The 72089-nt window shown below is 45.2% G+C and overlaps 2 protein-coding genes across 2 annotated transcripts; one reads left to right on the top strand and one right to left on the bottom strand.

Moving 5' to 3' along the window:
* The first annotated feature begins 31270 nt into the window (after nt 1–31270).
* On the top strand, nt 31271–33207 carry LOC125556347 (L-ascorbate oxidase-like). The gene is made up of 2 exons (XM_048719096.1): nt 31271–31725; nt 31828–33207. The coding sequence occupies exons 1-2, from the start codon at nt 31360–31362 to the stop codon at nt 33172–33174; spliced, it is 1713 nt and encodes a 570-aa protein (XP_048575053.1). The 5' UTR covers nt 31271–31359; the 3' UTR covers nt 33175–33207.
* A 5454-nt stretch (nt 33208–38661) lies between these two features.
* Nucleotides 38662–46818, bottom strand: LOC125509937 (MADS-box transcription factor 8-like). Its single transcript, XM_048675005.1, has 8 exons — nt 46392–46818; nt 42649–42727; nt 41563–41633; nt 41238–41337; nt 40062–40103; nt 39903–39944; nt 39208–39380; nt 38662–39120 (listed from the first exon to the last, which is right to left on the bottom strand). The coding sequence occupies exons 1-8, from the start codon at nt 46574–46576 to the stop codon at nt 39054–39056; spliced, it is 759 nt and encodes a 252-aa protein (XP_048530962.1). The 5' UTR covers nt 46577–46818; the 3' UTR covers nt 38662–39053.
* Between the last annotated feature and the right edge of the window lie 25271 nt (nt 46819–72089).

The raw sequence follows: 72089 nt of genomic DNA, 5'->3' as shown, positions 1-72089 counted from the left end.
CCTTTGAGCCTGGGTGGCATTCCAATAAAATTAGGCAAGTCCTGATAGACATCAGGTGCCTCAATCCACCCAGATGTGTGTTTAAGTTGCCACCTTAGATAAACCATTAAAATTATCATCTCACATCTGTCATGGATATCACTCACCCAATCCACGTCTACTAGCATAGCATGGCATAATAAGCAAACGTAGAAGTAACTCCCAAAGGTTTCATAGTAATACAGGTAATAGGTACTACCTCATCTACTTCCCATCCCACAATTTAATTAGATCCTAATCATGCAATGTGTGAGGATTGATCTAATGCAATAAAACATGGGTTGTAGAAAAGGTATGATCAAAGTGTTACTTGCCTTGCTGATGATCTGCGAGTCCTAGGGTTTCGAAGTAACAGGCGGCGCAATCCAGGTAATCTATCGCAGACAAACAACAAGCATACAATAAGTACTCATCTAATGCATAGGTAAAACTCGAACAAAAGAACGAACCAGATAGTTCAACTTAAGAACTCCGGTTGCAAAGAAAGAACGAACCGAACAAAGAAACGGAAAACAACGGCGGAAGAAAACAACTCGGTTCTAGCAAGTTGAAACTCGGTCAAATTTTACCGGGGCAAAAACATGTTCAAGTTGATTAGACGGAACGGCGGTTTTGAAACGAGCGTGAAGAAAGACTAGAATGAAGATCGGATCTGAGATCGCGATCGCGGAAAAAGACGCGGAATAAATCCGGCGAAAAGAAAATGAAGAACGGTTAAACGAACGGACGTTTGTTAACCTAGAAGAATCCGGTGATCACGTTCGTTAGGACGAACGGTCCGGCAAACGGTCCAAAGGCAACTAAATCGGAAAAGAAAACGAATCCGATCTAAGGTTTCGGAGAAGAAAACAAAAAAGAAACGGAAAACCAATCTAGAAAACGAATCGGAAGAGAAGAAAAGAATCGGAACTATTAGAAGAAAACGATCCGAGGAAAAGAGACGCGGGGCAACCTCCGGCGGGGACTCTAGCGAGGGCCTCCGGCGGATGGATCACGTCTACTGTGCTACGGTGTCATCCCTGGATCAGTAATGCTGACACCACACAGTACATCGAGGTTTTATAGCAGAGTTGCAATCACACACTTATTACATCGATGGCTCAAAAAGAACTTATTACAATAAATATGGCTGAAGGCCATCTAATATCGATAACAGCGGAAGACTCGGAAGATAAATGGGTCCATCAACTCCAGCGGCATCACTGAGTATAGGGCCACGACCTAAACACCTCAATCGTCGTCTGAAAAGTCTGCAACATTAACGTTGCAGCCCGAAAACGGGTCAGCACATGGAATATGCTGGCAAAGTAACACATAGAGAGTAATGGAATGAAACAGCTATACTATATGCATATATGGCTGGTGGAAAGCTCTATGGTTACAGTTTTGCGTAAAGCCAGTTTTTCCCTACTGCAAAGGAATAAATTTATTGAACTATCATGGTGGTTGTTAAACATTGAGAATGGTTGACAGCATTCTCAATCCCAATTAAAAATAATTAAAACCCAACAACATTAATTAGAAGTAACATGTTGAGATTCACTCGATATTCAAGTACTAGATACTCAAGTTGTCCATAAACGGGGACACGGCTAATCATGATTAGTTTGTACACTCTGCAGAGGTTTGCGCACTTTTCCCCACATGACTCGATCGCCTCCATTTGTTTTCTCGCACTAAATGGTGTTTGAGAAACGGATGACCGAGACATAGTCTTTCAGAAGCACTAGCACCTTACATGTGGGGTAGACCGGTACACCTACATCCCCTACATCTGCTAGTCCACCCCGTAAGAGTTCGCACAACTTAGTCAACTATGCCAGAGCCCATAGTAGCATGTGGCTGCACACGGAAGTTTCTAGCATGAAAGATCTTATGATCCCTTTGAGCCTGGGTGGCGGTCCAAAAAAAACAGGCAAGTCCTGATAGACATCAGGTGCCTCAATCCACCCAGATGTGTGTTTAAGTTGCCACCTTAGATAAACCATTAAAATTATCAATCTCACATCTGTCATGGATATCACTCACCCAATCCACGTCTACTAGCATAGCATGGCATAATAAGCAAACGTAGAGTAACTCCCAAAGGTTTCATAATAATACAGGTAATAGGTACTACCTCATCTACTTCCCATCCCACAATTTAGTTAGATCCTAATCATGCCATGTGTGAGGATTGATCTGATGCAATAAAACATGGGTTGTAGAAAAGGTATGATCAAAGTGTTACTTGCCTTGCTGATGATCCGCGAGTCCTGGGGTTTCGAAGTAACAAGCGGCGCAATCCGGGTAATCTATCGCAGACAAACAACAAGCATACAATAAGTACTCATCTAATGCACAGGTGAAACTCGAATAAGAGAATGAACCAAGTAGTTCAACTTAAGAACTCTGGTTGCAAAGAAAGAACGAAAAACAAACGGCGGAAAAACAAGCGGCAGAAGAAAACAACTCGGTTCTAGCAAGTTGAATCTAGGTCAAAATTTTACTATAGCAAAAACTTGTTCAAGTTGATTAGACGGAACGGCGGTTTCGAGACGAAACTCCAGGCGCTTGAATCACCTGATTCCGATAAACGAGCGAAAAGAAAGACTAGAAAGAAGATCGGATCTGAGATCGTGATCGCGGAATAAATCCGACGAAAAGAAAAAGAAGAACGGTTAAACAAACGGACATCGTTAACCTAGAAGAATCCGGTGATCACGTTCGTTAGGACGAACGGTCCGGCGAACGGTGCAAAGGCAACTAAATCGGAGAAGAAAACGAATCCGATCTAGGGTTTCGGAGAAGAAAACCGAACGAAAAACCGATCTAGAAAACCGGAACGGTTTAGAGAAGAAAAGAATCGGAACGATTAGAAGAAAAATGATCCGAGAAAAAGAGACGCGGGGAAACCTCCGGCGAGGGGCTCCGGCGGCGTGGGCGTGGGGCGGCGGCGTGGGCAAGGTGCGGCGGCGGCGCGGGTGTGGGGTGGCGGCGCGGCGCGGGGTGTGGTGGAGCTCTAGGCTTTGGGTTTGATGATTTAGAGGGGGGGTGCTTGGGTATTTATATTGGGGAGAGGAGGAGGTTTACTTGGGGTAGGGGACAAGACTTAGACTAGGAATAGGAATAGAAAAAAGGAAAGGAAAAGATCTAGAAATAGAAAAGGAATATACGGAAGTAGGGCAAAAGTCCTACTAGGATTCGGTTTAGAGCAAGAGGCGAGGCGGCGGCCTCCTGCGCCAGCGCTAGGCGCGCGCGGCTCCCTGGGGGCGGTGGCCTTGGCCGTAGCCTTGGCCGGCTGGGCCTTTGGCCCAAGTAGCTGGACTTTGATTTTTTTTACTGGTTCTCGCGCGGAAAAAAAAAACAAAAAGAGATCTAAACGAACTCCGAAAAATGTAAAGTAAATTTTCCCCGACTCCTAAAAATGAGCCGAACAAAATGAACTTTTCTCCGGACCTAAAATGCAATTTTCGAAAACGCGCATTTTTCCCTATCCAAATAAACTGCAAATAAACACCGGAAAACAAAAATTGATCTTTTTATTATATCTTCATTTTTCCTAAATTTGGGAAAGTCATATTATTCCCTCTCTCATATATTTTGACACCGGAAAAATTATTGAAGATAAAATAAATAAATCAAATGATCCTATTTTCAAAATTCGAGAAAACTCTCAAATATGAAAATAACGAAATCTCCAACTCTCTCCGAGGGTCCTTGAGTTGCGTGAAATTTCTAGGATCAACCAAAATGCAAGAAAATATGATATGCATATGATCTAGTGTATAACATTCCAAATTGAAAATTTGGGATGTTACATGCTCCCTCCAAACTCCTCCATTTACCTTCATATGCAATTGTTTTACATTCCGCTGCTATACTCTTAGAATTGCATGTGTAGGTTGATTACTTGTTTGTGCCAAGTTGCTAAAATCTGCCAAGAACTAAAATTGGGAAAAGGCTAGATTTTTATTTGGTCAAGTAGTCTAATCACCCCCCCTCTAGACATATTTTCGATCCTACAAGTGGTTACATCGATGCAAGCTTTGACACTGATCCGGATGACTCTAAGTCACAAACCGGCATGTGTTTTTATTAAATGGTGGAGCTGTCAGTTGGTGCAGTTCCAAGCAGAGCATCATGGCGGGATCTACATGTGAAGCAGAATACATAGCTGCTTCGGGAGCAGCAAATGAAGGAGTTCATATCCGATCTAGATGTCATACCTAGTGCATCGGGTCCAATGAAAATCTTTTGTGACAATATTGGTGCAATTGCCTTGGCAAAGGAATCCAGATTTCACAAGAGAACCAAGCACATCAAGAGACGCTTCAATTCCATCTGCGATCAAGTCAAGGAGGGAGACATAGAGATTTGCAAGGTACATACGGATCTAAATGTTGCAGACCCGTTGACTAAGCCTCTCTCACGAGCAAAACATGATCAGCACCAAGACTCCATGGGTGTTAGAATCATTACATTGTAATCTAGATTATTGACTCTAGTGCAAGTGGAAGACTGAAGGAAATATACCCTAGAGGCAATAATAAAGTTGTTATTTATATTTCCTTATATCATGATAAATGTTTATTATTCATGCTACAATTGTATTAACCGAAAACTTAGTACATGTGTGAATACATAGACAAACAGAGTGTCACTCGTTTGCCTCTACTTGACTAGCTTGTTGAATCAATGATGGTTATGTTTCCTAACCATAGACATGAGTTGTCATTTGATTAACGGGATCACATCATTAGATAATGATGTGATTGACTTGACCCATCCGTTAGCTTAGCACGATGATCGTTTAGTTTGTTGCTATTGCTTTCTCCATAACTATACATGTTCCTATGACTATGAGCTCATGCAACTCCCGAATACCGGAGGAACACTTTGTGTGCTACCAAACGTCACAACATAACCGGGTGATTATAAAGGTGCTCTACAGGTTTCTCTGATGGTGTTTGTTCAGTTGGCATGGATCAATATTGGGATTTGTCACTCCGATTGTCGGAGAGGTGTCTCTGGGCCCTCTCGGTAATGTACATCACTATAAGCCTTGCAAGCAATGTAGCTAATGAGTGAGTTACGGGATGTAGCATTACGGAATGAGTAAAGAGACTTGCCGGTAACAGGATTGAACTAGGTATTGAGATACTGACAATCGAATCTCGGGCAAGTAACATACCGATGACAAAGGGAACAACGCATATCCTTATGCGGTTTGACCGATAAAGATCTTCGTAGAATATGTAGGAACCAATATGAGCATCCAGGTTCCGCTATTGGTTATTGACCGGAGACATGTCTCTGTCATGTCTACATAGTTGTCGAACCCGTAGGGTCCGCGCGCTTAACGTTCGGTGACGATCGGTATTATGAGTTTATGTGTTTTGATGTACCGAAGGTAGTTCATAGTCCCGGATTTGATCACGGACATGACGAGGAGTCTCAAAATGGTCGAGACAAAAAGATCTATATATTGCCGGAGAAAACCGGAGTGCCGGAGGGGTTACCAGAACCCCCCGGGGAAGTATTGGGCCTTAGGGGAGAGAGAGGGCAGCAGCCCAGGAGGGGGCGCCCCCCAAGGGGAGTCCGAATAGGACTAGGGGAGGGGGCGCGGCCCCTCTTTCCCTCTCCCTCCATCTCTTTCCTTCCCCCTTCCTCCTTCCTAGTAGGATTAGGAAAGGATGAATCCTACTCCTACTAGGAGGAGGATTCCTCCTCTCCTTGGGCGCCACTAGGGCCGGCTGGCCTCCCCCCTTGCTCCTTTATATACGGGGACAGGGGAACCCTAGGACACACAAGTTGATTGTTCCAAGCCGTGTGTGGTGCCCCCCTCCAACATAATACACCTCGGTCATATTGTAGCGGTGCTTAGGCGAAGCCCTGTTTCGGTAGTAACATCATCACCATCATCACGCCGTCGTGCTGATGAAGCTCTCCCTCAAAGCTCTACTGGATCATGAGTTCGCGGGACGTCACCAAGCCGAACTTGTGCAGATCGCGGAGGTGCCGTACCTTCGGTGCTGGGATCGGTCGATCGTGAAGACGTACGACTACATCAACCACGTTGTCATAATGCTTCCGCTTACGGTCTACAAGGGTACGTAGACGATACTCTCCCCTCTCTTTGCTATGCATCACCATGATCTTGCATGTGCGTAGGAATTTTTTTGAAATTACTGTGTTCCCCAACACAAAGGGAGAGAAGAAGCAATCTAGCTACTAGCTATGGACCCGTAGGTCTATGGTGAACTAGTCACGCATCACCGGAAGGTAACAAGGATGATGTAGACGCCCTCGATGATTGATTCCCCCTTTGGCAGAGTACCGAAAAAGGCCTTCGGATGGGATCGCGGAAGAACAGAAGTTTGCGGCTGCAGAAAGAGTGTTTCTGGTGGATCTCTGTTTGTTTGGGAATATTCGGGAATTTATAGAGGTGGAGTTAGGTCAAATGGTGCTACGTGGGGCCTACGAGCTCAGGGGCGCGTGATGTCTACTACACAACCTTCTTCTTGTAGACGTTGTTGGGCCTCCAAGTGGAGAGGTTTGTAGGACAGTAGCAAATTTCCCTCAAGTGGATGACCTAAGGTTTATCAATCTGTAGGAAGCGTAGGATGAAGATGGTCTCTCTCAAGCAACCCTACAACCAAATAACAAAGAGTCTCTTGTGTCCCCAACACACCCAATACAATGGTAAATTGTATAGGTGCACTAGTTCGGTGAAGAGATGGTGATACAAGTGGTATATGGATAGTAGATATGAGTATTTGTAATCTGAAAATATAAAAACAGCAAGGTGACTAATGATAAAAGTGAGCACAAACGGTATTGCAATGCTAGGAAACAAGATCTAGGGTTCATACTTTCACTAGTGCAAGTTCCCTCAACAATAATAACATAATTGGATCACATAACTATCCGTCAACATGTAACAAAGAGTCACTCCAAAGTCACTAATAGGGGAGAACAAACGAAGAGATTATGGTAGGGTACGAAACCACCTTAAAGTTATTCTTTCCAATCAATCCGTTGGGCTATTCCTATAAGTGTCACAAACAGCCCTAGAGTTCGTACTAGAATAACACCTTAAGACACACATCAACCAAAACCCTAATGTCACCTAGATACTCCAATGTCACCTCAAGTATCCGTGGGTATGATTATACGATATGCGTCACACAATCTCAGATTCATCTATTCAACCAACACATAGAACCTCAAAGAGTGCCCCAAAGCTTCTACCGGAGAATCACGACGAAAACGTGTGCCAACCCCTATGCATAGGTTCATGGGCGGAACCCGCAAGTTGATCACCAAAACATACATCAAGTGAATCACGTGGTATCCCATTGTCACCACAGATACGCACGGCAAGACATACATCAAGTGTTCTCAAATCTTTAAAGACTCAATCCGATAAGATTACTTCAAAGGGGAAACTCAATCCATTACAAGAGAGTAGAGGGGGGAGAAAACATCATAAGATCCAACTATAATAGCAAAGCTCGCGATACATCAAGATCGTACCACCTCAAGAACACGAGAGAAAGAGAGAGAGAGAGATCAAACACATAGCTATTGGTACATACCCTCAGCCCCGAGGGAGAACTACTCCCTCCCCGTCATGGAGAGCACCGGGATGATGAAGATGGCCACCGAAGAGGGATTCCCCCTCCGGCAGGGTCCCGGAACGGGTCTAAATTGGTTTTTGGTGGCTACGGAGGCTTCTGGCGGTGGAACTCCCGACCTATTGTGCTCTTCGATGTTTTTAGGGTATATGGAGATATATAGGTGAAAGAAGTACGTCAGGGGGGCCACAAGGGGCCCACGAGGGTGGAGGGTGCGCCCCCTACCTCGTGGCCTCCTCGAAGATCCCCTGACGTGCACTCCAAGTCTTCTGGGCTTCTTTCCTTCCAAAAATGAGTTCCGTGAAGTTTCAGGTCAACTGGACTCTGTTTGATTTTCCTTTTCTTCGAAACCCTAAAACAGGGTAAAAACAGAAACTGGCACTGGGCTCTGGGTTAATAGGTTAGTCCCAAAAATGATATAGAAGTGTATAATAAAGCCCATAAACATCCAAAACAGTAGATAATATAGCATGGAGCAATCAAAAATTATAGATACGTTGGAGACGTATCAGCATCCCCAAGCTTAATTCCTGCTCGTCCTCGAGTAGGTAAATGATAAAAACAAAATTTTTGATGCAGAGTGCTACTTGGCATAATTTCAATATAATTCTTCTTAATTGTGGCATGAATATTCAGATCTGAAAGATTCAAGACAAAAGTTCATATTGACATAAAAATGGTAATACTTCAAGCATACTAACTAAGAAATTATGTCCTCTCAAAATAACATGGCCAAAGAAAGTTCATCCCTACAAAATCATATAGTTTAGTCAAGCTCCATTTTCGTCACACAAGAATGCTCTCATCATGCACAACCCCGATGACAAGCCAAGCAATTGTTTCATACTTTAGTAATCTCAAACCTATAAACTTTCATGCAATATATGAGCGCGAGCCATGGACATAGCACTATGGGTGGAATAGAATATAATGAGGGGGTTATGTGGAGAATACAAAAAAAGGAGGAAGTCTCACATCAACGAGGCTAATCAATGGGCTATGGAGATGCCCACCAATTGATGTTAATGCAAGGAGTAGGGATTTCCATGCAACGGATGCACTAGAGCTATAAATGTATGAAAGATCAACAAAAGAAACTAAGTGGGTGTGCATCCAACTTGCTTGCTCACGAAGACCTAGGGCACTTGAGGAGGCCCATTGTTGGAATATACAAGCCAAGTTCTATAATGAAAAATTTCCACTAGTATATGAAAGTGACAAAACAAGAGACTCTCTATCATGAGGATTATGGTGCTACTTTGAAGCACAAGTGTGGAAAAGGATAGTAACATTGTCTCTTCTCTCTTTTTCTCTCATATTTTTGGGCCTTCTCTTTTTTATGGCCTTTCTCTTTTTTGGGCCTTCTCTTTTTTATGGCCTTTCCTCTCTTTTTTATATTCCTCACTTGGGACAATGCTCTAATAATGATGATCATCACACTTCTATTTATTTACAACTCAATGATTACAACTCGATACTAGAACAAAGATGACTCTATATGAATGCCTCCGGCAGTGTACCGGGATATGCAATGAACCAAGAGTGACATGTATGAAAGAATTATGAATGGTGGCTTTTCCACAAATACTATGTCAACTACATGATCATGCTAAGCAATATGACAATGATGAATGTGTCATGATAAACGGAATGGTGGAAAGTTGCATGGCAATATATCTCGGAATGGCTATGGAAATGCCATAATAGGTAGGTATGGTGGCTGTTTTCAGGAAGATATAAGGAGGTTTATGTGTGATAGAGTGTATCATATCACGGGGTTTGGATGCACCGGCGAAGTTTGCACCAACTCTCAATGTGAGAAAGGGCAATGCACGGTACCGAAGAGGCTAGCAATGATGGAAGTGTAAGAGTGCGTATAATCCATGGACTCAACATTAGTCATAAAGAACTCACATACTTATTGCAAAAATCTACAAGTCATCAAAAACCTCGGCACTACGCGCATGCTCCTAGGGGTATAGATTGGTAGGAAAAGACCATTGCTCGTCCCCGACCGCCACTCATAAGGACGACAATCAAATAACACCTCATGTTTCAAATTTGTTACATAATGTTTACCATACGTGCATGCTACGGGACTTGCAAACTTCAACACAAGTATTTCTAAAATTCACAACTACTCAACTAGCATGACATTGATATTATTACCTCCATTTCTCAAAACTATCATCAAGCATCAAACTTCTCTTAGTATTCAAAACACTCATAAGAAAATTTTACTAATCTCGAATGCCTAGCATATTAGGATTTTAAGCAAATTACCATGCTATTTAAGACTCTCAAAAATATTCTAAGTGAAGCATGATAGTTCATCTATTTCTTCAAAATAAAACTACCACCGTGCTCTAAAAGATATAAGTGAAGCACTAGAGCAAATGACAAACTACTCCGAAAGATATAAGTGAAGATCAATGAGCAGTCAAATAATTATGCAACTATGTGAAGACTCTCTAACATTTAATAATTTCAGATCTTCGTATTCTATTCAAACAGCAAGCAAAGCAAAATAAAATGACATTCTAAGAATGTCAAACATCATGTGAAGAAGCAAAAACTTAGGATCAACCGAAACTAACCGATAGTTGTTGAAGAAGAAAGGTGGTATGCCAACCGGGGCATCCCCAAGCTTAGATGCTTGAGACCTCTTGGAATATTATCTTGGGATGCCTTGGGAATCCCCAATCTTGAGCTTTTGTGTCTCCTTAATTCCTCTCATATCACGGTCACCCTAAATCTCAAAAGCTTCATCCACACAAAACTCAACAAGGACTCGTGAGATAAGTTAGTATAAACCATTGCAAAAACCTTATCATACTCTACTGTAGAAAATCACTAAAATTATTATTCAATATTTCAAACTAAATGTCTCTGCATATTTAATAGTCCTATCCTCAAATAGAATCATTAAAGAAGCAAACATATGCAAACAATGCAAACATAACAGCAATCTGCTTAACAGGACAGTCTGTAAAGAATGCAGCAACATCCATACTTCCCTACCTCCAAAAATTATGAAATAAAATTCCCACTGTAGTAAATTTATCATATCTTAATATGCAAAAGGTTTCAACATTTTATCACATTCTGAATTTTCTAGGGAATTATTGCAACAGCGGTAAACTTTCTGTTTTCAAACAGCAACATGTGGATTTCTAAAATAGGCATAGTAAAGGCTATCAATGCCACTTTTATTGAAATAAAAGATGCAAAACATAGTTATAAATAACAGTAAGAAAATATTAACAAAATAAATTGACACTCCAAGCAAAACACATATCATGTGGTGAATAAAAATATAGCTCCAAGTAAAGTTACCGATGAACGAAGACGAAAGAGGGGATGCCTTCCGGGGCATCCCCAAGCTTTGGCTCTTGGCTATCCTTGCATATTACCTTGGGGTGCATTGGGAATCCCCAAGCTAGGCTCTTTCCACTCCTTATTCCATAGTCCATTGAATCTTCACCCAAAACTTGAAAACTTCACAACACAAAACTTAACAGAAAACTCGTAAGCTCCGTTAGTATAAGAAAATAAATCACCACTTCAAGGTACTGTAATGAACTCATTCTTTATTTATATTGGTTTTAAACCTACCATATTCCAACTTCTCTATCGCTTATAAACTCTTTTACTAGCCATAGATTCATTAAAATAAGCAAACAACACATGAGAAACAGAATCTGTCAAAAACAGAACAGTCTGTAGTAATCTGGATCAAGCGTATACTTCTGGAACTCATAAAATTCTCAAATAAATTTCTGGACGTGAGGAATTTATCTATTAATCATCTGCTAAAAGAATTAACTCGATAGCTGTAACACCCCGGATGTAACTTTCCCAATTTGTACTCCAACTCTTGCCGTTTCCGGCATTAAGTTATATTTATTTCTCGGGTTCGGGTCTTTGTCTCCGTGTGTTGTTTTCGTTTTCATGCATCTCATATCATGTCATCATGTGCATTGCATTTGCATACGTGTTCGTCTCATGCATTCGAGCATTTTCCCCGTTGTCCGTTTTGCATTCCGGCGCTTCGTTCTCCTCCGGTGGTCATTTCTAGCTTTCTTTCATGTGTGGGGATTAAACATTTTTGGATTGGACCGAGACTTGCCAAGCGGCCTTGGTTTACTACCGGTAGACCGCCTGTCAAGTTTCGTACCATTTGGACTTTGTTTGATACTCCAACGGTTAACCGAGGGACTGAAAAGGCCTCGTGTGTTGCAGCCCAACACCCCTCCAATTTGGCCCAAAACCCACCAAACTTTGCTCCATGTCCTAGAGCGTTCGATCACGATCGCGTGGCTGAAAACCGGACCTCATTTGGACTCTCCTAGCTCTACTTATGCCTATAAATAGCCCCCTCCATTTTCGGATCTCTCCTCCCCCTCGAAACCCTAGTTTTTAAAAAAAAAACATCTCCGCGCCGAGCCGGACACGTCCGACCCGGCCGGACATTTCTCCGCCGCCAATCCCTCGCCGCCACGTGGCGGGCGGACCACTTCCCCGCCAGCCGCTCCCGCGGGCCCGCTCCTGCGCCTCTCCGGGCCAGTCCCAGCCGCCGCCGTGCCGCCCGTCTTCCACGGCTCCGGGAGCCCGCGCCACCACCGCGCCATCGACGCCGGCGCCGGAGCTCGCCTCCTCCTCCGCCCGACGCCTCGCCGCCTCCCCAGCGCTCGCCGCCGCCCGAGCCGGCCACGCCCCGCCGCCTCCACGCCGGCCGGTCCACCCCGGCCTCTTCTCCATCTCCGGCGACGTCGAGCTCGCCGGCGTCCTCGGTTTCCGCGTCGGTGAATAGTGCCCGTGAACAGTGTTTCCAGATCTAGATCCGGTTGACTTCTCTCCCCCGAACCCTAATTTTTTATGCCTACTTTGACCGCCCGTAACTTCGCATCCGTAGCTCCGTTTTGGACATATAGTATATCAAAATGTTCGTCTCGACGAGTACATCATTTTATTCCATTGCATCATTTTCATTTGAGCTCATATTGATGCCCAAAATGTTGTTAGAAGGAGGCTTCGTGAGTTAATTGTCAAATCTGCTAGTTCATCTTAGACTTTTGTCATTTTTGCCATGATTATTGTGTGCATGCTATGCCTGTAAGTCCTTCATATGTTTTGTTAAGCATTTTGTCTTCTTTCCAGAGGTGAAACCCATGCATTTTTAGGATGTGTGTGGTGACTTGTGCAAGCTTGCAAAGTGAGGCACCCGGTAAATCTGTTTTCAGGGACTTAGTGATTTTCACTAAGTCTGGGATTATTTAGTTCATGATGCCATATGTTCAGCTTGTTTCCTAGTGATCCGTGCCTCTTTTGAGGATGATCAGTAAAGGAGTTTTGTTAATCATGTTATGCTCTATCTATCCATGTCTTTTTCTGCAATTTTGGAGCACCATAACTTGAGTCAATCGAGCTCTACTTTTGCTTCGTGGTGAATCTGGGCAGATCGTCAACTCGTTTGCGATTTTGCCGGCGTTGTTGTAGTTGATCCGTGCATGCTATGCCATTGATCTTGCCATGTCTAGCTAGCATTTTGTGCCTTCTTAATGCATGTATGCCTGCCTTGCCATGACTTGCACCATGGTGAGTGCATCGAGCTCGTTTACATGCCTTCGTGAGTTATATTTCAGCATGTCTCAGTTTTCACTAAGTCTGAAAACTGATGTTGTTTTAGCCATGTTCGTGTGCCCGTTAATATATTTTGTGAACCCTTTTGGCCCCAGGTCACTTTGGGTCTTTTGTTAAGATTGTTGAGTAGCTCCATTCCATGTTATTACTTGTCATGATCAGGTCATGTATCATGTTGTTTTTCTGCTCCGAAGAGGGCTTCGTGATCTGAAATTTCAGACTAGTGTTAATTTCACTAAGTCTGGAATCTGTTTTGCATTTGCGTTTTTGCCATGCTTGTTTGAACCTCATAATGGATGAATTGGCCGTGGCTCAGTGGTAGTCTTTTGTTAAGAATCTTGTGTGCATCCCTGCCATGTATTTTGTTGTCATGTTTGGTGGCTGTAGCATGTTCATTTTGTTGCATTTAGATGCCTACTTGCTGTAAATCGCAGACCGGTGTCATATCTTAAAACGCTTGCCATTTCCAAACCGTAGCTCCGATTCCGATGATCTTTATATCGTTTTCAAGCGATTTCATCCCCTCTATCCAGTGGCACACTTGGTTTTCCAAGTTGAGGCCAGGATCATGCATTTCCTGTCATATCTTGCATTTTGCATCCCGCATCGCATCCCGCATAGCATATCTTCCTTTCATCGTATTGCTTGGTATTGCACGTGGTTGATTGTATCCTTGTTGCTTGTTTGTCTTGTTGGGTAGAGCCGGGAGACGAGTTCGCTACCGAGGATCCCGTTGAGTTTGCTGGTGAGGATCCAATCAACTCTGACAACTGTGCAGGCAAGATGATCATACCCTCGAAATCACTACTATCTTTGCTAGGCTAGTTTGCTCGCTCTTGCTATGCCAATGCTACGATGCCTACCTTTTGCTTGTCAGCCTCCCAATTGCCATGTCAACCTCTAACCCACCATGTCCTAGCAAACCGTTGATTGGCTATGTTACCGCTTTGCTCAGCCCTCTTATAGCGTTGCTAGTTGCAGGTGAAGTTTGGAGGCCGTTCCTTGTTGGAACATCTTTTATTTACTTGTTGGGGATATCATTATATTGCTATGTTATCTTAATGCATCTATATACTTGGTAAAGGGTGGAAGGCTCGGCCTCTCGCCTAGTGTTTTGTTCCACTCTTGCCGCCCTAGTTTCCGTCATATCGGTGTTATGTTCCCGGATTTTGCGTTCCTTACGCGGTTGGGTTATAATGGGAACCCCTTGATAGTTCGCCTTGATTAAAGCTTTTCCAGCAATGCCCAACATTGGTCTTACCATTTTCCACCTAGCCTTTTCTTTCCTTGGGTTCTGCAGACTCAAGGGTCATCTTATTTTAACCCCCCGGGCCAGTGCTCCTCTGAGTGTTGGTCCCACCGAGCGATGTCCGAGGCTACCAGGGGCAACTCTGGGCTGGCTTACCCGTCGTCTTGCTCATCTGAGTGTGCCCTGAGAAAGAGATATGTGCAGCTCCTATCGGGATTTGTCGGCACATTCGGGCGGTGTTGCTGGTCTTGTTTTAACCTGTCGAATTGTCTTGTTGTACCGGGTTACCGAGTCTGATCGGTGTGTCTCGGGTGGAGGTCTATTCCTTCGTTGACCGTGAGAGCTTGTCATGGGCTAAGTTGGGACTCCCTGCAGGGATTGAACTTTCGAAAGCTGTGCCCGCGGTTATGGGCAGATGGGAATTAGTTAATGTCCGGTTGTAGATAACTTGAACCTTAATTAATTAAAATGAATCAACTGAGTGTGTTGCCGTGATGGCATCTTCTCGGCGGAGTCCGGAAAGTGGACCCGGTGTTGGAGTAATGCTTGCGCAGGTTGTTCCTCTAGATTCTCGCTCGTGCTTTGCCTCCTCTTCTCGCTCTCTTTTGCGTATAAGATAGCCACCATATATGCTAGTCACTGGCTGCAGCTCCACATATTCTTGCCTTATCCTTCCTACAAGCTTAAATAGTTTTGATCGCGAGGGTGTGAGATTGCTGAGTCCCTGTGGCTCACAGATACTATAATTCCAGATGCAGGTCCAGGTGATTTCGCTCCAGGTGACGAGTACGAGCTCAAGTGGGAGTTCTACGAGGACTCTCAGCATTATTATGTTTCCTTTCCTGATGATCAGTAGTGGTGCCTAGTTGGGGTTCGATTCAGGGCCTTGTCGCATGTTGGGTTCTTTTCCATTTTGGCGCCGTAGTCGGGCCATGAGTGATTGTTTGATGGATGTTATTTATGTACTCTGATGTGACGTGGCGAGTGTAAGCCAACTATGTTTCTCCCCCTCTTATTATGTATTACATGGGATGTTGTAATGATTGCCTGACTTGCGACATTGCTTTCAATGCGGTTATGTCTCTAAGTCGTGCCTCGACACGTGGGAGCTATAGCCGCATCGAGGGTGTTACAAGTTGGTAATCAGAGCCTTCCCCGACCTTAGGAGCCCCATTGCTTGATCGTTTTTAGCAGCCGAGTTGTGTCTAGAAAAAAAATTTAAGTCATTTAGGAATTATATATCGGAGAGTTAGGAATTCTTTTTACTTCCCAGTCTCCTCATCGCTCTGGTAAGGCATCCTGACGTAGAGTTTTGACTCTTCTCTTCTCAAATTTCACTAAAAAAAATTTTAGGATCACGCGAGTATCTTGGATTTGTTCCGATGGCTTATGATGAGAACATTGTCTTGGTGCCTCCTGTTAGGGGTTTAGTGTAAGTGTCCCGGGGAGTTGAACTCTGAGGTGTTGTCATCATAATTTTATCGTTGCAATTCTGGAATACTTGAGTTATGTTCGCCGACATCGAAAATCTCTTTTATGCAGTTCGTTGGTGAGATAACCTCGACGCCACCCAGTACTGGGGCGGGAGTTCGGGAGTATCGCCATAACTTGTATAACGGATGCTTTTCGAAGGTTGAGGTAGATGGTTTCCGAAGTTTTCTTGGTTATGTGTTGAAGGATGGATACAGCTGGATGTAGGATTTGCTAGTTTGGGTGAGATATTATGCTTCCCCTGTATCCCCAACACCTGATTGCATAACCGGAAAAGTTCGGGAGTTTCATATGTGGGAATTCTAGTAGCTCTAGTTCTTCTTCCACGGATATTGGTTTGAGATTGGGATTTCTTACCGATTATTCGTTCTTGATCCGTACCTTGTTGATTTATTTCTCTACTTTAATTCTACGTGGCTTCTCAATTTATGGATATGTGACCATTTGAAGAGGAATGCATTCGTTCATTTTGTTCGGATGTGAAGACTATATGTTGCAATTTTCATTCCGTTGGATTCAGCTTCAATATTATCTGTCTATGTGCTAACGTTGGTCAACCTCTTCAGGATGGCTCCCGCTAAGAGCACCAGTCAGAACCAGAATCAAGATCCGCCACCGCCTCCACCTCCTCCAGAGGCATGGCAAGCTGTGATGGCCGCAACCAATGCAAACACTCAGCTATCATGCAAATTCTCCAAGAGCGCAATCAAGGCAGTCAAGGGAATCAAGGCAGCAATCAGAGTCACTTTGCTACACTCAACCAGTTCCTTGCTAACGGGCCAAAGACTTTCAGCAATTGTGTTGAGGCAACCGATGCTGACGATTGGCTTGTGGATCTGTGTAAGCATTTCGAGTGCAGTAACGTCAGGCCTGAGGACTTTGTCAAGTTCGCTTCCTTCCAACTCAAAGATCAAGCTGCAGAATGGTTCCAGCAGTACAAGGACTCCAGAGGTGGACGTGTTATCACTTGGGATGATTTCCGTCGAGATTTCCGAGCTCATCATATTCCGCAGAGCGTGGTTGAAAGCAAGCGTGAGGAATTCCGCAATCTGAAGCAAGGCTCTTTGTCTGTCTATGACTACAACAAATTGTTCCAGAAGCTTGCCCGCTTTGCCAAGCAGGACGTGCCTGATGAGAAGAGCATGATATACCAGTTCAGGGGTGGTCTCAGAGAAGATATTCAGCTCGCTCTTGTCCTCTTCGAGCCCTTGAGATACGATGAGTTCTACAACATGGCACTGAAGCAAGAGGCTGCTCAGTTGAGGTGTGATACTTCCAGGAAGCGAGTCAGAGATGTTACTCCTTCTTCCTCTACTCAAGTGGCCAAGCAGCAGAAGTTTTGGCTTCCTCCTCCTCCGTTCCGTCAGCCGTATCAGCAGAAGAGCAAAGGTGACAGTGGTTCTTCCCACCCACCCAACCCTGGCTTTCAGAACAAGACTTCGTCTCAACCTCCAAGATCGAGTGCTCCGTATCACCGTCTGCTTTCAGAGGTCACGTGCAACAAGTGCCAACAGAAGGGTCACTATGCCAACAAGTGTTTCAACCAGAGGCGTCTTCCTCCTCCTCCTCCTGTCAGATCGGCAAGTACAGCTGTGGTCAAGCATAACCCCAAGTCCGCCAAGGTCAACTTGCTGAATGCAGCTCAGGCAGAGGAATCACCAGATGTGATCATGGGTAACCTTCCTGTTAATGACATTCCCGCAAGAGTTCTTTTTGACACTGGTGCATCTTTATCATTTTTGTCGAAGCCTTTTGCATCCATGCATGATGTTCATACTATTGATTTGCCTAAGCCGATAGCGGTTTCTTCTCCGGGTTTGTTCATGAACACCAAAATGATGGCTCCGGATGTTTCTATCACATTGGGTGACTACAAGTTTCTTTCTTCTCCTATGGTGCTTGGTAACTCGGATATTGATCTTATTCTCGGGATGGATTGGCTTTCTAAGCACAAGGCACATCTTGATTGTGCAGCCAGGCAGATTCAATTGACTCATTCGTCTGAGGATGTAATTGTCTTTGCCGCTCGGGATAATACCATCCGTCTGTTTTCTCTCAATGAGAAGGGTGAATTGGATGCCATCTCTCAAATTCCTGTCGTTTGCGAATATCAAGACGTCTTTCCAGAAGAGCTCCCAGGAATGCCTCCGCACCGGCCAGTTGAATTCGTTATTGAACTTGAACCTGGCACGGAACCTGTGTGCAAACATCCTTACAAGCTCGGACCTGAAGAGTTAAAGGAGCTGAAGAAGCAACTCGATGAGCAAGAAAGATTGGGTCTCATCCGGCCTAGTACTTCTCCGTGGGGTTGTGGTGTTCTTTTGTGAAGAAGAAGGATGGAACGGACCGACTTTGTGTTGATTACCGTCCAGTGAACAAGAAAACCATCAAGAACAAATACCCACTTCCCAACATCAATGAGCTGTTCGAACAACTCAAAGGTGCCCAAGTATTCTCCAAGCTTGATCTCCGTATGGGTTATCACCAGATTCGCATTCGTGAAGAAGATATTCCCAAGACAGCATTCAGAACAAGCTTTGGTTCATATGAATACACGGTCATGTCTTTTGGCCTCGCCAACGCTCCTCCGACGTTCTCTCGCATGATGAATTTCATCTTCAACGCCTACACCAATGACTTCGTTTTGGTCTATCTCAACGACATTCTGGTTTTCTCGAAGAACAAGGAAGATCATGCCAAGCACTTGCGTTTGGTTCTCGATAAGCTCAGGGAACATCAGTTCTATGCCAAGTTCTCCAAGTGTGAATTTTGGCTCGATGAGGTTCTTTATCTTGGTCATATCATCTCTGCCAAGGGCATTTCCGTGAATCCCGAGAAGGTATCCGCAATTGTGAATTGGGAACCTCCTCAGAATGTGAAGCAACTCCGCAGTTTTCTCGGTCTCGCAAGCTATTGCCGAAGATTCGTTGAAAACTTTTCCAAGATTGCGAAGCCTCTCTCAAATCTTCTTCAGAAGCACGTCAAGTACGTTTGGTCTCCGGAGTGTGATATTGCTTTCAACACTTTGAAAGAGAAATTGATCACTGCTCCAGTTCTGACTCCGCCTGATGAATCCAAGCCGTACGAGGTCTTTTGTGATGCCTCTCTCCAAGGTCTTGGCGCAGTATTGATGCAAGAGAAGAAAGTGGTTGCTTATACATCTCGCCAGTTGAAGCCTAATGAGAAGAACTACCCCACTCATGATCTCGAGTTGGCGGCAGTTGTGCATGCTTTGTTGACTTGGAGACATCTTCTACTAGGAAGAAAAGTGGACATTTTCACTGATCACAAGAGTCTCAAGTACATCTTCACTCAGCCTAATCTCAACCTAAGGCAAACTCGATGGGTCGAAATGATTCAAGACCTCGATGCGACGTGGTGATTTATTTTCTTATACTAACGAGCTAAGCTCCGTTAGTATAAGAAAATAAATCACCACTTCAAGGTACTGTAATGAACTCATTCTTTATTTATATTGGTGTTAAACCTACCATATTCCAACTTCTCTATCGCTTATAAACTCTTTTACTAGCCATAGATTCATTAAAATAAGCAAACAACACATGAGAAACAGAATTTGTCAAAAACAGAACAGTCTGTAGTAATCTGGATCAAGCGTATACTTCTGGAACTCATAAAATTCTCAAATAAATTTCTGGACGTGAGGAATTTATCTATTAATCATCTGCTAAAAGAATTAACTCGATAGCACTCCCCAATAAAAACTGGCAGCAATTCTCGTGAGCGCTAAAATTTCTGTTTTTTACAGCATGATCAACAAGACTCTCCCCAAGTCTTCCCAAAGGTTCTACTTGGCACAAACACTAATTAAAAGCATAAAACCACATCTAAACAGAGGCTAGATGAATTATTTATTACTAAACAGGAACAAAAGGCAAGGAATAAAAATAAAGTTGGGTTGCCTCCCAACAAGCGCTATTGTTTAACGCCCCTGGCTAGGCATGATGATTTCAATGATGCTCACATAAAAGATAAGAATTGTAACATAAAGAGAGCATCATGAAGAATATGACTATCACATTTAAGTCTAACATACTTCCTATGCATAGGGATTTTGTGAGCAAACAACTTATGGTAACAATAATCAACTAGCATAGGAGGGCAAAATAAGCATAACTTCGAAACTTTAAGCACATAGAGAGGAAACTTGATATTATTGCAATTCCTACAAGCATATATTCCTCCCTCATAATAATTTTCAGTAGCATCATGAATTAATTCAACAATATAACCAGCACTTAAAGCATTCTTTTCATGATCTACAAGCATAGAAAATTTACTACTCTCCACATAAGCAAAATTCTTCTCATGAATAATAGTGGGAGCAAACTCAACAAAATAACTATCATGTGATTGAAAATTAAGATCAAGATGACAAGGTTCATTGTTATTATTATTCTTTAAAGCATACGTGTCATCACAATAATCATCATAGATAGGAGGCATGCTTTCATCATAATAAATTTGCTCATCAAAACTTGGGGGACAAAAAATATCATCTTCATCAAACATAGCTTCCCCAAGCTTGTGGCTTTGCATATCATTAGCATCATAGATATTCAAGGAATTCGTACTATCAACATTGCAATCATGCTCATCATTCAAAGATTTAGTGCCAAACATTTTAATGCATTCTTCTTCTAACACTGTAGCACAATTTTCCTTTCCATCATACTCACGAAAGATATTAAAAAGATGAAGCGTATGAGACAAACTCAATTCCATTTTTTTTGTAGTTTTCTTTTATAAACTAAACAAGTGATAAAACAAGAAACTAAAAGACTCGATTGCAAGATCTAAAGATATACCTTCAAGCACTCACCTCCCCAGCAATGGCACCAGAAAGAGCTTGATGTCTACTACACAACCTTCTTCTTGTAGATGTTGTTGGGCCTCCAAGTGCAGAGGTTTGTAGGACAGTAGCAAATTTCCCTCAAGTGGATGACCTAAGGTTTATCAATTCGTAGGAGGCGTAGGATGAAGATGTTCTCTCTCAAGCAACCCTACAACCAAATAACAAAGAGTCTCTTGTGTCCCCAACACACCCAATACAATGGTAAATTGTATAGGTGCACTAGTTCGGCGAAGAGATGGTGATACAAGTGGTATATGGATAGTAGATATGAGTATTTGTAATCTGAAAATATAAAAACAGCAAGGTGACTAATGATAAAAGTGAGCACAAACGGTATTGCAATGCTAGGAAACAAGATCTAGGGTTCATACTTTCACTAGTGCAAGTTCCCTCAACAATAATAACATAATTGGATCACATAACTATCCGTCAACATGTAACAAAGAGTCACTCCAAAGTCACTAATAGTGGAGAACAAACGAAGAGATTATGGTAGGGTACGAAACCACCTTAAAGTTATTCTTTCCAATCAATCCGTTGGGCTATTCCTATAAGTGTCACAAACAGCCCTAGAGTTCGTACTAGAATAACACCTTAAGACACACATCAACCAAAACCCTAATGTCACCTAGATACTCCAATGTCACCTCAAGTATCCGTGGGTATGATTATACGATATGCGTCACACAATCTCAGATTCATCTATTCAACCAACACATAGAACCTCAAAGAGTGCCCCAAAGCTTCTACCGGAGAATCACGACGAAAACGTGTGCCAACCCCTATGCATAGGTTCATGGGCGGAACCCACAAGTTGATCACCAAAACATACATCAAGTGAATCACGTGGTATCCCATTGTCACCACGGATACGCACGGCAAGACATACATCAAGTGTTCTCAAAGCTTTAAAGACTCAATCCAATAAGATTACTTCAAAGGGGAAACTCAATCCATTACAAGAGAGTAGAGGGGGGAGAAAACATCATAAGATCCAACTATGATAGCAAAGCTCGCGATACATCAAGATCGTACCACCTCAAGAACACGAGAGAGAGAGAGAGAGATCAAACACATAGCTACTGGTACATACCCTCGGCCACGAGGGAGAACTACTCCCTCCTCGTCATGGAGAGCACCGGGATGATGAAGATGGCCACCGGAGAGGGATTCCCCCTCCGGCAGTGTGCCGGAACGGGTCTAGATTGGTTTTTGGTGCCTACGGAGGCTTCTGGTGGCGGAACTCCCGATCTATTGTGCTCTTCGATGTTTTTAGGGTATATGGAGATATATAGGCGGAAGAAGTACGTCAGGGGGCCCACGAGGGGCCCACGAGGGTGGAGGGCGCGCTCTAGGGGGGTGGGCGCGCCCCCTACCTCGTGGCCTCCTCGAAGATCCCCTGGCGTGCACTCCAAGTCTTCTGGGCTTCTTTCCTTCCAAAAATGAGTTCCATGAAGTGTCAGGTCAATTGGACTCCGTTCGATTTTCCTTTTCTTTGAAACCCTAAAACAGGGTAAAAATAGAAACTGGCACTAGGCTCTGGGTTAATAGGTTAGTCCCGAAAATGATATAAAAGTGTATATCCATAAACATCCAAAACAGTAGATAATATAGCATGGAGCAATCAAAAATTATAGATACGTTGGAGACGTATCAGCGCGCCGCGTGGCTCTCGTGTAGCTCTTTTGGCTTCCTCGTGAACCTTCTAGGGTCCCTTCTAGTCCAAAAAAAAATCATCGTAAAGTTTCTTCGCATTTGGATTTCGTTTGGTACTATTTTCTGAAAAGTCAAAAACAAGCAAAAAAACTAGAACTGGCACTGGGCACTAGGTTAATAGGTTAGTAGCAAAAAATGATATAAATAGCATATAAATGCATAGAAAACATCCATGATTGATAATATAATAGCATGAAACAATCAAAAATTATAGATACGTTGGAGATGTATCACAATGCACAGGGGAGAATGTGCCGGGGAGGAGGGTGGCTCCGGCTCATCCACGACCACGTCCTCCATTGGGACATTGTCGGCCTCCGGCAGTAGTGGCAGCCATCTCCTTCTTCTGCTCTGGCAACAGTCTGTCCCAGAGAGCTTTGGAGCGTGAGGAGGCCATGGTGGGAGTGGTGTTAAGAGAAGAGAGGGACCGAAGACGATGACTGCGGCTATGGCTGGGGTTGCAGTTTATATAGCATGCGAATAGCATTGGTGGGTGGCTGATGGACGGGCGGGTAGTGCCGGAGTGGGTTCCTCGGCAACCGTGTGTCATTAATATAGGCAGCAGACCGACGACCAACTGTGGTGTCGCTTGAACGCAGAGCAACCGCATGAACTGGGAAGCGGCGTGGCCGGCGCTCTCTGGGCCAGTGCGCTGCTTCAATGCCGGTGCCAATGAGAGGTCATGTTCCCTTTGGCTGGGCATGAATGCAGCACTGACGCTCTGGAGTGGCGCTAACCGTTTCAGGCGGGAAGCGCGCGTGGGAGAGGGAGGGGGTTTTGTGAGCCAGGGTGGTCAGGAGCAGACGTGGCAGCGGTCCGGACGCCAGCAAAGCCCCCTAGTTTGTCTCTGGTTTGCGAGAAAAAGCATGTCTGGATCGCTCGGTAGACCGATAGAGGCCCGCGTTGGATGGCACACCACATCCGGACCACACGGTTCGAACATGTGCTGGCGGTTTGAGGGTCAGCGTTGAAGATGCCACTATCATATTTTTCCATAAGATTTTTCAAACTTAAAAACAGTTTGACTTAATCTAAAACTTCAATTAATTTGAAATAGATGGAATAGTAACTAGGTGAATCAAGACGGTTTGGGCTTCCAGCGATGGCGCGGAACTCGAGCGTTAGAAATCTGAGAGCATCTACAGCCGGACTTGGCAAATCCTATCCCTTAAACGCTCATGGACGTGTCCGGGCGCGTTTGCGGACAGTGAGCGGTCACACCTCAAATAATTGTTAACACAACCAGATACCTTAAATTAGAAACCTCAATTCCATACTATTACATCCAATGTAAACCTCTCCGCCGTGCCCATGTCCGGCGGCTGGTTGCGCCCCTCAGAGTGTTAGTCCTGTCGCCGACAAGGTAAAATAGGACATGAGACACGCCCTGGCTCATGGGCCTCAAGGCACCGCCGTCTTCCATGCCCCACTCTTTCTCGTCGGAGTCCGGAACCCTGACGGTGCCGATGGACGTGAGATCGATGATGGATCCGTCCTGGCAGGAGCCGGTGACATCCATGACAACGCGGGTGTGGCGCCCGGGGTTGCAGGCCATCCGTCAAGGCACCGGAGAATGCGATTCCGCCTCTCCAACGTCCACTGCGGCGAGGGCCGTTTCCATTTCCCGCACCCGCTGCCTCGCACGGCGGGCACACCACGCCATGTTCTTGCTAGATGACACACATGCGTTCATCCCCTACACGGCGTGTCAATGAAGGGATTGCGCGTCCGCCACAGCGTTCGGACGCCAGACGGACCGCACCGCCTCCGGTGAGGAAGCGGCGACACACCTTGCGGCGGATACACACGCCATTTGGACGGACACAATGGATTCCCGGCACAAGGAGTCCAGTGCTGCCGTCGAGCGGCCTCCTTTTAGAAGCCGCGAAGCGCAAGCCAGATGGTCATCTCCTCCTTGGGGGCGCGTGGGATGAGCTCGGGGTCGTCGGATCTAGAGGTGTAGGACCCAGATCTGTTGCCTGCCATGCCGGAGAAGACCGAAGATCGCCGGACGGAGCTTAGGTGACGGAGAGAAGTGGAGGGGAGTGAAGTGAAATAGTAAGAGTTTGGTCTGGAGAGCGGATGGGGAGGAAAATATGTGGGATAGGGTGGCTCAGTATGTGCCGGGTCGTCAGAGGTGGCGGACGCGTCCGAAGGCTCCATATGTGTCTTACATTTAATCTGGATATGAGAGATGTCGACCAGCCTCGACCTATGAGACCCGGTTGAGGCAATCATCTGGATGTGATATTCATAAGACCGGGCCATACAAGTGTTTGATGCGCTGGCTGATGCTGTGACACCCCATCGGCCGAAATCACTATTCTAACCCTTTGGACGAACTTTGTCACAAAATGAACTCGACGTGAAAGTATTTCACGATCTGACCCTTTTAGCAACGCCACAGCCCGCGACGTTTCTACTCAACATAGAAATGCCGAGGTAGCTAACGTTTCTGATCAAAAAAGAAACGTCGAGCTAGCTAGCGTTGCGGACCAGATAAGAAACGCCGAAGGCGCTCACGTTTCTAGCCATCATAGAAACGCCAAGGAACCATGGCCTTACTGCCCACTTTCGTCATAATTAATTAGCCTTATTAATTAGGATATTCATCCACATTCTACATGCACATGAAAAAGGATAGCAACGCCATGGTCATTGGCGTTTCAATGATGGGCAGCAACGCCAGCGCCTTCGGCGATTCTTACCTGGTCCGCAACGCTAGCTAGCTCGGCGTTTCTTTTTTTATCAGAAACGCTAGCTATCTCGGCGTTTCTATGTTGGGCAAAAACGTCGCGGGCTGTGGCGTTGCTAAAAGGGTCAGATCGTGAAATACTTTCACGTCGAGTTCATTTTATGACAAAGTTCGTTCAAAGGGTCAGAATAGTGAAAAAGGCCCACCCCATCAGCAATATCGGCACCGGAAAAGCTGCATGCATGGTCAGAATCCGTCTTCCATCCACGTCGCTCCTCGACGGTCGGCGATCGACCGATTCTGTAATGTGTGTTTGGTTGCTTGCACTGCAGCCATCGGGCAGAGGCCGTGATTCATCAACGTGCTTCAGATATATACTTGCAAGTTGCATTTCAATAGTTGTCTCGTCATCCTCTCAGCTAAGTTGCCACTAGGAAATCGCTCACCCCGGCGGCCCCACGTGCTTGTTGAACTCGCCTCCCTTGGAACGATTCTCTCCAATCATCATCATCCACTCGCGCTATGCACAGCCTATATAGAGGTAAATACACCCGCGGTCTTAGAACTTGCACTGGATGGTCACTTTGGTGCACAAACTTGCAAAATACGCATTTGTGGTCACTGAACTTGCAAAACAGCGCAAATACAGTCACTCTCTTTGTACGCAGCCGTATGTGGCGATGCCAGCGTGGCATGGGCCCGCTGTCAGTGACCATGGCCGTCCAGCGAGGCATGCACGTGGTCACTTTGCAGAAAACCCCGTGGGTTTATTATTTTTTGCGCTGAAGATAACTGAAGATAGCCACAGCTTAGTTACTGAACATAACTGAAGATAGCGGCTACTGAACTAAGCGGCTACACGATGACCCAGAGGCACGGGACGATGACCCGAACCCGCCGGACGCAGAACTGGATGCACGGCGCCTTGAGCCGGCACTGGAGCTGCCCGCGCCGGGCGCCGTCGCGCCGTCGCGGCTACGCCCTCCAATGGACATCCTCTGTCGTACGGGCGGTGGAGGAGAGGAAAGAGACGATGCACACTATATGGTAGAAAAGGGAGAGATCAAGAGAATGTAACAGAATTCTCTCATTACCCAACTGGCTATATGGTGTCATCTATCACTAGCTGATCTCGGGTTCGAATCCCAGGTAGCCTAGCTTTTTTGCTCTTTCTATTATTTTGCATCAGGCGACACAAATTAAATACATTTTGCAGCAACAGTTCTACAAATTAAGCACTGTCAAAACAATCTCAAGAATAAACCAATTGAAACCAGATTACAGAAATCATAGAAATTTACTTAATATTTAGAGGTCTGGGAGGCCTCTTGAACTACTAGCACTGTCATAGCATAAACCAAAGCGTAGCAAAATACAGTTTCATACAGTCTGAATATTGAGAAAACCAAAGCAAAATAAAGTTGGAAAAGGCCTTGCCTACTACATCTTTACCCCAACTGCAGGAGCAGTTCATTCATGAACTAAACCTAACCAAAAGTTCATTCATGAACTCTAACTTGTTCTGATGTAAACTAAAGAGAGAAAAAATCATGCAGATCAGTGGTTGGCCATCTTGAGATAGAGCAGAATGTGGTGCATTTTGGCTAAACAAAACCTCCTCTTCAGCCTGCATGAACTGTGCTCTATCAGCAGGTCCATCATCTCCAAACAGGAGATTGTAAAAGCCAGGAGCAGCAGCTCTTGCTCCTGTGACATCTGCAGGAGCAGCACCTCTTCCTCCAAATGTAGCAGCTGCAGTTCTTCCTCCTCTTGCACCATTTCTTCCTCCTCTACCAGCACTTCTTCCTCCTCTTGCACCATCTCTTCCTCCCCTCCCAGCAGTTCCTCCTCCTCTTGCAGCATTTGTTGCTCCTCTCCCTACACTGCCTCCCCCTCTTGCTTGTTTTTTCTTGGGTCTTGTTGCAGTTGCTGCTTGCTGACTTGACTCAGCTGCTTCCTCTCCATTTGCAGGTGCTGCTTGCCGACTCCTCACCCTCCCCCTAGCCATTGTTGTTGTCACTCTGCCTACTGGCATTGCTTCTCTAGCATTTGCAATAAATGTAGACTCGGGCAAGGGGCCAAATTCCCTAGGGGGTGGGTACGTGAACCTCTCCTGCAAAAATTAAGACAGAGCAAGTGTGAGCACACATACTAGTGATTTATGAGTGTGTACAAGTTAATTAGTGAAATCATCATTGCCTGTTCCTGCATCTTGTATACCATACAGTTAGGTGTTTGTGTTGGATCCAGGTGTGGGTATACCCTGTGTGGCATTATGTTCTGCACAAGACAAGCAATGTATGAACTTAGTGTATCCTAAATCTAAAAAAGTATATGGGAGTAAGCATAAGAGTACAAGTGTATTACAGCAAGTATTGATGGATCATCATACTCTTCTTCAGATTCCCTAGCAGCTTCTTCATTTGGAGTCTTATCAACATGATTATGGTGTCCCTTTTTGTTATGATCAGCTGCTCCACATATTGAACAATGCATGGTCACACCATGCTTGGTCACCTTCTTTACTCCATTTTTGTCACTCTTCTCTTCTGGATCTTTCTTCCTATTTTTCTTTGGCTTGCCCATAACTTTTGTGTATAATGGTGGATACACATCAATCCCGTTCATTTTCTCCCATAGCTTTGTATCCCTCATCGGCATCATGTTATATCCATAACACTTTTTGTACTCCTCCACTGTATAGCAGGAGTGAACCATGCTCTCTGGTTCAATCCTCTCATGCCTGAAAGTTGCTATTGCATGATGACAAGGGATGCCAGACAGTACCCACCTTTTGCAGTCACAGCTTAGCATATTTAAGTCCACTATGTATGAGTTTTGTAGAGAGAAAACTTTGAACACACCTCTACCATACTCTTGCACCCTGCAATTCTTTGCCCACTCAATGTATTTGTCGAGTTTCTTCTGAATCTTGGGGCATAGTATTCCTGTCCACTTTTCTGACTCCCTTTGCTTACCAACTATCCTATTTGTGAGCTTCGTGAAAATATAATCCAGCATTGACTTAATCGATAGCTCTCTTCCATCCAATATATAACTGCAGATATTTTCATATGTTCATGTTATGTTAGTACCCAATGGCATTGTTTGACATGATATGAAGGAAAGGTGGGAGGGCAATGCAAACCTGTTGAAGACTTCAGACATGTTGTTCAATAATATGTCACACTTGCAAAATGGGTCGAAGAAAGCTTTGATCCATGTTTTCGGAGCTAACTTCTCAACCCACTTGTAAGCATCAAGGTTGTGATCTTTGATCTGATTCATGCTTCTCGTGTAGGCCATCTCATTTGGGGATCTAGCTATAGCCCACAAGTCATTTTTTAGCTACTCACCCTTGTGGACTTTGTGAAAATTCTGGTAAATATGCCTAACACAATTTCTGTGTTCTGAATAAGGAAAAACTTTCTGAACTGCATTTATTAAACCCTACAAAATAGCAATATCATCAATAACAATAATTGCATAAACTAACAGCAAACACTAGCATAAAATGAAAGGAAGTGTGCCCACCTTCTGCTTGTCACTCATAAGTGTATATGGTGTACTGTTGCTTATGTTGAGATCATCCTTCAATGAAGTTAAGAACCACTCCCAGCTGTGTGTTGACTCCACTTCACATAGGCCAAATGCAATAGGAAATATGCAATCATTTGGGTCAATTCCTACTGCTGTCAGCAAATTCCCCTTATATCTTGTTTTAATGTGGCACCCATCAAGGAAAATGATTGGCCTACAAGCCTTAAGAAACCCCCTCTTACATGCATCATAAGACCAATATACTGTCGAGAAGTGGTCCTTTGTCATCTTGGCCTTGTTGTCAAACACCTCCTTTGTGCACAAGAAGAACTGACTTCCTGGATTGCTTCTTCTAAGCTCCTGCCCATAGTCCCATAGGGTTTTGTACTGATCATCATCTTCTCCCCTAATCTGCTTGACTGCTGCCCTTCTTGCCCTTCCCAACTTGGTCCTCTTTGCAACCAAGTTGAATTCTTGCTCAACTTTCTCTGAAAATTTCCTCAGAGGCATTTTCTCATTGTCTCTGAATTCATTCCTGAACTTGTGAGTAAGAAAAGGTGCAGTAAGAACTCTCAGGTCCCAAGCTTTGGTGCATGTATGCTTGTCAGTGTACTTTTTTATTTGAATGCTACTTGACCTGTTATCATGTCCTGCCTTCAAGTACCAAGTACAACCTGGCTTGCATACAGCCTCTAACAACTTTGAAGTATTCCTACGCTTGTTCACCTTCACTCTATTTCTGACACTATATGCAACGAGAGCATGCCTCAACTCTTTCATATCTCCAAAGACCATCCCAAGCTTGAAAACAGGCGCATTAAGATCAGTGCTTGGGTTGAAAGTGCTGAATTTGTGCTTCAGCTTCTCTTTCTCTTCTTTTGACAAGTTCAAATGACTATCCTCTAATGCATCTTCTGGAAGTTCTCCTTCAAAGTCCTGCACATTTTCTTTCTCTCTGTGATCATCAACATCTTTGTCCACATTGGCATCAAAAAGATCATCATCACCTGCTGCTATTTCATAATCACTCTCATAGAAATCCTCATCTGTCTCGGCCTCTACATCCTCTCCATTTCCCTCTGAACCACTACTTTCACCATTGTCACTAATGTCAAACTCTTCCTCCTCTTCTTCAACTGCAATACCAGAACTAGATCCTTCTCCAAATGGCATAAACCTCTTTACTGGGCTTGAAAGCTTCTCTGTTGTACTGGGTTGTTTCTCTGAATAGTTGATGTTTTCTTTACCATGCCTTAGTTTTGTTGGACTTATAACCTTTGGCAAATCAGGCACTCCATGTATTAGCACATCATCTGTGGTTACTGACTGAAGTGTGTCACCATGGTCTACAACCAGTACCAGGTTATTGTGCTCAATACAAAACAGAGCACTCACATTTAGTACAGAACAGCGCACTCACGTTCAGTAAAAACAGAACTTTCACATTCAGTTATGAACAGTGCAGCCATATTCAATTAAATTGCAGCAAATATTCAGTATTTTCAGACATGCTAATTATACAGAAAGCACACGTCCAGTTCCACATACGTTTAGTTAAAACACTGCATCAACGACGAAATCTGTCAACATAGCGTGCCTAACATGAATTCTGGATTACTTTCATCAACTTTTCTGAAGCAAAAAGACGCCTCCTTGAAAACCCCCAATTAAACCCTAGGTCAGATTGAAGAAGCAGGAGTTCTGGCCGGTCGCAACTAATCCATAGGGCAAATTTGCGCTTGAATCAAAGTCTGAACATCTCAATCAACTGGTACAACCCACCGATCCTACTACACAAATCCTACCCGCGGCGGGCTGACAAAATCGGTAAATAAAAGAGGAGGTAGATGCATGGGATCACTCACCGTATGTGGGTGCTGCTTCGCCCGGCCGTTGGCGGCGCGGTTCTTCCATCTCCTCCGACGACGGCCGCCGTGCCGCAGTTCCGCCTCCGCCAGCGCCCTGGAACGATCGACAGAGAAGGGAGACGAAGCGGTGGGGAGTTATAATGGGCTGCCAGCGATTTTAGGGTACCTATACGCTTATTTGCAAAGCGCTCTGTTCCCGCGTCTCCAGGGGCTTTCTGCGCAAGAATTAAGAAACCCACGAGGTTTTCTGTAAAGTGACCGCACACACGCCTCGCTGGAAGGCCATGGTCGCTGACAGCGGGCCCATGCCATGCTGGCGTCTCCACATACGGCTGCGTATGGAGGGAGTGACTGTATTTGCACCGTTTAGCAAGTTCTGTGACCACAAACGCGTATTTTGCAAGTTCGTGCACCAAAGTGACCATCCAATGCAAGTTCTACGACCGTGGGTGTATTTACCTCTTTATAACGCGTGTGTGCTAGAGCAACGACCACACACACGCCACACCTGCTCGATCGAACTAGTCCAACGCAACGGGTGGCTTCTTCTTGCTTTACTCCACAGCCAGCGCCAGTGCAACTAACGAAGCAGCTGTGTGGTGCTACGGCCGTCGGCCGGCACGATGCCACCGTCGGCGAGGCCACTGCTCGCTGCCGCCGCCGTCCTCTGCGTCTGGCTGCTGGTGGCCGTGGCGGAGGCCAAGGAGCACCATTACGAGTGGGACATCTCCTACCAGTTGAAGTCCCCCGACTGCTTCGAGAAGCTCGCGGTGACCGTCAACGGCGAGGCTCCCGGCCCGACCATCCGCGCCACGCTGGGCGACACCATCGTCGTCGCCGTCCACAACAAGCTCGAGACCGAGAACACCGCCATCCACTGGCACGGCATCCGCCAGATTGGCACGCCGTGGGCTGACGGCGTCGCCGGCGTCACGCAGTGCCCCATCCTGCCCGGCGAAACCTTCACCTACAAATTCGTCGTCGACAGAGTAAGCAGCTTAGCAGCATACATTACATTGCAAGACTTGTTTTACTTTGTCAACGCATGATCGCAAAATTCTCATTTGTCAATGTGTTTTGTGTGTTTTCAGCCTGGCACCTACCTGTACCATGCGCACTACGGGATGCAGCGCGTGGCGGGGCTCAACGGCATGATCGTGGTCACCGTGCCGGACGGCTTCGTCGAGCCCTTTTCTTACGACGAGGAGCACACCGTCCTCCTCGGCGACTGGTGGCACAAGAGCGTCTACGAGCAGGCCACGGGCCTCTCCTCCAACCCCTTCGTCTTCGTCACCGAGCCCCAGTCTCTCCTCATCAACGGCCGAGGAATGTTCAACTGCTCGCTCGCTCCCAGTGGAACGTGCAACGCCTCCCGCCCCGACTGCGCTCTGCCGACTCTCTTCACCGCCGTGCCGGGGAAGACATACCTCCTCCGCATCGGCAGCCTCACCTCGCTCTCCTCGCTCTACTTCGAGATCGAGGGCCACCCGATGATGGTGGTGGAGGCCGACGGGCACTACGTGCGGCCGTTCGCCGTGAGGGGCCTTTTCATCTACTCCGGCGAGACGTACTCCGTGCTGGTCAAGGCCGACCAGGACCCGCGGCGAAACTACTGGGCTGCGTCCCACGTCGTTGGCCGCAACCCCAGCCAGACACCCAGCGGTAAGGCCGTTGTCAGCTACGCCTTCAACGGCAACAACCCGTGGATGCCTCCGCCCACGGCGCCACCGGCTGGCCCGGCATGGAACAACACGGCTATCAGGGTGGAGCAGAGCAGGGCCATCTTCGCGCACCCACGCTTCGTAGAGCCCATGCCGGCGAGGGCCGACCGCACGCTGCTCCTCCTCAACACCCAGAACCGGATCGATGGCCACATCAAGTGGACTATCAATGGCGTGTCCCTCATGTTCCCAGCCACGCCGTACCTCGTGGCGATGAAACGCGGCATGAAAGACGCGTACGAGCAGCGCCCCCCGCCCGACATGTACGACCACATGAGCCACGACATCTCCGCGCCGGCGCCGACGAACGGGACCGTGGGCAGCCCGGTGTACCGGCTGGCGCTCGGCTCCGTGGTGGACGTGGTGCTGCAGAACTCCAACATGCTCAACAACAAGAGCGAGACGCACCCGTGGCATCTCCATGGTCACGACTTCTGGGTGCTCGGCCACGGCGAAGGTAAGTTCAACCCGGCCGCGGACGCCTGGAGGCTGCTCAACGTGAGAGATCCGATCATGAAGAACACGGTACCGCTGCACCCGGATGGGTGGACGGCGGTGCGGTTCCGGGCGGACAACCCGGGGGTGTGGCTGTTCCACTGCCACGTGGAGGCGCATGTGTTCATGGGCATGGGTGTGGTCTTCGAGGAGGGCGTCGAGAGGGTCGGCCGGCTGCCGTCGTCCATCATGGGCTGCGGACGATCCAAGGGGCTGCACTGATCGGACCGGGTGCAAGTTATCATTTAAAAAAAAGTTGAAGTTGTCATTTCATTTACAAAATAAAGGTTGATCTTACTAGGGTTGGTTTTTATTTCATTTATCCGTATTAAAAGTATACAAGGTACATACAGTCGATATTTTTTCGTGTACACCATGTATTAATTTATTATTTTATTCCATTAAAATCTTTGAGTTTGTCTACGGATGTATTAATGTCAGTCGGTTCATGATAAATTCTTGAAACAGCCTTTCGCCTAGCTTTATATATAAAGCCCAAACGGCCGAACCGATACAAAGTGATGAGGAATCTGTAAGCAAGTAGGTCGGAAGTAAAATAAAACGGCATCCGGACAAATGGCACAAATGCCGCCAACCCAATACTGAGTGTAGAAACAAACACAGGAGATACAACCTCTAACATACAACAAAAGTGACTATCGAACAATGTTGGAACTACGCCACCTTGCAAGACCACCACACATCGTAGTACCACGCACACTGAGCCATCTCCAGAGGGGGGCGCCTCGCCGTTAAGACTGGCCCCTCGCTCTAGGTTGTGGACCGCCTCTCCTGCTATGGGATAGCAAGGACAGAGATCAGAGACCATGTTGGAAAGGTGCGAGAGCCAAAGCTTTTCGAATGCCACTGATGGCTCACCCTTTTCTCCTTTCAGCCAACCCAAATCGCCAATGGAGGTGCCTCAAGTCACTTGTGGTTGGCCTTCAAGGTGACCACCCGACCTTTACAAAGTTCGCCGGAGCACACCACATCCGAGACCGCTTCCGGGAAATTAAGACTCCTACTTCCTAGGAGTACCAAATCTCCAAGAGTAACAATTTTGGTGATGACTGTGTAGCTGAATCACGATTCGGTTTGGTGGGAGTGTAGATCGATGGTTCATCTTTCAATCCTAAAAGTTTTGTGGGGTTTCGTTGGAAGAATAAAAGGGAGATGAGCTTTTAGAGGTTTGGCAGTGGTGAAGCAACTCAAATGAAGGATTAGGTCTAGAGGCATAAGAAGGATGTATATTTATACCCTATCCACCCAATCCAACCGTTGGAAGTCCGTGGACCCGAGGTACCCCGGAGGCCTAGGGCCGGAATGGCTCGGAGACGTACTTTATCTAGAGGGTAGACCACACGCACCCTAGAGACCCGGGGGCCTGGGGACCTCATAGACCCGGGCCATCCAAAGAGCAAATCATATGAATCCTAGAGACTCAGGTGTCAGGGATCCCAAAGATCCATGGTATCCACACGGTGAAACTGCTGAACCTCGGAGACCCGACCCCTGTACCATGGATACCTGGGGTCAATGCAAAGGTTGAATTGGTGAGTTTAACTTTGAGTAGGTTGTGTGTGTGTGGGGGGGGGGGGGCTTTCTATAAGATGTATGGAACATGATCTCCACACTACGCACCACATCAAACCCTCTTAATAGTGTGGGTTCTCTAAGACTCAAATAAAACCCCCAAATAATTGAGTCTTTCCACAAATCGTTCAGTTTTTCCTTTCCTTGTTGGAATTGGGGATGTGGAGAGGGATGGACCATCTCCATACTTTTTTATGAACCATTTCCCCATGGGTACGCTTGATAAACGACATTAATAGTACTTTCGTATACATAAAAAAACATTAGGGGTCTAGATGTTTTCTTCAGCTAGACGATCTCATGATGTGGGTTATCATTATGAAGTATTATAAAGGTCTGTCTACAGCAACAGAAGGAAGTAATTTCTCCTTGGATGAATCTACAATAAATGATGTCACTTGGGTCTATGTTGTCGAAAATGTCCTTCTCACTGCTTCTTTTATGGAAAAAAAGTTGCAAGTATAAGTGTTCCAAAATCTTCCAATTTGTTGGGTCTGTAAGATCATATGGTTCAACCCATGTACTCGACTTCAATGCAAGGCAGAAGCGACGTAGACAGGGTGGTTTCTTACATAAAGTTGAGACGCACATGCAAAGGTTGAGTAGGGTCATTTTTAAAACCTAATACGAAAAGGCCTATGATAAAGTTAAATAGTCTTTTTAGCAGGCTTTAAAAATGAAAGGCCTCTCACAAAAGTGGTGTAGGTGGATTGATAACTTTGTCTCTCTAGCTGGCATGACCATTAAAGTCAATGTTGACTATAGTCACAACTTTCATACAAAAAAGGGTCTTTGTCAGGAGGATTCGTGATCCCACATCATCTTCGATAATGTGGCAGTTATGCTTTTCAATCCTTGTGGAGTGGACCAAGCCAGAAGGTTGTCCATCTTACAATAGGTTGAAGACACAATTCTCTTTATGGATCATGATATTAAGAAAGCGGAAAATCTCAAAGTGGTGGTTTTCCCTTTTGTGCATCTTGATAGCCTCAACAACAATGTCCATATAAGAGCTAGTTATTCCAGTTTGGCAAAGCCTATGAAGTTGAAATGTACTACATTAAGATTTTCAGTTGTCAACCCAGATGGTTTAACATTAGAAGCCTAAGGTATTCCAATCCATTTTCGTAAACCCCGGATTGTGGAATGGAAGCATGTCAAAGAGAGACTTGGGAAGCGGGTCCATAGTTGGAAAGTAGAGCACTTGTATACATGTGGATTGATTGTTGTAATCAACTATGCTCTTAGCAATATGTTGTGTGTATGATGTCTTTATTTGAAGTGCCAAAATAAGTGCTTTGGAGATTTGATTACTTTAGTTCCATATTTTCCGGCAAAGTGACACCAAGAAGTGAAAATACCGCCTCGCCAACTGTAGTGTGCTTTGTTGCCAAAAATACCATGGGGCTTTGGGGTTTAGGACCTCGAAGTCAAAAACATCATGCTCGTTAAAAATGGTTCACTAGTAGAAAACAGGGCTTTGGTCACAGGACAATATTCACATTAGTCCCGGTTCAGTCACGAACCGGGACTAATGTGAGCATTGGTCCCGGTTCGTGCGGCTAAGGCATTAGTCCCGGTTCACCCGAGCCCTTTAGTCCTGGTTTAAGACACGAACCGAGACTAAAGGGTGCGATGCCCTTTAGTCCCGGTTTGTGTCTCAAACCGTGACTAAAGGTCACCGTGACTAAAGGTCCCATTTTCAAACTCTACCCCCCCCCACCGTGGATCGCCTTTTTTGTTTTAAAAAAATCAAAAGGAAATGATAAAAACTTCAAAAAATAAAATCCTTCGAGAGGTAGTTATATTACTACATCTACTAGTTAGGAAAATTTAAAAACTTAAATTTGGACATGTTTTGCAAAAAGTGCAGGGAAAACGTAAAATGGCTATAACTTTTGCATACGACGTCGGAAAAAAAACGTATAATATAACAAAATGTTCAGCACGAAAATCCGCATCCGATTTTGACAGCCTACGACCTGTTTGCAAATTTTTAGAATCCTCAAATTCTAAAAGGAAAAAAAGTTATGCTCAAATTTCAGTTTTTTTGTATTTTCGTTAAATCTGGTCAAACTACTTATTCAAGAAGTATTAGTGTTATTAAATAATTATTCAAGAATATTAGTGTTACTAAATAATTATTTCAGTTTTTTTTTGAATTTTGGTCAAATCTGGTCAAACTGTGGTCAAACAATGGTCAAACTACTTATTCAAAAAATATTAGTGTTACTACATAATTATTTCAGTTTTTTTGAATTTTGGTCAAATCTGGTCAAACATTGGTCAAACTATGGTCAAACTGTGGTCAAACTATGGTCAAACTGTGGTCAAACTATGGTCAAACTGTGGTCAAACTACTTATTCAAGAAATAATAGTGTTACTAAATAATTATTGTTTTTTAGAACAATAGTTTCAAACTCAAACAGTGAAATGTGTGACTTCATGCTGAAGCTAAATTCCTGAGGGTTAATAGGATTGACATCTTACTATTGTTAGGAAAACAACAAATGCAGACTTGGAAACGAGGGAGAATAGAACCCGAAAGTTAAGCGTGCTCAGGCTGGAGTAGTGAGAGGATGGGTGACCGTCCGGGAAGTTAGATGATGAGGGGTGATTAGAGATTAGAGGTTAAATTGAGCAGTGGTGAGGGGTGATTAGAGATTAGAGGTTAAAATATTTTAGAAATTTGAAAATAAAAAAATTCAAAAAAAATTTCAAAAAAAAATCATAAAATTTCTTTTAGTACCGATTGGTGTTGACTAAAGGGGAGGCTTTAGTAACGACCCTTTAGTCCCGGTTCCAGAACCGGGACTAAAGGCCCTGGTTCCAGAACCGGGACTAAAGGCCCTTTATCTACTAGTGGTTGTACAAACTTGTTAGAAAATATTAGCATATGTCAACTTCCTAGTTTTTCCCTTTTTCAACTCCACATTAGTGTCCTGATTCGACCACCTTCTGAAACCTCTAGTTATCAAAATTTCCTTGATCACCTGAAGTGTGAGGCATCGAGGGCTGAGAAGGGGGCTGGATCGGCTGGCTATGATGCGCCAAGGGATGGCACACAATGTGAAGTTCAACAACAATTGGTGCAGTAGTGCACATGTGCTCTCTTATGCACTTGGATGTTTAAACATGAGTTAGGGTTGGAATTAAAACTCGAAACTCTTGACTCATTTAGCTCGAACTCCTAGCCCATGGCTATTGCCCTCCTAGCCATGCTCTATGACCACCCCCATTGGCAATAAAAGGTCGGTATGCATGAAGCCATTGGCTTATTGACTCTTTGGAGAAGGTCTTTCCTACTTTTTTGCTCAATCTCCTTGTTCGCCTCCTTCAATCTAAGCCCGTCCTGAGCACCCTGATCTGATGGTTTTCTAAAATATCTAATTAATTGAAAAATGCCCTTGATTGCTCGCAATAGGACGATCTCATGAAATTGCCAACTCGGCAAGTCCTTTGTACAAACATTTCCTTCCTTTTCATCTCAAGTTCCTAGTTCTTCCATTCTATCCAAGTCCATCATGAGCATTTAGATCCGGTCTTTTCTGAAACCTACATCTAACAAACTAAAACCTGCTAACCTGAATCCTCTCAAACTCCCGCAGAACCACCAGCCTATGATCTCACCACTCGCGCTGGACCCTTTCATCCTCATCATCTGGAAAGGAAAAAAATACAAAGACAAAACAGGGTTTTTTTTCAATGACATATCTAATCAGACTAAAATTGATGTCGAAGACACGATCATTCACATCAACTGAATCAACGGGAAGGGCGCGGAAGCTACCGTTTAACGAATGAAACGCAAGCAAGGTAGCTTGCTTTTGAGCTAGAAGTTTTTGGAGCATATGTGAGTGGTAAAAGAGGGGTAGGTGCACCTTGTGTTGTCACCCATTCCAGAAGGTTACATGCTTTGTACACGATGTATTTGCTCCTTGGCAAGTTTGCATCATGGATTACGGCCCTTTGCTTGGGAACAAATTAATGCCTGAAACACATAGAACTTTGGTGACAAATAAGCCTAGCTACATGCATGCTTCACTTCAACGCACAATTCCTGCTTGCTAGAGATCCAGTGCACATACGTAGGTACGTACGAGCCTGCACCGAACTTCAATAATGCAATTGCATATTTTGCATTTATATATAGCACACTCAGTTGATAATATCACAACATCATACAGCTACATGTAGCTGGACTGGAAATTATGAAACGTACAGGCACTGCACTATACGTCTTTTTATGCTGCAGCTAGCCAGCCTATGGTAACGGCGACGTACGGACGGCCCTTTGTACCAGACAGTCTTGACATAGACGTCGATCATTGTCGATCACAAAAGTTTTTCACACAAGGACACAACAGAGACACAGAACAAACTATGGGACGTACGCGAACGCGATAGTAGTCGCTCCCGGCCCCGGAATATACGTAGGTACGTAGGTAGAATGCGACGGCTGTGCAAGCACCGTCGCACATTTATTAGCTGGTTGGATCGTCGATCTTCAGGGCAGCCATGTCGGCATGAACGACGCCGCCACGCATGCGTTGTTTATCTGCTCCTGAGTATACCTGAAGGAAATTAGACGTACGAAAAGGTCAGCAACGGATCTTTGATTACTCCTATATCTGACCGGGCTGGTACAAGCAAGCGCATACCCTATCTGAAGTGTAGGCTCAGTGGTTGGGTCCAGGGGGTGAAAGAAGCCGTTGCCGCCGTGGTGTGGCGCCTGCTGCTGATGCGGGGACTGTCGCAGCTGGTCGTAGCCGAGCAAGTTGGCGGCGTGCTGCTCCCACATTTGGCCCTGCATCTGCTGGCTGCTCTCCTCCAGCTTCTCATCGCAAAACAGATAACATGTCACTAATAATCGTGCAATTTATTAACAGGTCTATCTATCTGTTCTTGGCAATCCAGAATGTTTTGTAGATTCTACAGTATAGAACACAAATAAATATGCAAACGATAGGAGTACGAAAGCTGTATATGCAACAGCTTGTGGTACTACGGTATGCATGAATATACTGATACATGCATGCTAACTGATTTCTGTTTGGCCTTTATAAAGCATTAGTACGTTTGTTACTCCTTTTAGAGAGACAGGTATGTATATGGTCCTTGGTGAGGGAGTGGTTGCAAGCATGTGCAGAAGAAGCAACTGCCGGACGACAGTTATGTGGGAACATTCAAAAGTAAGTACAAAATGGCTTCAGCTTCAAAACAAGAGAACCGGATACATGCTCCGTGCAGTATTTAAGTTCAGGCGAGTTGGTGCAAACACCAACCATAACCAGATTTATTTCTTCTGAAGATAAAATAATTAAGCAGGGTGATTTGTACGGACAGGTGAACTTACTTTTCTTCGAAGGCACTTATTCGCTTCACACAGCATTTGTTCCTGCAAAATTATTCAGTGTATCATTGGGAACAGTCAGCTTTCTTATCTGAACATAAGTCTATGAGAAAATCTTATAACACAAATTATGATCAAATTCATTTTGTTAAGAGCACATACCTTCCTTTGGAGATCAGTGAGCTGGTCAAGCATATGCTGTGTCTGCAAGATTAAATTTCATCAGCATTCTTTTGTGTTACAAAATATGATAACTAGCATAAACTGAAAAACAATATCCAAACTGACAGCGCCAAATTATTTCAAGTTTTGTAGAACATATGAATATGCAGTGCATTACAGAATAAAAATTGTCTCAATGTTTCTTTGTTCCATTCCTAGAAAAAATGATGATGAATCAAAGAGATCCAGCTGTAAACTGTGTATAGTTGAATGAACAGGAAATATACAAGGGAAAGGTGTGACAGCTCCTGGGTGCAGGGGCACCCTCATGAACAGTAACTTCAAAACAATATGAAAAAAATCAAAAAAAATCTGAAATTTTGGGGGATCAAATATGATAAAACTTTTGATGTTCTTGCAAATTTTCAGCCAGAAATAACACTCGAGGAGCCCTCACCAAAAAAAAAACTACTGCTCACAACTACACATAACTTTGAACACTGATTTTTTTTTTTGTGAGGGCTCCACGAATGTTTTTTGATGCTAAAACTTTGCATGAACGTTGAATGTTTGATCATATTTGATTCCCCAAAGTTTCAGTTTTTTTCGATTTGTTTTTCATATTGTTTTGCATTTACTGTTCATGAGGGTGCCCCTGCACCCGGGAGCTGAAAGTCTCACTAAGCAGAGATTTTTTTTCTTCTGAAACAGATTTTAGTAAACAGACTAGCCTGAGACTTTGCCTTCAAAGAAGGAGAAAGTAATAAGCTATATTTTGCAGATTAAAAACAATAATTTTCATCATTACTCAAACAGGGCACATACCCTGATCCAATTTACTTAATTAAAACTGAAGCAATATAAGGCGCTATCGGACCCTCCATCCAGTAGCATTATATATCTGGTGATCATCTAACACGGAGTAGCAACAGATGACAGAAACAGAAAAAACCCAAAGCTACAGGACAACATAAAAAAGCTACTCCCTCCGTTCGGTATTACTTGTCGCAGAAATGGATGTATCTAGACATATTTTAATACTAGATACATCCATTTCCGAGACAAGTAATTTCGAACGGAGGGAGTACAAAACAATCGGTACTTCTGATGTAGATAATGCAAAGAGATAATTCTCCTAGCCTCTGCATTGTGATCATTTCGAAAACAATCAATTACCCTTGTGGATCTTATGTGCCTTAAGGATGAATCAAGTTGCTTTTCGAGCTGCTCCAGATCTTTGATGCCGAGTGACCCGAGATCTTCACCAAGCAAATTTCTGTAAATGTCATTCAATTATAGGACCACCATAAGTAGTGTGTATTAGTTAATCAATACCATTTAAACTATTCCACATGAACTTATTTAACTTCACTGCAATAGATGCACATATTTGATTTCTGCTGATTGTTGAAACTTGTTCAGAAAGGTAATCATTTCATGCTGAAGATAGAAGAGTCCACTTAATCTACAAAAGTAACACAGGGTGGAATAACTAAGTTACCGTTGGGTTCTCTGCAAATTCTCCACTCGTGCTTTCAGTTTGAGGTACTCGTTTCGACTGCTCTGCACTAACTGAAAGTATGTGCCACTTCAGTAAAAACTTTATCAAAACATAACTTAAACATTTTAAACTGAAAAATAGGAAAGGAAAACCTGGGATTATAATAAATTAAGATCATTTTACATGCAATGCTATTGGGGAAACAACTAAATAACTAATCATGATTTTGATCTTTCATGACAACTCAATGGTCACCCCTTTCATATTTTGTTCTCTTATCAGCGGTTTTAATTTCAGCTTCAGTTAGTATACATGGTAGGCGTATCCCAAAAAAATGATAGTCTTATTTGTGGCCATCAGGACTCAGAAAGAAGCATAGTTTTAAATAGCTGGCTATAGCCCCGCTATAGCTCCGCTGTAGCTGTTTGAGGGTGTTGCTGCTAAATGATTTCATGTACAATTTGCCGCTAAGGGTCGCCGCTAAATGCCATAGCCCGCTATTTAAAACATTGGAAAGAAGTAGGAAAAGGGTTATAGAACTGCTGGAACTACATAGAGATAAAATATAGACAATTATCCAATAACGGTATGTTTTCATTAGCATTCCCAGATATATGATTCATTGTGCAACGCTCTCATTTTAGATGCAGAGAACTTCAAGATTTTTTCACAGTAGTAAAATAGAGATAAGTAGGCAGCTGGCACTAGGCAGTAAACATTCGTCATACTTGAGTAGGTAATAAGATATACAGATGCACAAATAATTAGTAAGTACTCCCTCCGTCCCAAAATCAGTGACTCAACTTTGTACTAACTTTAGTACAAAGTTGAGTCACTTATTTCAGGACAGAGGGAGTAGTTTATAAACATCAGTTTTATTGCGATTCATCCAAAGTTCCAAACATGCATTATTTAATTAGGCCGTTTAATGGTAATACTGAAGAAAACATACAAGATTTCAGGATTATGTCAGTAAACAACTCGTACTATCTTTTGACAAGAGGGATGCTAGAACACAAGTTAATTTTATGCACTTGTGATATTAAATCAATCATTACAACATCTGAATAAAAATACAGAACTTACCTCATTCTCCTTATTTTGTATTGCTGTATCTGGCCCACCATAACTGCATTTCTGGTATCTCTCAAGTGTTTTGGGCATGCTACAAGTTAAAAAATGCGAATAAGGAACTGACTAAAGGAGCATAATAGTGTTCACGAAACAGCAAGTGTTAGAAAATGTGGGTTTTCAAGATATATGTGCCAGTTTCCTAAGTGAAATTACGGGATATACATAGGCCAAAAAAATTGGTTGCACATTACATCAATACGAGTACTTTGCAGGCAACAATTTTGAGAAAACAGCAACGCTAATTAATCTTTTTATATATTGATAATTTTATGCTCCTTATAAATGTTTATTTTCATGGTATTCTAAGACTGTCCTGATGTTTAATAGACAAACAAAACATTCAATACAACAAGAAATAAACACTACAAATAAAAGGAACAACTAGCACTAGAATAGTTCAGTTCTCCGCTATACCAATTAAGTGGATGCTAGTAGTTAGTATACTGCCAGACTTGAAAGAGGCGTGCAAGATGTGGGATATCTGCCATCTTCCTGAGCAGATTCTAGGTACAGTAAACGTTACGGATATCTGCCAGCATAAAATACTGGAGCTCTAGCACTAGCTGGCTATGTAGCAACTGCACAGGCCTGAAGGGACATCTGATAATACGTCAAGTTCGTACAGTAGATAGAAGCAAGTTGAAATGAAAGGACTACTCGGCCGTGAGAGATGGGCTGACAAATGAATGAGCAGAGACAACTGAAGACTTTCACCGATTATACCCTGCAGGTACTTCCCAGTCAGTCCTAGGTATCTTATGTACCTTTACCTTGCCCTGACCCCTGAGTCATTCGAGGAGTCAAGGGGGTGTTTAGTTATTACTAACTTCATTGTTATATTTTGGGACTAATTCAGTTCAGTAGTGCCATAACCTGGACGAAAAACAATATTTGTCTCCATGTTAATTAGCATGTGGCTTGGATTCGATATCGATGGGCTTCCTGTTAAAGTGAATCTCTCAAATAAAATCAATTCCAATTAAAAAAACTACTGTCACCATACATCTAAAATTTGTGAGTGCAGAATGAGCATTATTTTTTTCCTCTTCTATTCCGTAAATTTAAATGTAATGGAAAGAAACTTATAATACACCGAATCTCCATAACAGCACAAAATATACACTAGAAATATGCATATTTTGGCTTCTTGTATATTTGGAATCAACTGTAACTGATTGTTAGCATGGTACAGTAGTCTTTTCTAGAACCTCATCCAAATTTTGGTGCTAAGGAACCAATCAGTTATTTTTTCTCACAAAACTTGTACATCTAATTTATTGACATACTCATTTAACAATAGATGTATGGCACTGATTTGGGAACGGCCATACAGTTTGTCAAGAATAGTTTTTCTTACCAGCAAATAGTAGGAAAAAGCTCTAGTGTGAATAGCTTTTCCTTATGTAAAACCCCAAGCAGGGTGAGTGCATCCACAACTAGGTCAACTTGGGCAGCACTCTTGATCCTCTTGATTTATGAATGTGATACATGTCAATTAGAAGGTTTTGACTCTAATACTAGACCATATAATATCAAAAAGCATACGGCTAACTAGTTATGTAGTGAACGGTGGTGCATACAATGTAAGAGTATTAATTAAGTTTCGGACAAGTTATCTTAATATTGAAACATGTATATGTGACAAAATTAAGAAGTACTCAGCTAAACCATGTTGACAACTGGGAGTTTGCTGAAACTCTATGAGTAGTGAAAAGTTGACCGCCATAGTAGAGAATATCACATGGGTAGCGGGAAAAAAAATGATATCCATAGTAGTGAGAACATATGCTTGCTATGTAGTGAATATTGCATGCAATTTCGGCCAATCACAATCTTACACTATTCAAGTCTAGGGCAAGTTTTTCTTAATGGAAACACATATTTTTCAGAAAATTAGAACTACTCAAATAAAATAGGCCAATTACTGGGAATTTACTATAAGTTTATGGCTAGTGAAACAGTGACAGCCATACTCCGTGTCCCTATACATAGGATTAGGTAATTAATTCAGGCATACATAGGATTATATATAGAAAATAAATTACGGGCCTCTTTCAAATATGATAGAAAAACAACCTATCAAGGGATCTTAAATAATATATAAAGCTACTTGGTTGAGTCCTATTCATGTGAAATCATGTGTCCATCATCAAACAAACCATGCATCTCATCCATGTTTAAAACTAGAATTGTCATCTCTTAAATAAAAAAACAGAACTGTTTTGAACTGAGATTCTTCTAGTTACATAAAAAAAACAGAACTGTTTTGAACTGAGATTCTTCTAGTTAAGATCATTAATACTAGTAGGTCGCATGCCTGCATTTATTTTATTTTATTTTTGGCGAGGGGAAAAAGTCCCAGTAATTGGCTAGGGAGACACTGATATATTGTTAAATTATCTTTCTTATTTAGATAGAAACATTCCAATTAATATGGCATTCTCATGTCTTCTTTTCATGCTGGTTGAGGGATCGCACCGACTTAGCTGTGTACAAACTGTAGGAGTAATCATTCACAAAAAAAAAAAGAACTGTAGGGGTAAAGAAATTTACCTTTGAAAACTAGAGTATATTATTAAGTAATCTGCAACTTTGATATGGAATAACCTCTATCTATATACATGCCGATATGTGCACTGAAACTTGTCTATCTTCGCCTAGCCAATTATGTGTTCAGTTCTGTTTTGTAAACAGAGAATTTAATTCGATACCACCCACGCTAGTGTTTTTTTTTTGCGGGGGAAAAAAGTCAATATGTAAACAGACTCTATGGGCGCTTGTCTGACAGCTGAACACCAGATTTTGAAAGAAATCAAAGATGCAGAAACACGTTTGGATCATCCATTGTGTTTCTCTAGGAACTATCTCCTATATTAATTGACAAGAAAATCTCAACAAAAAAAAATCATCCCTACCAGTAGCAAGAGAGAAAGACAATATATATGAAGTTTGATCTCACTTAACATGGGGCAGCCACAACTCACATGAAAGCCCAAAAATCCAAAAGACACCATCCCAGAAAAACCGCAGCAAACCAGCGACAAGACATCCATACAGTAACCGTTTTGCCTCGATCTTCCGTGCAACAAGATAGCTAAAGCTAGGGATGCTGAGAGAGAATCAATCCATCCATCAGTCACCACACGCATCCGATGTCTACGTGATGCGATCGATGCCTGCCGTCCCGTCGAAGCAAATACCCGTAAAATTTGATCCAACGAAAAACGGCCTCCGTTGGCTCGGAGATCTACAGGGCATGCGACGGCCAATCGAAGCCGGCATAAACCCCTGATTTAATTAACTAGCTCCCGGCCAGCCGGCCCATGCATGCAAAATTCAACCGGAAGCTAAAGAGCGCGCCGGCCATCTCTCAGTCCCCATGGATTCACGACGACCTTGGGGGCTGCGGTCCGCAGATCTAGCGCGAACTCGCCCCGCGAGAAGCCAAGCTGTAGCGACCCAAACCAAAACCCTAGCTAATTTCTGGAAGAAACTAGTCCCGGCTGGCCGGAGCCGGACACAGGCACCCCTGATCGAGCTTCTCCGGGCACGGATCCACCGCGTCCGAGCCCCCCAGGGAAACCCCAAGCGCCCAACACCTCGGCGGAGGCCAGATCTAGCAAGCTAAACCCCACGGTACACACATCCGCTTGTGTTTTATGGTGTTGGAATTACGTGTGTGTGCGCGCGTATACCTCTGGCCGCTGCAGAACTCGTAGAGCTTGCCGCGGTTGGAGAAGATGATGAGCGCGACCTCGGCATCGCAGAGGACGGAGAGCTCGTAGGCCTTCTTGAGCAGGCCGTTGCGGCGCTTGGCGAAGGTGACCTGGCGGTTGATCTTGTTCTCGATCCGCTTGAGCTCGACCCGGCCGCGCCCCATGCCGTCGCCGCCGGCCGCCGCGTCCGGGACCGCTAGCTCCAGATCGATCGCCCTCCTCCTCCTCCTCCTCCTCCTGGCTACGCGCCGCCCGACCGCTCCCACACCACCAAAGCAGCGCAGCTCAGCTCAGCCAACCGAGTAGCTCAGCCCAGCTCTCTCGCGCGCGCTGGAGGGGGAGGGGAAAGGGGAAAGGGAAAGCGGGGGAGGGGGCCGGACGGGATGGGGGCGGAGCGGTGGGGGAGGCGGGTTAAAAGCAGGGCGAGACGGGGAGTGGGGAGTGATTAGGGCGCTGCGCCCCACCATTGCCGTTTCCGGCAAGGTGCGAAACGCGAAACCCTAGCGCGCGCTCTCTCTCCTCCCCCGTTCCGTCGCCCTGCCCCGTCGCTGTCCCCCCGCGCTGGCCGCTACGTACACGCCACCCCGCTCGCCACCTTTTCGATCGCCCGTCAAATCCAGCGCGTGGCCCGCCCGACTCACACGCACAGTGCGTACGATGCGGCCATCCCTGACCACACACGCGCCTCCTTTTCTCTCTCTCTCTCCCGTGGGCATTCGGGTTGGTGGACGAGTCGGGGGTCGACAGGTGTGGGGAGGAAAGCGGGGGGCTTTTCCGGGGGGAACCTCGGGTCGCTGTGGTTTCGGGCAAGCGCCTCGTTGCCATATGAGCTCGTCCGATCGACCCATCCATCCATCGGCGGCCGTATATTCCTACCTGAAACCCGACCCGGTCGTGTATGTTACCGTAGTTTGCGCAGACAGGAGGGGATGAGGCTGAGCGCGTGCGTTAATTTTTGCCTGGGAGCGTAGCGCTAGCGTATGTGTCATGCGTGTGTGTGTGGTATGGGCAATTGCGCGTAAGCCGGTCGGCCGGGGGCTTCCCTGCTCGCTTCGCTTCCGTATTGGTGCTGTGGAATGTGCTCCGTTCGGGAAGGACGAATCCAGTTTCGGGTCAACTTGATCTAGCCGGCTTTGGTCCAGTTCCGTGTGGTTTACCTCTCGTGAACTCATCTCTGCCCGGGCAACAAATCGTTACCATTTTTATTTTTGTCTTGGCTGGGCGCTGTTTTTCCATCCTTTTTTCGGTGCTCCAGAAGTGTGCACGTACATCAGCTGCTTGCCGATCGGCATGCTATATGTGGTTACTCAGGTGTGTTACTTTTTAATGCGACGACGGACATTAGGGGAAAGACATTGCAAATCCCACAAGATAGAAAAAAGAAGTTAAGAAAGTCTGAGTATGGAAGAGTCTAGAATAAAGAAGAAGTGTGCCTTATGTTTTGTGCAAAATGTCCTGGCTTAAGCTCAAGCATGGAATCTTCTAGATAGTACATGTGGCGGAATCTGGTGAAGTAATGAGAGGATCCAATGGTCAACAACACTCGGACTTGCCACGTCTCTACCGTCGGATCAGCTTCATCCAACAATTGTTTTCAAAGTCATTTGTACACCATATAGTGGTATAGATATAGATATAGGTGATACAATTGTTGGCGGCGAGCTATCAAACGCAATTGAGGGGACATCACATCGCATAGCAAAATATATGTAGTTCGCTTTCACTACTTGGCTAAATTATGAGTTACAACATTATGTTGATGGTGATCTCTGATAAAAAAAGCATCGCACTCGCTCCAAACCTTTGAATTTTTTTAGGTTGGCATTTGAATGAGAACGATACTTGCTTCAACACCGACTTGATGAATGGCCGACCAGTCCTCCAGGCCTAACTTTGGTGCATTCACTATAAGGGCACAACCCGATTGAAAAATAGGTTGGCAGTCTAATGCATTCCGCACATGATCACAGACCCTCCAAGCAGACAATCACCTCGGCTTCTTTGATGTCTTGTTAGTAAGTTCTTCAACAATCGGTTGGGTTCACTGCTTCTCGAGGAAACCCCACCGTCTTTGATGCATAATGCATTCTAGAACTAGGAATTTCCCGGTTTAAGAGATGGACCCAGATGCCAATCTATATTACATTCATTTCATATGTTTTGTCGGGCATATACTTCTCCTTTAGTGCATGATTGAAAAAAATGGAGTACGAGTCAGGAGGGGCATAAAATGGAGTTGAGGGGGCTAAACTGGTCTATTATGTCAATTTTGAGTTTAGTATTGACCCATTATGATTTTGGTGAGCGCGTGCACGCGCGCGCGTGTGTGTGTGTGGGGGGGGGGGGGGCAAGCCCCATTTTGTCCCTCCCTAAGCTCCACCACATCTGACATGTTGAATCTTTCATAAATTTAGAACACATGATTTTCAAGAATATGGCAGTATGGAATAATTGTTTGGCCCGTAATGTTTACAATGTTATTTATGGAATAACTATCATAAATAGAAAAGATAATTATATGAAAGGTACAAGTCCATGCAAAAATCTTACAAAGCTAATGAGAATCGTTTTTTTTTTCAAAGCTAAGTTCTACAATTAAGGGCTTCTTTCAAGTGAGGTATGAAAGCAAAGAAATTGCATAGTTGAAATATCACCGGCTTGCTAATCCTAACCAAAAAACACGATGGTTGTTGAAAGGAGGCATATTGATATATATTTTTTATGTTAGACATGAAAAACACATGAATTAGGCCAGGGTAGGGTCTCTAGATCAGAGACACAAGGGAGATAGAGTTGAGACAGAATCCATTGGAGCTTAAAATTTCCACGAGCTAGAGAGTTCACATTTGGTTAACAATATTGCTTTGCGGCCATCGTTCTTTATACGATATTGCAATCCTGCATAGATATTGACCTGGCCATTCCATAGAAGGCTGATGGAGTACTGATGTACCGCCATCGTACGAAAATTCATCGTATGTGTAGCAATGCTCTTTGGTTAACTCCATTAATTCCCACATGTTAAGTGTCTTATATCCGAATTTGTGAAGAAAAAAAATCCAAAGGGCAGAAATAAATTTATTTTTCACTTCAAATTTTAATTTTATATTTTTCCTTCGAAGCTGTTTGTTCGAAAGGGGACCCAACTCTGTTGCCTTGCTCCATGAGGCAAACACAAACACAAACACACACAGTTGTTGTAGCACAAGCGTACGCATACAGTAGCTAGCTAGCAAAATACCACCAGTACTGTAGCTTGTTAATGGCCAAGCTTAACCATGGGGGGCATTCTCCATGGCCGCCAGCGTGCAGGGCGCACACGCCACCCCTGTGCAGTGCCATTCACCGACCGGCCCATGCGCGCACGCACGCAAGAAACCGCCTCGCCCCACCGAGTACCCCACCACCCGACCCACCACCTTCGAGACCAACGGTCCGGACGGTGGCGACTGCCGCTCAATCGCGCGCTGACGTACGGCCTCGCTTACCCGGAGGAGGAGCAGAAATTTCGCGGCGATGCATGGTGCCGGGATCGTCCGTACGGGGCGCCATCATCATGCATGCATGTGCCCCCCGCGACGTGTCGACCGGCGGGCGGGGCGCCGATGGGCATCCGACGGCCGGAGACGTTGCGCCCCGTCGCGTCAAGCCGTCGCGTGGCGTGGCGTGGCGGTGGCGGTGTGGTGTGACATTACCTTTGACTGCGCTGCTGCTCTGCTCATGAATCAATCAGATGGATGGAGAGGGTGGCCTGCGATGGACCGGGGGGCACGAGAGGGGCGCTGCGCTGCGGGCGCGTAAATGCGCGGTGTGTAATGCGGTGCGCGCGCCTCGTCGTCAGCGGCGCGTCCCGTCCGGCCCGGCGCTGGCGACGGCAGGCAAGGGACCCGCCGGGATGGAGGATGGAGCTAGGCTGGCAGCTGGCGCGTCCCTTTCGTCGCTTTTGTTTCGTTTGTTGCCTTGCAATCAATCACCCCGGCCAAGCGCGCCGAGTTATTTCGACCGACCAACCCTACACGGAAACGTGTGTCAGCTCCATCGGCGGTATCGTTCGCGCCCCGCGCGACGGTGTGCGGGCCAGCGCGGAGTCGCACGGCCGCGCCCCACGGGACGCCGGCGCGGGCACGTCCGGTTCGGAAGCGGTGGAGGCGAGAGGCATGTCCTTTGACCACAGCTCTTTGTTGATTAAATTAAAAGCTCATTTTTTTCAAAAAGGAACGCTTTATTACTTAAAAGGTTTAAACATTACACCAGGCCTCTGCATATCTATGATGCACTCAGCCAAATAGGTTCTCTCACACAAACGAAAATTAAGAAGGTGAAATACAAAGAAACATGTAGAGTTTGTATAACGCCTAAAGCGGAGGTAGGCCAATCCTAAGATCATGCTGCCACCCATATTGGATAAAAATATCCCTAGTTGTATCCTTCAATTGTGTACACACCTCCGTAAACAAGTATCGATTCTTCACACGTTGTAGAGAGGACAATAAACGAAGAGTCCCGGTACACCTATAAATAACCTGCATGAGAGAAGTACTTTTATCGTTAAACACCTTATCATTTCTACATAGTCAAAGTGACCAAATAACGACAAGCGCTCCCACTCTAAGAATAGTTCTAAACCTGTAATCTATCCCATGTAACTAGTTGCCAAATACATTAGCAACACTGCAAGGAGGATACAAGCCGGAAGCTATCTGGATGGCTGACCATATAAAACGAGCCAATTTGCAATGGAAGAATAAATGTTTTATTGTCTCATCATGGTGACAAAAGACACATTGCAGACTTCCATGCCAATTTCTCTTAATAAGGTTATCTTTAGTAAGAATGACTCCGCGACGAAGATACCATACAAAGATTTTATTCTTTAGAGGTATCTTCATCTTTCAGATCTTCTTATTATTATCAATTCGCACATCAGACTGGATTAACGCTCTATACATAGACTCCACTGAGAATTGTCCATTCCCATGTAGGTTCCATCGAAATACATGAGACCCATGAGACAAATGCACTGTGGACAACCGTTGGAGCAGGATGTACCATGATTGAAGTATGGGTCCAATTAAATCTCTTCTGAACGTCACATTTGGCAGAAATGATTCCATTACCGTGGCGATAGTATCACCCTTATGACGCACAATGTTCTATAGAGCCGGATATTGTTCTCGGAGTGTGGCATTTCCTAGCCACTTGCCCTCTCAGAATTTAATTCCTGAGCCGTCCTTAATTGAGAAGGATCCATAGAAGAAGAAATATTTCTTCGTAGCCATCAGACCTGCCCAAAAGTGAGAATTCCCAGGCTTTCAGTATACTTGAGATACCGCCTTGGAACCCACATATTTCCTTCTCGGGACGGTTTGCCATACACCATCTCCCGTCAGTAATTTAAACAACCATTTGCGAGGAGGGCCCTATTCTTAACCTCGAGGTCATGAATGCCCAACCCGCCTTGGTCTTTGGGACGGCAAACCACACTCCATTTAGCCAGTCGATATTTCTTTTTCTCGTTATCTCTTTGCCAAAAGAATCTTGATCGGAAATAATCCAATCTATGTAAAACTCCTTTCGGCAATTGGAAGAAGGAAATCATATATAGTACCATGTTACTTAGTACTGAATTTATGAGGACCAATCTTCCACCCAGAGACAGCAGTTTACCTTTCCAACTGCTAAGTCTTTTTTGTAGTCTCTCCTCAGCGTGTTTCCATTCAACATTTGTGAGTCTCCGATAATGTACCGGTATCCCCAAATATGTGATCTGAAACTGGCCCAACCCGCATCCGAATAGTTCGGCGTATAGGTGGGAGTCGTCTTGAGCCTCGCCAAAACAAAATAATTCACTTTTGTGAAAATTGATCTTAAGACCTGAGAGTTGCTCGAGTGCGGATAAAATTAATTTCAGATTTCTCGCTTTCTCGAGGTCATGATCCATGAAGAGAATCATATCGTCGGCATATTGAAGTATAGAGAGACCACCATCAACTAGATGATTTACTACCCCATCAGTTTGGCCATCAACCTTGGCACGCTCAATCATGACCGCTAGCATATCCGCCACTATATTGAATAGCATGGACGATATGGAGTCACCTTGTCGCAACCCCTTTTTCGTTTGGAAATAGCATCCAATGTCATCATTGACCTTAATGACAACACTACCTCCAGAAACGAAGCTATGGATCATAGCGCGCCACTCTGCAGAAAATCCTTTCTTTCTGAGAGTCTGTTGAAGAAATGTCCATTTGACTTTGTCATAAGCTTTTTCAAAGTCTAATTTGAGTACCACCCCATTCAACTTTTTTCGATGTAATTCATGGATTATTTCATGAAGGATAACAACTCCATCTAGGATGTGTCTCCCTTGCATAAAAGCAGTCTGTGAAGGACGAACCATGTGTTCAGCAACTGTATTTAGCCTGATTGTCACAACCTCCATAAATATTTTAAAACTAACATTAAGGAGGCAAATAGGTCTATGTTGTTGTATCCTTTCAACCTCATTAACCTTAGGTAATAAAATAATCTCACCAAAGTTTAAGCGAAGAAATTCTAGTTGGCCAGCATGTAGGTCACTAAACAAAAGTAGGAGATCCAGTTTGATGACTTCCCAGAAGTTCTGATAGAACTCAGCGGAAAAACCACCCGGACCCAGGGCTTTGTTGTGCTCCATTAAGAAAACTGAATTTCTAACTTCCTCCTCGGTGTACGGGGCTGTTAGAAGTCCATTTTCCTCACCAGCGACCTGGGGGATGTCATATGTTCGGGACTCATCCATCGAGAAGTTCCTTCCTCTGGGGCTTCGGACAGATTTTTATAATAATTAGCTTTGTAGGATTTAATTTGCTCATGCCCCTCAATCGTGCCCTCATCCTATTGTAGGGAATGAATAATTTTCTTCCGGTGTCTACCATTGGCGACTCCATGGAAATATCTAGTATTCGAATCACCTTTCAGGATAAATTGAGAGTTGGAATGCTGGTACTATTTGAGTTCCTCTTCACGCAACATGATATCTATCTGTGCATTCAAATGACTCTTGATCTCGATTTCATGCTTAGATAAAGGTCTAACCTCTGCCAAACCTTCCAACTCATCAATGATAGATGAAAGAGGAAGCTTCTCCTTTTTGAGGATACCCACCGTATGCATAGCCCAGCCACCAAGGAATTTGCGTAATGCATGGATTTTGTTATTCCATCTGTGAATTGGGGTATGCCCGTCCACTGGTTTCTCCCACACCTCCTTGACCATATCATGGAAGCCATCCCGAAGCAACCACCCAAGTTCAAATTTGAACTTGCGTCTATGTTGTGGTCATGGCAAATCAGTAGTTAGGAGAATGGGTGCGTGGTCTGATATAGTCTCAATACGAGGTAGAGCACGAACATACACCATGGGAAATTTAGATTCCCAATCGGTATCTGAGGGAGTCCTGGATTAGGGGGTGTCCAGATGGCCGGACTATACCTTCAGCCGGACTCCTGGACTGTGAAGATACAAGATTGAAGACTCCGTCCCGTGTCCGGAAGGGACTTTCCTTGGCGTGGAAGGCAAGCTTGGCAATACGGATATGAAGATCTCCTACCATTGTAACCGACTTTGTGTAACCCTAACCCTCTCCGGTGTCTATATAATCCGGGGGGTTTTAGTCCGTAGGACAACATACACATCAACAATCATACCATAGGCTAGCTTCTAGGGTTTAGCCTCTCCGATCTCGTGGTAAATCTACTCTTGTACTACCCATATCATCAATATTAATCAAACAGGACGTAGGGTTTTACCTCCATCGAGAGGGCCTGAACCTGGGTAAAACTTCGTGTCCCTTGCCTCCTGTTACCATCCGGCCTAGACGCACAGTTCGGGACCCCCTACCCGAGATCCGCCGGTTTTGACACTGACATTGGTGCTTTCATTGAGAGTTCCTCTGTGTCGTCGCCGTCAGGCTCGATGGCTCCTACGATCATCAATAGCGATGCAGTCCAGGGTGAGACCTTCCTCCCCGGACAGATCTTCGTCTTTGGCGGCTTCGCACTGCGGGCCGATTCGCTCGACCGTCTGGAGCAGATCAAAAGCTATGCCCCTGGCCGTCAGGTCAGATTTGGAAGTTTAAACTACACGGCCGACATCCGCGGGGACTTGATCTTCGACGGATTCGAGCCACTGCCGAGCGCGCCGCACTGTCACGACGAGCATGATCTAGCTCTGCCGCCGAACAGTGCCCTGGAGGCCGCACCCGCATCAGCTCAGACCCTCAATTCGGAGCCAACTGCGCCGATCGAGGATGGGCGGTTGGACGCCACCTCGGGGGCTGCGACCCCAACGGCGATTGAGCTGAACACCAGCCCCGTACTCTGCGAGACTCGTGACTCCAAGGAGCCGGACTCCTCTCCGGACTCCGAACCCTCCGCGCCCCTGCCGATCGAATCCGATTGGGCGCCGATCATGGAGTTCACTGCCGCGGACATCTTTCAGCACTCGCCTTTTGGCGATATCCTGAAGTCACTGAAGTCTCTCTCTTTATCAGGAGAGCCCTGGACGGACTACGGTCAGCAAGGTTGGGGTACGGACGATGAAGAAATTCAAAGCCCACCCACCACCCACTTTGTATCCATTGTCGACGACTTAACCGACATGCTCGACTTTGACTCCAAAGACATCGACGGTATGGACACCGATGAAGGAGATGATGAAGAACCAGCGCCTACTAGGCCCTGGAAAGCCACCTCGTCATATGACATATACATGGTGGACACCCCAAAAGAGGGAGATGGCGATGGAACAGCGGAGGATGACCCCTCCAAGAAACAGCCTAAGCGCCGGCGTCAGCGGCGCCGCTCAAAATCCCGCCAAAACAAATACGGTGATTCCAGCACGGGAGATAATAATACTCCGGAAAGCGCCAAAGAAAACCCCCTCTAGCAAGATTTAGCACAGGAGGATGGAGAAACCAGCCCTCATGAGAGGGCGGCAGACAGAGCTGTCAAGGACGATAATTATATGCCTCCCTCCTAAGACGAGGCAAGCCTCGACGACGACGAATTCGTCGTGCCAGAGGATCCTGTCAAGCAAGAGCGTTTTCAACGCAGGCTTATGGCCACGGCAAGAAGCCTCAAGAAAAAACAGCAACAACTTAGAGCTGATCAAGATTTGCTAGTCGACAGATGGACTGAAGTCCTTGCGGCCGAAGAGCATAAACTCGAACGTCCCTCCAAGAGCTACCCAAAGTGCAGGTTGCTACCCTGATTAGAGGAGGAAGCATTTGATGCGACCGACCGTCCACCTCGTGGCCGCGACAGAGAGGCCTCTCGGCCCTCCACTCAAGCCGCACCCCGTACCAAGGCATGGGAATATGCGTCGGACTTACGAGACATGTTGGAGGACAAGGCAAGGCAAACAAGATCGATCTATGGATCGCGTGGGCGCCCCACGGCTCGAGACGGTAACCGTCACGCCGGCCACAAATTCGGCAGGGCCGAACACAGTAGACAAGGCTCATTGGAGCTACGTCATGATATAGCCCAGTATAGAGGCGCCGCACACCCACTATGCTTTACAGACGAAATAATGGATCATGAAATCCCCGAGGGTTTCAAACCCGTAAACATCGAATCATATGATGGCATAACAGATCCTGCGGTATGGATCGAGGATTATCTCCTTCATATCCACATGGCCCGCGGCGATGATTTCCACGCCATCAAATACCTCCCACTCAAGCTTAAAGGACCAGCTCGGCATTGGCTTAACAGCTTGCCAATAGGATCAATCAGTTGTTGGGAGGACCTGGAAGCCGCATTCCTCGACAATTTCCAGGGCACTTATGTGCGACCCCCAGACGCCGATGACCTAAGTCACGTAATTCAGTAGCCAGAGGAATCAGCCAGGCAATTATGGACACAGTTCCTAACAAAGAAAAATCAAATAGTTGACTGTCCGGACGCTGAGGCCCTAGCAGCCTTCAAGCACAATATCCGTGACGAGTGGTTGGCCTGGCACCTTGGACAGGAAAAGCCGAAATCTATGGCAGCACTCACGACACTCATGACCCGCTTTTGCGCGGGAGAAGACAGCTGGCTTGCTCGTAGCAACAATATGACCAAGAACCCTGGTAATTCGGACACCAGAGACAGTAATGGCAGGTCGCGTCACAACAAGCAGAAGCGCCGCATTAACGGCGACAACGCTGAGGATACGGCAGTTAATGCCGGATTCAGAGGCTCTAAACCCGGTCAGCGGAAAAAGCCATTCAAAAGGAATCCTAGGGGCCCGTCCAGTTTGGACCGAATACTCGACCGCTTGTGCCAGATACATGGCACCCCCGAAAAGCCGGTCAATCACACCAACATGGATTGTTGGGTGTTCAAGCAGGCAGGCAAGTTAAACGCCGAAAATGAAGACAAGGGGCTGCATAGCGATGACGATGAGGAGCCCCGGCCGCCGAACAACAGTGGATAGAAGGGTTTTCCCCCACAAGTGCGGACGGTGAACATGATATACGCAACCCACGTCCCCAAAAGGGAGCGGAAGCACGCGTTAAGGGACGTATATGCGGTAGAGCCAGTCGCCCCAAAGTTCAACCCATGGTCCTCCTGCCCGATCACCTTTGATCGAAGGGACCATCCCACTAGCATCCGTCATGGCGGATTCGCCGCATTGGTTTTACACCCAATTATTGACGGATTTCATCTCACTAGAGTCCTTATGGACGGCGGCAGCAGCCTGAACCTGCTTTACCAGGATACAGTGCGGAAAATGGGCATATATCCCTCGAGGATTAAGCCCACCAAAACGACCTTTAAGGGCGTAATACCAGGTGTAGAGGCCAACTGTACAGGCTCAGTCACACTTGAAGTGGTCTTCGGATCTCTGGATAATTTCCGAAGCGAGGAGCTAATCTTCGACATAGTCCCGTTTCGTAGTGGCTATCACGCACTGCTCGGGCGAACCGCATTTGCTAAGTTCAATGCGGTACCACACTACGCATACCTTAAGCTCAAGATGCCAGGCCCTTGAGGAGTAATTATGGTCAACGGAAACACCGAACGCTCCCTCGAATGGAGGAGCACACGGCGGCCCTTGCAGCGGAAGTACAAAGCAGCCTCTCCAGGAAGTTCTCCAGTCCGGCCACTAAACGACCGGACACCGTCAAGCGCACCCGGAGTAACCTACAACAAGACCACCTGGCACGATCTGAGCAGGCGTAGCAATGCGGCCCCAACCCCAACCCTCGCAAAAAGGCGACGCCAGTACTTCGCGTACATAACTATGCTCTAGAGATACCATGGGTACAGGGGGAGGGGCACCATCACGGCACGCCCAAAACACGGCTTAAACCGTACCAGGGGCTGCCGATTTTTTAATTTTCTCTTACTTTCAGGACTCCATCCTTCGGAAGGCCTGTTCGGCAGTTCAATTGCCGCACAAATGATGCAAGAACCAGGGAAGCAGACAAGCCACACCGCATTACGGAACTCCAAGGTGGTCTCTATCACGAGCAGTATACCCGCTCCGCATACTATTCCGCAGCTTGCCCCTGGAACGGACATGTTAACTAGTCCAACCTTCCACTTATCGCATTATCTGTATCGTTCTGCTTTGATCGCAGCCCTTTTTAATAAACAATGCATAGCTTTCGTCTATTTTTGCATTACCTTTTTTTCTTTATATATGTTCCTTAACAACATGTTGCACCTGTACACGTTGGTACGGCCAAAATACGCCAGGGGCTTTAGTACCCCTCAGTATGGTGTGAGAAGTCCAAACACTTTAACAAGTGCGGCACCCCGAACTTATAGCATTATATGCATCGGCTCCGAATCATGTCTTGGGTCAATAGTTGGGTTTGCCCGGCTCCTATGTTTTGGTGCCTTACGTTCCTCTATATCGGCTAAGGTAGCACTAGGAGAACCACTGCGATTGTGCCCCAGTTGAGCTGGGTCGAGCACCTCAGTGGAGAAAGCTAAAACTGACTATCATGATGAAGCGAGAGTTGGTCGCTGTTTGAGAGGTTTTTTGAGTCCCTAAAGACTTATGCCGCTTAGGGCGAGGAGCCGGCTCTGTCCGGCCAAGGCATGGATAGCGCCCCGAACTCGGTCTTCCGAATACCAGGGGCTTCGCCGAAATTTAAAATTATAGAATTCTATGGCTAAGTGAGAGTGTTCACGCATTATAGTCCGATTGCCTTGTTCATTGGGCTGAGCGCCTCCCTCGAAGGACCCAAACATGGGAAAAAGAGCACTCAGGTTTATCCCCGAACACCCCAGCACTAGCGGCACGGGGGAAGAAGCCGACGACTCGCCATCTCTCAGAATTGATAAACAGCCGCACAGAAGGTAATATTTTAAATTCCAATAGAATTTCTTAGCGCATATGAACAAGTTTTCAGCGCACAGGATAAAACGAGCAAGTTTCACTCAAAAATTACATCCCCAGAACATTCATCCGCCACAAGGCAGGCACCCTTCAGAACATCCTTATAGTAATTCTCGGGCTTGCGATGCTCTTTCCCCGGCGGTGGCCCATCCTTCACAAGCTTCTCAGCATCCATCTTGCCCCAGTGCACCTTAGCACGGGCAAGGGCCCTACAGGCACCTTCAATGCAGACGGAGCGCTTGATGACTTCGAGCCTTGGACATGCCTCCACCAGCCGCTGCACCAGCCCGAAATAGCTCCCAGGCAGAGCCCCTCCAGGCCACAGCCGAACAATGAGGCCCTTCATGGCCTGTTTGGCCGCCTTGTGGAGCTCGACCAGTTGCTTCAGCTAGTCGCTCAGGGGCACGGGGTGTCCGGCCTCAGCATACTGAGACCAGAACACCTTCTCTGTCGAGCTGCACTCCTCGGCTTGATAGAATGCGGCGGCATCGGACACACTCCGGGGAAGATCTGCGAACACTCCTGGAGAGCTCCAGATTCGGGTAAGTAACAAGTAACTCACGTTTATGTGTTTGCTTTGCATAAAGAATGCCTTACCCGCCGCTATCTTCTTCACCTCATCCAACTCCTGGAGGGTCTTCTGGGATTCGGCCTTGGCAGACTTGTCATTTTCAATAGCCACCGCGAGCTCGGACGCTCACGTCTTTGAGTCAAGCTCCAAACTCTCATGTTTCTCCATGAGAGCCTGGAGCTCTTGCCGCACCTTTCCAACCTCGGCCTCATACTTCTCCCGCTCGGTGCGCTCCGAGGCCGCCCTCTTCTCGGCCTCGACCAGCGCTTGCTTAAGGGTCGCCACTTCAGACGTGGCCCCTACAATAGCCACGATAATCCTGTCATTCTTTGCAATTGCACCTTTTTATATATATTTAAAAAACAAGGTATTTCTTACCTTCATTGTCCTCAAGCTGCTTCTTGGCACGCCCGAGCTCTTGCTCGGACCGCTCGAGGTTCTGCTTTAGCATGTCCACTTCCGCAGTCAGTGCGGCGGACGCAAGCAGAGAAGCCTGCATGTGCATATTGACTCATTTTTGTTAGACTCCTGCGAATTTTATTTGATCCTCTATTCGGCTTTTCTTCTCGAATGCCAAACAGAGCATCAGGGGCTACTGTCTATGCGGTAATATTATTTACACATTCTTTACTTACCTCAAAGCCTGTTAAAAGGCTAGTACAAGCTTCAGTCAGTCCGCTCTTGGCGGACTGAACCTTCTGGACCACCGCACTCATAATAGTGTGGTGCTCCTCGTCGATGGAGGCGCCTTGGAGCGCCTCCAATATATTGTCCAGCGCCTCCGGTTGGACGGGAGCCACCGGCACGGTGGACTTGCTCCTCTTGGAAGGAGGTCCCCCGCCGGACTCTGGAACCTTTGAAGGTTCCGGAGCGGTGTCCGGCCTAGAGCCAGACTTGGAGCCCTGGGGGTTTCATCCCCTTTACTCCTGGAGTCCGGGAGGTCGCCTTGCGGCGCCTCCAGGACCACCTCCTCCCGTCTTGGAACCTGTTGGGACAACACTTCGGTGTCGTCCGTAGGGCGGGGGGAGGAAGCCGTCGGAAGTGAGTTCACATCCGACGAGTCCAGTGAGCCGCTCGACGACGCGTCGAGCCGGTCTTTGGGTGGGCTGCATAAACATATTCGACGTAAGGGGAAGCTGTGCAATAAACGAATACTATGAATTACTCTGGTATCCGGATACTTACGATTTTGCCAGGGGCTTGGCCCTGGGCTGCCACTCCTCTCCGCCGTTGTCGGCGTCGGTGGAGTAGTCCGGAGGAAGGGTTTTCCCCTTATTGGACCCTCCGGCCTCCCCAGAGAGGGCGGCCTTCCTTTTCTTCTCTCCTCCCGCTGGAGGGGGAGAGGTTTCTTCTTCTTCCTCCTCGTCTTCACGAGAGGAATGCGCCTCGGAACCATTGGATGATGGATCCGACACCTCCTGGCGCCGGGCACTCTTTCGAGTCCCTGCGGCCTTTTTTTGCAGCCTTCTTCTCCGGCACCACATAGGGTGCTGGAACCAGCAGCTTCGCCAAGCGAGCGTCCGCTGGGCCTTCGGGCAAAGGAGCCGGACAGTTGATCTGTCCGGATGTCACCTGCCAATCCTGTCAAAGGTAAGGGAGCTTAGATCCCGCATGGAGTCAAACTATGAAAAGCTGATACCCTGTAAAAGGAAAAAACAGCTTACCGCGAGAGCGTGACGCTGCGCACTGAATCCGCGATCCTCGGTAGCGGATGCGGGAGCCTCGGCGCCCTTGAAAAGCACCTTCTAGGCATCTTCGTACGTCGTGTCAAAGAGCCTACTCAGAGTTTGGTGCCGCGCCGGGTCGAACTCCCACAGGTTGAAAGCCCGTTGTTGACACGGGAGGATCAAGCGGATGAGCATAACCTGGACTACGTTGACAAGTTTGAGCTTCTTGTCCACCAGGGTTTGGACGCATGTTTGGAGTCCGGTCAGCTCTCCCTTCTTGCCCCACGACAGGCCCGTCTCCTTCCAGGAGGTGAGCCACGTAGGGGGTCCGGATCGAAACACAGGGGGTGCGACCCATTCGGTGTCGCGCGGCTCGGTGATGTAAAACCACCCCAATTGCCACCCCTTCAGGGTCTCCACAAACGAGCCCTCGAGCCATAGGACGTTGGCCATCTTGCCCACCATGGCGCCTCCGCACTCCATCTGGTTGCCGCGCACCACCTTCGGCTTGACGTTGAAAGTCTTGAGCCATAGGCTGAAATGGGGGCGGATGCGGAGGAAGGCCTCACACACGACGATAAACGCTGAGATGTTGAGGACGAAGTTTGGTGCCACATCGTGGAAATCCAGGCCGTAGTAGAACATGAGCCCTCGGACAAATGGGTGGAGAGGGAAGCCCAGTCTGTGGAGGAAATGGGGGAGGAACACCACCCTCTCATGGGGCCTAGGGGTGGGGATGAGCTGCCCCTTTTCGGGAAGCCGGTACGCGATGTCGTTAGACAGGTATCCGGCCTTCCTCAGCTTTTTGATGTGTCCCTCCGTGACGGAGGAGACCATCCACTTGCCTCCCGCTCCGGACATGGCTGGAGGAGGTTGAGGTGGGGAGTGCGGACTTGGGCGCTGGAGATCGAGTGCGCAAGAATGGATAGACGAAGGAGGAACAAGGCATAGGTGAAAGGGTGGATCCTTATCCCCTTATATGGGTGGACGCAACTACATGTCCCCACCAGCCTGGTAAAATTCGCTTATCTCCAAGCGCCATAATCAATGGCGCGGTTGGGTTACCCACGCCCGTATTGATGAGAATCCCGGAATAAGGGGACACGATCTCTGCTTTAACAAGACGTGCCAAGGAAACCGCCTCGCATGACGCGCTGAGGTGGGATAATGAAACGACTCGGATAAAGGCTTGGCCGTGGTGTGTCACGCTACGGAATACGTCAGCAGATTAGATTTGTGTAAACATTATTCTATCTATAGCAATATGTGGAAACTTATTTTGCAGAGCCGGACACTATCTTTGTGTTCAAAATCTTCTATGAAGTACTTGGAGGGGGAACCCGCCTTGCAATGCCGAAGACAATCTGCGCGCCGGACTTGTCGTCATTGAAGCCTGGTTTAGGGGCTACTGAGGGAGTCCTGGATTAGGGGGTGTCCGGATGGCCGGACTATACCTTCAGCCGGACTCTTGGACTTTGAAGATACAAGATTGAAGACTCCGTCCCGTGTCCGGAAGGGACTTTCCTTGGTGTGGAAGGCAAGCTTGGCGATACGGATATAAAGATCTCCTACCATTGTAACCGACTTTGTGTAACCCTAACCCTCTCTGGTGTCTATATAAACCGGGGGGTTTTAGTCCGTAGGACAACATACACATCAACAATCATACCATAGGCTAGCTTCTAGGGTTTAGCCTCTCCGTTCTCGTGGTAGATCTACTCTTGTACTACCCATATCATCAATACTAATCAAGCAGGACGTAGGGTTTTACCTCCATCGAGAGGGCCCGAACCTGGGTAAAACTTCGTGTCCCTTGCCTCCTGTTACCATACGGCCTAGACGCACAGTTCGGGACCCCCTACCCGAGATCCGCCGGTTTTGACACCGACAGTATCCATTAAAACGCGATCTAGTTTCTCATATGTCGGTTCCGGAAGACTGTTCGCCCAAGTGAATTGTCTTCCAATCATGGAAACCTCTGGCAGATCTAGACTGTCGTTGACATCATTGAAAATGAAAGGCCAATCATTATCAAACCTACCGCGGCTTTTCTCATTTGGGAATCGAAGCAAATTAAAATCCCCACCTATAAGAATGGTGTAGGGATTATCTTTTGCCAGATTAACCAATTCACGGAGAATCAGCCTTGAACTCGTCTTGGGCTTCCCCATACACGGCAACGAGGGTCCATGTGAAGTTGTCAGCCTTGTTGCGAATATGGAGTTTAACGTGAAACTCACCATCCGAACTAGCCAAAACATCCATAGTCCCTATATATACGCCAAGTAAAATTCCCCCAGAACGACCTCTAGGCGGTCGAGAAACCCAAGTAAAGTCTATCCCGCCAGATAGGCGGTTTAGCAGACTTACTGAGAAATCACGTTTCCCTGTTTCAGAGATAGCCAACAAATCTAAATTGTATTCCCTATTACATTCCGAAATGAATAAATGTGTAGCCAAGTCACGAAGTCCTCTGCTATTAAAAAATATTCCATTCATGAGGAAACAATAGGAGATTTAGAACATTTCGCCCTCTTGTGGGACTTACTATCTTTTTTCGAACGTGCGGTCTTTGATTTACGTCCGGATGTTGTGGGCCCAGAGATACCTCTTCGATACTCAGAGTGACAAATCCTAATCTCGATCTATGCCAACCCAACAAACACCTTCGAAGATACCTGTAGAGCATCTTTATAATCACCCAGTTACGTCGTGACGTTTGATTGCACACAAGGTATTCCTCCGGTATCCGGGAGTTGCATAATCTCATAGTCAAAGGAATATGTATTTGACATGAAGAAAGCAATAGCAATAAAACTTAATGATGATTATGCTAAGCTAACGGATATGCCTTCCATTACATCATTCTCCTAATGATGTGATCCCATTCATCAAATGACAACACATGTCTATGGCTAGGAAACTTAACCATCTTTGATTAACGAGCTAGTCTAGTAGAGGCTTACTAGGGACATTGTGTTTTGTCTATGTATCCACACATGTATCAAGTTTTCGTTTAATACAATTCTAGCATGAATAATAAACATTTATCATGATATAAGGAAATATAAATAACAACTTTATTATTGCCTCTAGGGCATATTTCCTTCAGAAAGTACAAGCGCGGTTAGTTAGCGATCTTTTTTATTTGAGTTGTATGTTGATATGTTCCCATCCTTCGGTACCCATCATACGAGCGTGCACGTATGTGGATCATACTTTACGGTTAGTAATATGTTGATATAACTATGCATAAGGTGGTCGGAGTGACTGTTATTACTGTACCTTTGTATAGGAGTTGATACATATTTCTGCGATGGTTGAGTTTTGCCTTAATAAATTCTTAGTATTTTCGGATGCTTGCTAGGATTTCAATCATAAGTACATGTTATCAATTGGTATTGTTACATGTTAGTTTAGGCATCTCTCACGTATAAATGACAATGATGATGATCAATATAGTATCATAGCCAATTTCCTAGGGACAATCACAACTTTGTACCACCGCTAGCTACTCAACACCAGCTTTCTTTTATTTATTGTTTCTTTACACTACAAAAACTAACTTTTACTTACAAGTTCTTTACTTTGTTGTGAATCTACCCCTTAATACCCATAAAGTAGTTGTATCTCTTATTTCTAGGTAAAGCTAATGTTTGGTGTGCATAGGGTTGCATCAACCGCAGATAGGACCTAAGAGAATACGAATCCTACCTTTCGCTCCCTGTCGGTTCGACACTCCATACTTACCACCATCACTTGTGGAAAGTGCTACAATATTCCCTACTCTTGGGGATTATCAAGCCTCAACCTCCATTGGATCACGACCATGTCCATCATCAATATTTTCATATGGAGTTTGGTTTTCATAATTAGTTTAAGATTATTTCACAACATATTTATCAAGAGCACCCTTTTGGAACCGAGCATCTCGTTCTAGTTTTTGTTTCTTCCTACGCATTGCAACACCGAGATCATACTTTCTTCTGGGATGCATGATTCTTTATTTTTTAAAAATAAATAATAATATGAATCAATTCAAACTCTATGAATTATAGCCCATTATAGCTAAGAAAATAGAAAAAATACTTTAGTATCGAACACTGTCATGAAGTATTGTGGTGTGAATTCACAATTGGAAAGAAATGTGGCCAACGGGTGCATCAATCATGGTGATCGTAATTTTTTTTCTTCTTGTTGCTCTACGTGTTGGCAACTCTCACTCAATGTTTGCAACTTGATGATCACGTCATTGTATAGCTCGCACGAGCTACCGCGGTGTTTAGACGGCCGACTATGCTACCTTGTCCACGGACACATCTGGGCGTGTCTGCAGACGTTTTGCTGTCTGCTTTGATGGATGGCGTTGAAGATGCCCTAAGACCACAGTCCATATATACAATCAAGCAATATTTCTACTTACAGGATAATTAAGACGATGTCACTGGTGCGCGTCGGTCCTAAACAAACGGTTTTTAACCCCTTTCCGCGACGGCATTTGGAACCGTCGCCAAGTGAGTGTGGGCGATAGGGGGGGTCCTTCCCACACGTCCCAGAAACCGTCGGGGATACGAAGTCTTGATGCATACAGTTGTCCCTATATAACCGTTTCCGATATCTCGAATATCCCAAAAGCTTCATCATTGCTACTCGTTTGTGCTCGCATTGCCATCGTAGTCGGAGTTTTGTGGTTCTGCCAAAAACCAGGTAGATTCCAGGCACGGGAGTTTTCCAGGGAGATTCTAGGCACATGAGTTTTACGATGCCTGGCACATCACAAACAGTTCATGATTATAAACTGTGTACGATAGGTAGACAATCACACACATTTAGTTTTCCTGCACCGTATGTGATAGTGTCTGACATCACACATGCTTTGCAAATGGCAACTGTGTGCATGCTTGCACACGTTTCCTCTTTGTGAACCGTCTCGGATTATGGTGTATATCGCAAACATTTGTGTTTTACCAACCATGTGTGCTGTAATGACCTGCACAATGTAATTTCACCCTAATTTAATTACTTCTATTTAAAATTGCACCTAATTGTCAGGACCCCGATCCTAAGTCACACTGACCTAGCATGTAACACATCATATCACTTTGCGGCCTCACGCACGGTATTCCCACGGGTGTCATCTTACCTGGCTCGGGACCGTTTGCGCCTTTTGGCTCACGTATATGATAATGTCGCCAGCATCCATACACTAGTACAGCGAGCTGCTAAACAAACGGTTTTTAACCCCTTTCCGCGGCGGCATTTGGAACCGTCGCCAAGTGAGTGTGGGTGATAGGGGGGTCCTTCCCACACGACCCAGAAACCGTCGGGGATATGCCCTCCTGGCACACATGCTTGGCAAAATGAGGTCGTGTGCGACCGGCGAGCGCTCAAATACGGAAATACATACAGTAGAGCTAAAAAAATACAATTATACGACGAAATTGTTTCCGATCGCAAGTACATCCCACACAGTCAGTCCCCGCCAAACATTTCTAATCGTATGTACATCCCACATAGTCGCTCCAAGGAAAACGTTTCCGTTCACAAGTACATCACACACAATTTTTCCCGTTAAATCGTTTGCGTTATTGAATGTATCACACACGGTCCGTAGAAGAAACTGTGTGGCAAAGGCTCTCCATCGCACACAGTTTTTATGTAGTAAATGTTTGCGCAAGGTGGCCTAACACAAACAGTTTTCAAGAGAAAGTCGCGTGTGATTGTTCATTGATCCAACACGGTTTATTCCTAGAAACTGTGTGCGTTGCCTGGGGTCATCGCCCACGGTATTTTTTCAACAACCATTTGCAATAGCAAAACCCAATTAGCAGACTAATTCACTATTAGCAGGCTAATTATCCAATTATTCATAATCCATTTATTAATCTAATTAACATTTCATATTAATCACACAATATATATCATTATCATAATTAAAATACATCAGAGTACAACATCATATAGCTTCAGCACTCAGCTACCCCATTACACAACTACACCAGGGCCAAGTTTCACATGCAACATCTATAACCTTTCGAAATTAGGATCGTAGACGGTATATAGACAGATGTATCTCATCTGGAAAACTGCTGAAGCAGAAGGCGAATAGTGAGCCTTCATTAATGTTGAAGGTCTTAGTAACTTTAGGCCAGTGCCTGTGGATGATTAACTGTCCATCCTTCGTCCTCTTCAGGAACACTTCAATATTGAACCGTGGGTGTTGTATGAATACCTTCCTCGCCTCCTGACCATACATGTGGTTTGAGAGGTAATCATCAATGAACTGCTTTGGAAATGTCTGAAAACAAGGATGTGCATAAATATCTTCTCTATATTCGAAATGGGGAAAAGTAATAAAAAAGGCAAGGAATAATAGTTAGTACCATCCTATAGTGAACTGATGTCTTCTTCATTGTGCAGACAAAGATCTTGTTGTTTTTTGTCGCTAATTTATTTATCCTAACAATCTCTCTGAGTTTCTTGACTTGACTGATATTCATGGATAACTCATTTCCCCATATGCAAAAAGGGTTGAACAGTGGGTCAAAACCTCTGACAGCAGGACCTACATGTGCAAGACCAAATTGTTAAAAACCTAAATATTAGAATGGTTCCTGCAATTGCACAATAATGTGTTATTAGACAACAGACCATGCACGTGCTAACCTCGATTGCAAACCTCAGTGCTTCCCATTGTTTCCCTGCAACACATATAAGGTAGTTAGTCATCAGGTTAAGTAAGGGTTCGTATGCTATCAGTAAAATATGTTGATGAAAAATAAGCACATTGCAGATTCATCAGATTAATTCAAGCCACACGGAAAACCCATTTATCCAAAACAAGAATGATTAAGAACTAGGAAATATAGCACTTGTATATGTTTCTCATGTATTAAGTGCAACCAAATTCGATTTATTCCTCACATGCACAACAATACAAAATTCTACCCACGACAATTGGACATCACATTGCAGAATTCAACCAAGCAGTTAACTAAACACCACAACAAATGAACGAACATTAACTGAGCACCACATTGCACAATATAACATACTCCTAATAGAAGATCAGACAGTTAACCAAACAATTAACTACAGCCAATTGTAGCAATTGTATTTTTTTCTCATATATTTACTACAACCAAATTTAATTTATTCCTCACATGGTATACAATAACAGAATGCACCCACTACTATTGAACATCGCATTGCAGAACTGAACCAAACAGTTAACTGAACACCACAACACAAATGAACCAAACGTTAACTGAGCACCACATTTCACAATATATAACCAAACCAAGCATGCTTGACAACTTGAAAATATAGCAATTGTATTCGTTTATCATGTATTTTGTAAAGATGAATTCGATTTATTTCTCACATGGAAGACAATACAAAATTGTGGCCTGAAGAATTGAACATCATATTTGCAGAATTGAACCAAACAGTTAACTGAAGACGACAACTAATTAACAAAACAGTTAATAAGTGAGCACCACACTGCACGACATATAGAACATATACACTAGAGCAACAGATTTCATTGTAAAATTAGATAGCACAATTCACTAGAATTTGTGAAGGAAAGGCAGGAGCAGCACACGCAACGGGTAAACCAAGCATGCATAAGCGGCATAGCTAGCAAATGGCAAGGTGCTCCTTCAAGATCTGGGGGCTGGCATGAATGGCATCCATCGCGACCTCATCCGTGCGTGCGGCCGTGATTTGCTTCTCCGCTGCCAAATGCTCCTTGAGGTCCTGGCTATACTGCGTGCACCATGGCTTAGGCCGGCGCTTATTTGGTAGAGTTGGTGATTTGGGTGGAAGGTGTCGCGCTCGCGCCGGCGGTCGGGGCATGTCGGATGTGGAAGGAGGAGGAGGATGGGGCTCGGGTGTGGATAACCTGCCAGGATAGGCGAGGCTGAGCAGCGTGAAGGAGGGTCGCCAGCGAGAAGGCGGCGGCCCTGCAAGCAAGGAGTGAAGGTTTCAACTTGGGAAGGAAGGCGGAAACAGGGGAAATGTGGCTTTTGGTAAGGGGGAGGGGGCGGGGAGGTAAATATTTCCGCGAAAGCCGAAAATTTGGAATCGCTTCAGCCAAAAAACTGGCGCGCAAAGTGTCATCAGACACGATCCCTTATTCAGACACGGCCCGAAGTTATTCTGTGCTGCATCTCAGATGGTTGGTTATTATAAACTGTGTGGGATCTACTTGATTTTCCGTCTAGATTTGAATTACATAATGGGGTCACAATGGCCATGGACGGTGTTTGAATTGCTAGACCTTTTATCTGCAGTGATCGTAAAAGCATTGGAATTATTCAAGGTTCGTTTAGACATTTCTTTGCATTAAGTGAGTTTCAATGCATTTATGTGCATAATTCAAATTTGAACTACATGCACATGCTCTAGTGCATATAAATTAATTGAAAAATCAAATATGTGTCCTTGGGTGCATGCTTAGGTCCCATGCAAGAAGCTGGAATGAATTTCAAACATCAGGGCACCGTTGGTTGTCGCCAAAACATTGAGATGCCTGGTTTTTAAATTCTAGTAAATCCAAAACTCGTCTAAAATTCATGAAACTTGGCATGCTATCATGGAGCGGCATCAACATGCCATGGTAAATATTTTGTCCCATTTGGGGCAGGTTTGGGTATATGCTTCTCACAAACCAGAGCTTCTCACAACAAGCATGATGGTTTCGGTAGGGAATGCCCCACCTTTCGAGACAAAACAATATCCATTGCCTCTTATTGCTTTCAAAAATTTTCTCGTGTTAACATAGAACAACAGGAGTGTTGTGTTATTTTTTGTGATTTTTGGGGTTCGTTTGGACATTTTTATGCATTAAGTGAGTTTTCAATGCATTTATGTGCATAGTTCAAATTAGAACTACATGAACATGCTCCAGTGCATATAAATTGGTTGAAAAATCAAATATGTGTCCTTGGGTGCATTCTTAGGTCCCATGCAAAAAATGGGAATGAATTTCAAACACCAGGGCACTGTTGATTGCCGGCAAAACATTGAGATGCCTGGTTTTTAAATTCTAGTAAATACAAAACTCGTCTGAAATTCATGAAACTTGGCATGATATCATGGAGCGGCATCAACATGTCATGGTAAAATTTTTGTCCCATTTGGGGCAGGTTTGGGTATAAGCTTCTCACAAACCAGAGCTTCTCACAGCAAGCGTGATGGTTTCGGTAGGGAACGTGCCACCTTTGGGGACGAAACGATATATGTTTCCTCTTATTTCTTTCAAAAAATTTCGAGTGTCAACTTAGAACAACAAGAGTGTTGTGTTCAATTTTGGAATTTTTCAGGGTTCGTTTGGACATTTTTATACATTAACTGGGTTTTCCAGGCATTTTATGTGCATAATTCAAATTTGAACTAAATGCACATTCTCTAGTGCATATAAACGGGTTAAAAAAATCAAATATGTGTCCTTGGGTGCATGCTTAGGTCCCATGCAAGAAATGGGAATGAGTTTCAAACACCCTGCCACCGTCACTCGGCCGCAAACATTGAGATACCTGATTTTTAAATTCTAGTAAATCCAAAACTTGTCTGAAATTCATGAAACTTGTCATGCTATCATGGAGCGGCATCAACAAGCCGTGGTAAAAAAATTCCCATTTGGGGCAGGTTTGGGTATAAGCTTCTCACAAACCAGAGCTTCTCACAACAAGCGTGATGGTTTCGGTAAGGAACGTGCCACCTTTGGGGACGAAACGATATTCGTTGCCTCTTATTGCTTTCAAAAAGTTTCGAGTGTCAACATAGAACAACAAGAGTGTTGTGATCAATTTTGTAATTTTTCGGGGTTCGTTTGGACATTTTTATACATTAACTGGGTTTTCCAGGCATTTTATGTACATAATTCAAATTTGAACTACATGCACATTCTCAAGTGCATATAAACTAGTTGAGAAATCAAATATGTGTCCTTGGGTGCATGCTTAGGTCCCATGCAAGAAATGGGAATGAATTTCAAACACCCTGCACCGTCACTCGGCCGCAAACATTGAGATACCTGGTTTTTAAATTCTAGTAATTCCAAAACTCATCTGAAAATCATGAAACTTGGGCTGCTATCATGGAGGGGCATCAACATGTCATGGTAAATTTTTTGTCCCATTTGGGGCTGGTTTGGGTATAAGCTTCTCACAAACCAGAGCTTCTCACAACAAGCGTGATGGTTTCGGTAGGGAACGTGCCACCTTTGGGGACGAAACGATATCCGTTGCCTCTTATTGCTTTCAAAAAATTTCGAGTGTCAACATAGAACAACAAGAGTGTTGTGTTCAATTTTGGATTTTTTGGGGGGTTCGTTTGGAAATTTTTATACATTATCTAGGTTTTCCACGCATTTTCTGTGCATAATTCAAATTTGAACTACATGCACATTCTCCAATGCATATAAACTGGTTGAAAAATCAAATATGTGTCCTTGGGTGGATTCTTAGGTCCCATGCAAGAAATGGGAATGAATTTCAAACACCCTGCCACCGTCACTCGGCCGCAAACATTGAGATACCTGGTTTTTAAATTCTAGTAAATCCAAAACTCATCTGAAATTCATGAAACTTGGCAGCTTCCCTAGGTTTAATTCGGTTTCCCCAGTTTAATTCGGTTTTTAAATATAAAACACTCATCGCAAACGTTTTAGTTAGAACACCCGTATCCAAACTGACAACTTCCCCAGGAAGCCAAGGGAAAATGTGCCGAGCAGGATTTGTGCAGCTCTTGATCGCAAACGTTTTAGATAGAACACCCATATGCAAAGTAAAAGCAGTGCGGGATTTGTGCATCCCTTCAACGCAAACAATTGTTTTGGATGACCCATGTGCAACCACGTATAAACAATTATTGAGTATGTTGCCATTTGTCAAACTGGAAAGAATTACATTTGTTGATCTAGTAACGTTGCCATTTGTCAATCCTTGTAACACTGCGATTTGTCAAAATATGCAGCTAGAAATCATTAGCACTATCTAATTTTTGCAACTAAAATGCAGTAATTAGGCATAGATTTCATTCATAGAT

This window comes from Triticum urartu, chromosome 5, assembly GCF_003073215.2.
Source record: "Triticum urartu cultivar G1812 chromosome 5, Tu2.1, whole genome shotgun sequence".
Classification (NCBI taxonomy): domain Eukaryota; kingdom Viridiplantae; phylum Streptophyta; class Magnoliopsida; order Poales; family Poaceae; genus Triticum; species Triticum urartu.
Note: the sequence above shows the minus strand (reverse complement) of the source record. Positions and strands in the feature narration are given on the sequence as shown.

Bases quoted from the DNA above. Each gene is read 5' to 3' on its own strand.
- LOC125509937 (XM_048675005.1), bottom strand. From the start codon at position 46,576: ATGGGGCGCGGCCGGGTCGAGCTCAAGCGGATCGAGAACAAGATCAAC. The intron at 41,338-41,562 runs GTAACTTAGTTA...TGACATTTACAG, and splicing joins AATTTGCAGAGAACCCAACG to AAATTTGCTTGGTGAAGATC. The intron at 39,381-39,902 runs GTAAGTTCACCT...TGCGATGAGAAG, and splicing joins ATAAGTGCCTTCGAAGAAAA to CTGGAGGAGAGCAGCCAGCA.
- LOC125556347 (XM_048719096.1), top strand. From the start codon at position 31,360: ATGCCACCGTCGGCGAGGCCACTGCTCGCTGCCGCCGCCGTCCTCTGC. The intron at 31,726-31,827 runs GTAAGCAGCTTA...GTGTGTTTTCAG, and splicing joins ACAAATTCGTCGTCGACAGA to CCTGGCACCTACCTGTACCA.